This window comes from Frieseomelitta varia, unplaced genomic scaffold (genome assembly GCF_011392965.1).
Source record: "Frieseomelitta varia isolate USP_RPSP 00005682 unplaced genomic scaffold, Fvar_1.2 scaffold_152, whole genome shotgun sequence".
NCBI classification, from domain to species: domain Eukaryota; kingdom Metazoa; phylum Arthropoda; class Insecta; order Hymenoptera; family Apidae; genus Frieseomelitta; species Frieseomelitta varia.
In genome coordinates this window covers 12,960-85,048 of record NW_025109217.1, presented here as the reverse complement: position 1 = coordinate 85,048, position 72,089 = coordinate 12,960, and positions in this window count along the sequence as shown.

Below are 72,089 nucleotides of genomic sequence, written 5' to 3'. Positions count from 1 at the left end.
AACGTTACACCGACAAAGGTGACAAGTTCAAAGTTTTGTCAAAGAAAACGCGCGACAGAGAGAGTGCGGCTTTGGACGTCGAACGCGGCGCGCTTCAAAATAAATCGCCGCTTCTTCGCCATTTGACTTAATTTTCCACAGCTGCGATTGTCCTCGACACGGGCCATCTAACCCTTTCTGAAAATAAAAACGTCACACCGACAAAAGTGACAAGTTCGAAGTTTTGTCAAAGAAAACGCGCGACAGAGAGTGCGTCCTTGGACGTGGAACGCGGCGCGATTCGAAATAAATCGCCACTTCTGCCATTCGATTTCATTTCCCACAGCTGCGATTGTCCTCGACTCGTTTCGGCAGGGGTGTGGCCGATATATCATTTTAATATAGCATTATTCCCGCGGTCTTCCGCCGTAATCACGGGCGATTATTGTCATGCCGGCCACCTACCGGGTATTAATAAAGCCGAAGAAAGGTGGCAGCAGGTCGCCACATTAACCCCGACTGTGCGCCCTGACATAGAGGAATCGAGATTTCGGCCTGTCCGTGCCACCATCGGTGGCTGACCCGCGTGCAGACGCCGCCGCGGTACGTTCACGGACGCCCGTGTTGCGAAAGGGAATATAGCCTTTCTCCTCCCCCTGATTTCGCTCCTTTGCGATCTACGACGGTCCTTCCAGGAAGGAGCCGAACGAAAGAAAGAACGTTATCGGTCGCGATCGCTCCTGGCAGCACACACACACACACACACACACACACACACACACACACACATATACACACCGTGGGCCCCAGCCGATCGATACCCGGCTTAATAATGACGCCGCGGTATTCTCCGACATTTTATTATCATTATTATTTATTGTGAATTTTACTCCGCCTGAATCATCTCGCCATTCGGCACGGCTGGTAATAACGGGTGGGAACAATGTGCGTCTGGCCCGTCTTGCACGGTGGTCCGCGAAGAGTACGCGTCAGAATGGATATGAATCTGCTGGTTATGGACCGGTATGTATGTACGTGTCTCGCACGGGTTCCCTCTGTAGCCGTTGCGCGTTCCTCGTGCATTATATTTGCAGATTGGTTCGGCTTTTTGGTCGTGGCGATCGATGAAAATTGACGGACGGTATAACTTTGTGCTGATTTGATACGATTTTCGATTTGTTCTCTCTTCTTCTTCTTCTTCTTTTTTCTTTCTTTCTTTCTTTGTTTTTTTTTTCGTTCCTGAACGATCGCATCAATTTTTGTGCGGTGAAAATATACTTTTCGATGTAATAAATAAATTCTTAACCGAATTTCTAACTGTATGAATTCACACAAACTTATTTACACGAATCCTTCAAGACTATCTAAGTCTTGTTCTGTTTCTTTTCTAACCAAGAGACATAATTTATAAAAATATACAGGAGATGCCAACTCAATGAAGATTCAAAATTTCAGATCCCAAACTGTAAATCTCTATCTCCGTTAATTTCAACTCGCTGTACCATCGGCAATTACAGTCAAATTTGAACGCAAGAAACTCCTGTCACCAAGAAACTCCCCTCGATTATCCACCGATCACGTTTCCCCGGCGTTTTATTCTCTCTCGGCCACTTTTCTCCGCTGCCACCCTCGCTGGTTGACCGCGTTCGCGGAATATCGCTAATCTGCTGCTTTGTGCGGTTTCATTGTCCGGCACGCGGAAGGCGGCGCAACACGACGTGTCTATTGTGACCGCCACGTCTGCGAACGTCTCTACGGGTGCCACGTAAGGGAACCGGCAGCAGTCGCAGCAGCCAGCAGCCTCCGTTGCACAAAGACGACGCGCGAGATCCGGACGAGACCAGGCCTGTTACCACCTCGGTTCCCCGCTATTGTGATTACGTTGCTCGTTCTGCTGGCGTACGGCCGAACCGCGAAATTTATCGCCGTATCCCCGGATACGCCGCTCGAATATATCCAAGGCCGATGTCTCGCGTCACGTTCCCGCCGTTTTAGACCTGACGCGAATATCCCACTGGTACGACATTCAACTTTCTTCTTCTTCTTCTTCTTCTTCGAATTCGGACACCGGGGCAAGAGCCGTTGAAAGAGCTACGCCGCCACCACCTACGTCCCTTCTTCGTATTGTTCGCTAATTGCCATTGTATCATTCCGCGAGACGGTTAACGGCAACACGAATCAGTCGTTTTCCATTTCAAAAGCTTCGCGCCACATGTGTGCGAATTGTTTTGCGGCGAATCGGTGAAGGAATCGTGGAAGATCGGTGCGTAATTGTCCGTTATACATTACTATTATAATATATGATATAATAATAATATAATGTATATATATAATATACTATAATTAAAGTAATAATCTCTCGAAATTACAAGTTATACATTACTATAATTACTATGTAATAATTACTATAATATATGATATAATGATAATATAATATATAATATACTATAATTAAAGTAATACTCTCCCGAAATTGCAAGTTATGCATTACTATACTTACAATAGCATATGATATAATAATAATATAATATATAATATATATAATATATTAATAGTACGTAATAATCTGCCGAAATTGTAAGCTATACATTACTATAATTACTATATAATAATTGCTATAATATATGATATAATATATACATAATATACTATAATTAAAGTAATAATCTCCCGAAATTGCAAGTTATACATTACTATAATTACTGAAACATATGATATAATAATAATACAATATATATATAATATGCTATAATCGAAGTAATACTATAATTACTAATCAAAGTATAAATATTATATATCATTATAGCACACTTGAAAATCATACGTAGTTTGGAAATTTGATTTCATAAATTTCATTTTACTTCTTTACCATCGTATCTCGTTAATACACCATGCGCTTGAGTAGTGCTTACATTTTCAACAGGAGCAAACAATCCTTTAAAATTAACCAATAGCTTTCCTTTTTTCTTAATTAAGCGAAATCGTGGTTGTGGGAGGTCAGACTAGAATTGAGAAGCAAAGGACGATTTAGGTTACACTGATCAACTCTATGAATTAGAAACTACAGAGAAACCATAATTACAAGTACTCTTTCTTTTTATTATAATTTATATTTGCATTACCCCCCCCCCCCCAGCGGAAATAAACATTGAATGCACATTAAGCTTAAAAACAGTCAATAAAAGTTGTAGTGTATCAGTGCAATGATGTTTGTATATTCTCCAGTAGAATATTCTCCACTCCAACATTTGATAGTCATTGTATAGTTGAAGACGAGCGTGTTGCAAATTATCGACAGATGCAAAGCAGGCACCAGCACAATGATGATTTACATTTGTAAATAATCGAAAGGCCGCGCTGCAGCCGATGGTGGGGTAAAGGCTGAATAGTTCAGGGACCGTAGCGTAGGCTAATGAGTACGCGGAGCCAATGAATTAATGAGTGTAAGAGGTAACGAGCATTAGAATTAATGAGCGGCAACAGCTAATGAGTATCGAAGATTGGAAAACGGGAGAATTTTTGACGTTTGCCCGGCGAAACCGAGGCCTTATTTAAGGATTAATGCCCGCGCGTGCCTTTACGGCTGCAGCGTACATAACTCAACCGAGCCTCGCCGTTTTTCTATCCATTCGACGCGAAGATATCGCGATCGCGATTCAGAGCCAGTGAATTAAAAGGGACACTTCGCGTGTCTGGTGCACGCGATTCAATGTCCCAATCAACGGCCCAACCGGTCTCAGTCTCGATCTCGTTCTTTCTTCCTACCTTTCTTTATTCCTTTCTTTCTTTCTTTCTTTCTCTCGACCTAATGCGCCCGGCCGTCCAACCGCCTTGGCTAATAAAACAGTCTGGTGAAAGTTTCGCGAGCAGTCCGCTTCTCCGCGACCCCTCGTAACTCCTCGCGGTTCGCAATAAACCGCATCTCTTTCAATCTCACCGCGAGCTCCCACTCCCCCCTTTCTTTTCTGCCAGAGTATCCCGCAACATTTCTCCGCGAAAGAAGTTTCACTGAAGCGCACGGTGCTCCTCGACTTTTTACACGTGACACGAACGCGAGATGTCTCGCGACCCTGACGAGATACCTCGCGTGGCTTTTCGTTCAATTGACCGTGGAATTAACGGTGAAATTCTACGGTTACATTGGCCACCGCTCGTTTTTTGTTTCAGCTAGGTTCTCCGTGTTGTTTTACGTTTTCAGATTAATTTGCGCGGAGTATTCAGTGGCGACTCTCGAGTGGCTGTTACATTGATGAAGCTTTGGTTTTCAATTTTTTTAAAGCCTACTCCTGTTCATTTTCGTGATGTAGAATTCGTTGAAGTAACCTTAGCGAAGTTACTTATCGCGGAATTAATACGGCAGAGAAATATCAGTCACGGAGTGTAACGTTAATTAACAAAATGAGTATATAAAGTGCGTTAATAAAAGTCTAGTAGGGTATACTTACGAATGTAAAAAGTTTAAGAAAAAGTCACAGTCACAAATGAACATTTTTGTAATATTTGACATATCTTTCCTTGCTTTCTACAAATACCTACAGTATTTCAAAATACCCGGAGAAATTCACAGGATTGATCAGATCGGAAATCAAATGAGTTTGCGCCTGTCTCGTAAAATATTTCAACCACACGTTCAAATAAAAATCAGTTCACGACGCACGTCACATTTTACAATTTTACCTTCACACGGAACGACATCCAATCGTACCGTGTCAAAAATCGTACCATCGACTTGTCTCAGCCAAAACGTCTCTCAACGTCGCGAAATATCTGCCTCTGTGAGATAAGAAAAATTTGAGAAAATAATACATTTTGGGAAGGATCTGATCGTCCAACGTCGTTGCTGTCGCGGACGAACGTTAACCAAGGATGAGGACTCGAACGAACGACAAAAGGACACGGACGTTCGTCTTTGCATCGCGGAGGATCATTGTACACGCGTCGAACGTCGCGGCAACGTGGGCGTGAAGTTGCATCGCGCGACGAGGGAACCTCAATGTCCAATCAGCCCGTGGCGAGTTCTCCTCTTTTTCGCGGCGCGTCTGCAACGACGCTTGCGGTAAAAGAAAAGTCACGAAAGCCTGTAAACCTGTTGCGTGACGGAGAGACCTCGCATTCAACGACTTTTACAAATTGAATTCCTTGTCCGTAGCCGGAGAGACGAACGTCGTTTCAAACGTCGCGCGATAATTGACTAGCCCCGGTAATTGAATATCGTCTGTGTGCGATCGTGCGTACCTTCGGATCGATAGTCCAAGGTCCGATCGGTTCGCGATCCCTTGAAATACGCACGTAACGTAAGAATCACGCTTCGTTCGTGAACTGCTCGGTGTTTTCCTTCGGCGAAAAATATTAACAAACTCCTCTGGATAATATTTTCTTTGAACTATTCTACGTCACCTAACAGATAGTGCATAAAAATTTAGTAATTCAATTTTTTGTGGATACCGAACAATCAAAATTCACGTCCAAACGCTTAAATAAAATTTTGTTCTCACACACGAATACCTCCTAAGCAAAACAGAACCACCTTTCTGCAACCACACCTGCAACCAACAAATCACCACCTAGCACTTGCTACATGAATGCAGAAAATACCGAAACATAAGAAGTAAATACGGATTAAACCAAAATACCGCTCTCACCTTCCAAAAACAACAAAAAAACGTTATCAACTACCTAAAGGAGACCCAATTACTAGACCAGTTATAAAGAGACAATTTCAACACGTCGCTAAAGACCTCGTAGTCGATTAACCCTAAATCCTCATTTAAAAAAAAAAAAAAAAAGAATTTTGTTCGAGTCGAGAGGGAAGACGAATCTTGTGAAAATGAAGGCGAGAAGAGGCGAGGAAAAAGAACAGCGGGTCCGAGTATCGCGATGAACGGCGTCCATCTTTGGGATGATGAATTAATGATTCATCCTGCGCTTAATTGATATATGCACGTGTACTGACGCGATTAATTTATCGACATCCTCAACGAGACTTCTACGCTGATAATCACCGCCCTGCGGGTCCTAGCTGGTAATAATTATTATCGACGTGTTTATGATAGGAAGTTATTTCGTATTCTCACGATGGGCCGCCGTGACATAATTAATAATAATGACAAAACGCCGTCGGTCACCTGTGCCGAGAATAATCGAGCCTGATGATAATCGCCATCCATTAACATAAAGTATTAATCGAAACTCGGTGTGATATCGATTAATGCATATGCAACGATCGTACGCGTTCGCATGAGGGCGACTCTCATAGTGTTAGTGTATGCTATTTGTTTTCCCGTCGATCGTTAATTCTATTAGTTCGTTCGAATTTTATCATTTCGTTGGCCCGTTATTCGCTGGTATTTTTAAGAATGTTAATTGGGTAATTCATTATCATCTGTTAATAATTTAACAAGAGTTAAGTGCTCATTTATTTCTATATTTATTGGTAGGCCGTAGATGTTCGTGCATACGTGGAAAATGAAATATTCAAAGTAAAACAACTGGCAGGTGGAGAAAAATTTAGTTTCGTTTCGAGAAAAAAAGAGTCTGGTTTTTTTCAATTACGTGGATAGAAATGTATCTATAAAAATAAATGTATGTGATTAAATAGGTAAGACTTTATTCCATTCAGAATTTGGATACGATGATATTATTCATTCTGCAATCTCTGCAAAATAATGAATATATAATTCAAGCTCAATATATAATCCTACATATCAAGGATGTTGAAAAATAAAAACTATAAACATTGAACCATCAAACAGAAGCTTTTTTTCTAGAAAAAAAAAAAATTCCAAAGAAGAATCTACAGTAAAATTCCCAACAAAAACTCATTATCAACTTGATAAAGCCGAACAATTTGTTCATTTCCCGTCGCGAGAGCACGAGAGAACATCTCGAGAGGAAAAAGACGAGCAGAGCGCGAAGACAACGCGCGCGGTATCGACGAGCGCGTGCTCGGTGGCATTCGAGGCACGGAGAAGACTTGTCGCCGCATAGTTTCGCGACTATTAATTAACCTAAGTTACGCGGCAGCCTAGAGCGCGGCGCAGCAAAGAATCTGGTTTCCGGAAACGACTCGTCGCCGGAGGCGTGGATTTTCTTCTATACTCGTTGCCTCCTTTTCCGCTTCTTTCTCGCGCGTTTCACGCGTCGCTTTATTTAATTAACCGATTGCCGTTGTCTCCTCTTGTTACTTGCACTGGCTTCTCCCACGCGATGTAACAGAGACGCACATGTTTGTCATCGAGCGAAACACGCTTTAGAAACAACCGGCGTCTTTGAAGTTTCGTTAGTACGATACGAGGTTGCGTACGTGATGTGAAGGAAAAGTTTGTAGAATTAATTTTTTCCCCATTAGATTCGACAACGCTGCAACCGATTCTCCAACTGGATCGGTTGAAATTTTACGGCTGTTCGACTCACACTGACAGCTTCGGCTTGCCCTCGTTACTAAACTTGTCACATTTGACGCAGAAAATGTCTCGCGATCTTTTCAAAGACACATATAACGTCAAGTTTATTGTGAAACTCGGCGAAAATGATTCTGAAATTGTTGAGATGTTGAAAGCAGCGTACGACAACCAGACTATGAGATCAGCGGTACAAGTTGATAAAAAAATTCGGAGAAGGAAGAATGATTTTTGAGAAGATCGATCCTCGAAATCACGTGTAGATGAAGACTGTGTGCAGGATCACGCGCATTCTGACAGAGGGATTACTAGAGGATCGCTGAACATCAGCGAAAAAAATGCAGGCAAAGAATTTTATGAAACGATTTGAAGCATTTCCAGTGACGAGTATGCTAAAGACTATTTCACTCGAAGAACAACAGCATTGTTTTACTCATCGTCAGTGGAAACGTCGGTGCTTTGAACGATTTTGATGAATATTTAAACGAACCATTTTTACTAATTGTCCACGTACAGAAAGAACGAAGATTCTCGAGAATAGAAATAAAGAAACAAGTAAAAATTTCCATGATAGGATCACGATGAACGGAAACAACCAGCCAAAGAGAATTTTACGTTATACGATCGGCAACGCCTCCACGTGACTGACTTAACACGTTGCTTCTCCACGTGCACCATGCGTCAACCGTCATCCCCTACGAATACCTCCCCCTCCTCCACCTTTTCTCTCGTCGAACGGTCGTTCCAATCTTCGACCTCTTATCTCGTAGACGATGACCGATGACGATGGCCACGGTGAAATAAAAAAAATCATTAAGAAACGCTCATCCATTATCGCGGCCGATGAAAGAGCTTGCGGTAACCAACGTCGCGATTGGTGACTAACATCCAAAGTGCATCTACCTCGTGATTCTATGTGAATCCACGTTGTGAGTATTGGTCGTGGCCGCTGCAACACCTCGCGGTCTCGACCGGTGGCTCTTCGCGTTCCACACGTCTAGGATGTATCTTTCTTTCGTGGGACAACCACGCCTTGGTTCTTCGACAGAGACCGCCGTGGAATCGATAGTCCTCGGGATCTCTCGCGCTCTCTGAGCGGTCCCCCCCGTGGACAGTGTATCTGCACACGAGCGTTGGAATGCGGCAAGAAAGTCTCGGCCTCCGCATCGCGGAATCGTTCGTCATTCTTTATTTATGCCGCGATCAACCCGCTCCGGCGAGTTTCGCCGACTCGATTTTTTCCGAGATGTTCCGTTGCTCCAATACGACAGAAAGAGAGAGAGAGAGAGAGAGAGAGAGAGAGAGAGAGAGAGAGAGAGACAGGGATGTCGGATTCGTGGTTATTTTCGTAGCAGTGGAATCATCGTGTACGTTAGAGGAACGACAGATAAAAATGAAAAGCGAGAAACAAGAGTTCGTAGCATCTCACGTTACGGGTGATTGATTGATTTCAATTAGATTGAATTACCGTATCAGTGCGTGAAGAGTTTTACCTCGACGATAAAATTCTTTCAACGGGAGAACTCTCGTGCAAATCTGTTACAATCACCCTACTTGCTAAAAACATCTGATATTTCATTGCGCCGATAATTCTTTTTACCTTCAATTATCGAAATTATCTTCGCTTTTTCTTGAAGTACTTTCAACGTATATTCTGCACGTGAGAGTTCCTCCGGAATTACGACTAATCGAGCACACTCGGTCGTACGTGAAACGTTCGTAACTTCTCAATTCCTTTCGCTTTATGAACGCGTCGTAAAATGATTAAGAAGAGGGTTAGCAAGGAAAAATAATTATCCGTCTGTTAACGCCTGTGACCGGCTGCGAGTGGCCCCGAAAGATCTCGAATTACGCGGAAAGGTTGACGTTAATGAATAGTGGTAAACCGATCCAGAAATAATGATCCTCGAAATAGTCGGCGCTAACGGGAATCGCTAGTTTCCAGGTAACGCATCCCTCCTCGTTACGCTTTTTTCCCCAACCCCTACTCTTTTCCACTACTCCAGTTTTTCCATCCTCCTCCCGTTCTCTCCCTCGGACGTTGGCCACGTGTTTCGAGTTAACAGCCTCGATCGTGATTTCGAGATAACCACGCTCGCCCTTATCTTAACTACTCTTTTTCAACGAGTCACTCGGATTAATGGGATTCCGCGCGAAAATTATTTCCCACTTGAGCGCAACCCTCCCTGCGATTTTCAATTCAACTTTCGGGATTCTGATGCTATCTGCGATCCGCGGGCAAGTTCGATCTTGGATTTTCAAATGGCGGAAGTAACCGGGTCTCTGGTCAAATCGGAGTTAACTGGAGGAATAAGTGTGGAGGGGCTAGTTTCGTAAGAGGGGTAGAAAATGTTAGAAGATACGTTCGTGATCCATTAGTTACTATCTAGAACTGTCGCAACAGAAGCTCGTTTCGTGTTGCGGCCATTAATCACCATCTTGTTCGAGCTTCTTACTAACTCTTCGAGCGAGATCGATCATATCAAAATTAGTTTCAAACTATTTTTTTTTTTTTTTTTTTTGTAGTGTCTGAGTCTCTCTTCTTTCGAAATATTCAACAGAGGAACTAGGAAGTTGTCTAAACTTTCAATCAGACGTCTTAGTATGTAAAGTCTTAGTATATATCTCTTTCATTCTGCATACTATTCTGTGTGTTCTTTTGAATCGAAACTTTAATTTTATTGGGTGGTACGTTGAGAATTTCTGTGCATTTAGGTCACAGAAGAATATAAATTGTACTAGCAGATAGGAAGGAAAGTCAGTGAATTTCAACTGTACGAATTATTTACTCTTCAATCTGTTCAAATAAATAAAATTGTATTAAATTGTGTAAATTGTGTAACTGTGTAAACATTTCTGTGATAATCCTTCTAGCTTACTGTTTCTTTTGCTTACTTTTCATACAAATATGTACATTAACTTCTATCATACTGATGTTTAACTGTAATTGCTACAAATGCTAAGAATTTGATGATTTCAATGAAATCTGCTAGAACAGACCTTGCTGAAATAGTTTACGCCAATTAAGTACTTGTGACAGAAAAACATGGAAAATATTCGTAAAATACCATCATCTACAAAGATCTCCAAAATTTTCAAGACACGCGATCGATCAAGCAATATTCAAAACTGCTCAAAACTTTCAAGAGCAATCAAGATCTTCGAGGTTTAAGAATAATCAAAAATTTAAAGCTCGTAAGACCGATTAAAACTCGCAAGAGTTCGAAGTTAAAGGCATCGAGTTATCCCCGAAGCAACTCGATTTTTCACGGTGCTGAATTGGTCACTGCTCTCGAGGATCTCGAGGCCCATTCGACAAGCTGCCGCCTCTCTGAATTCATATTTTGGCACGATCGCCGAGATGACCGGTTAACCCGTTGCGCTGGCAACTGGTTCGCGGACTATAACGAGTGACCGAAAAAATCGTATACAATAATTGGTCGCTTTTTTTTCTCTTTTGAACTCGTCGGTATGATATCGCTGGACAGAAATTATCAAGAAGTAATAAACTTGCCATTTGTTTTGCCTGGGTTAGGCATTTAAATATACTTAAAGCTGAAGAAAATGTTGCAATTTTGGGACAAAAGATTCTCGACACTCGTTCCAGCGCAAGGGGTTAACAGACAATCAGGCAAGGCAAACCAGATGAAAAAGCAGGTACTGGCGGTGGTTCTCTCGGCGTGACCGAAAATCTGCTCCTCCTCCACTCGTTGCGAGGCGTTCGGTGCCGAAACGTACGGCGGCCCTCACGTACCAACGTCTCACGGAATGAGACGCGTAAAAGATGAGAACTCGGGGGCGTGGCGCGGGATCTTGCCTCGGTTTTCTTTCCCTCTCGTCTTCGCCGCCGAGAAGAGCCGAGAAGAAGCCGTTCGGCGTTTGCGGCGACGGTGAATTCGCGGTTATAAAGCCGAAGCCGCGGCAAATCATTAACGGCTCTCCTCTGCTCTCTCGCTCCTCATTCCGCTTCGCTCCTCGCCAGTCTATCCCTCCGTTTCCGTTTTATTTTCTTATTAAAATTATCCGAGCTGAAAATCCGAACTCCGATCGTTCGTGAAACGGTTTCCTCGCTTCGCGGAATTGGGTCGGTTTAAAATTATTTAAATTTAACTTGTATCTCTCCTCGTTTTCTAATTATACATTTCAGTGTTCGGTAAAGAAAAAAAATCTCGTGAAAACCTGAGAAAGACTCTGAAGTTCTTTGCGCGTTTCGCAAAGTTCTTCAGAGGGGTTTGCAAGAACCTAAGAACGTTTCGCAACCGCCACGTTTCAAAACGCCACGATCTCTAGTACGTATCAGCGGAGAGCGGAGGCGCAAACAGCACGGTCCGCGTGTTTACACGCGGCCACGTCTCACTTGGTTTCCGGAGGAACGTCAACCGGCCAGTACCTGTTAATTAAGCGATTACGTCAACGCGGCGTTGTCCGTTTCACCGTGAAATATCGCACGAGCCGAAACATCGAGCCCGATCGATCTTCCAGTATTTTCGGCGAATCGACCGGGGAGAAATATTTGCCAGGCAGGAAGAAATAATTGGGCCAGTACCTGCCCTCTTGTACGTCGCCGACCCTTGTACGTCCCGAGAAACGCGTCTATCAGATAACGAGAGAGATTCGATTTCGCACCTTCGTACCTGAGAGCCCACCCGATGTAACCGATGTACGTTTACCGCGGTAACTTGTCGTCAGGTGTACTTCGTTAATTAATCGAACTATCGGCTATCGGGAATCGCTTGTTCGAATTTGAGAAGGAAGTTTGGAATTTGTACCACGGACGATAAGATTTATGTACCTAATTGGGGCTGTGATAATGTTTTCGTGTAACTGTTGTGTGGAAATATCGGCACCTCGTGGCGCTCCAGAATAAAGGAGAAAGAAGAATTTATTTCAAAACACGACTGCTGTGTTTCGCGTTCGTCTTGTTTTACCTTCAAGAAGTGACAACCCTTTCTGATCTGTGTCTTCTGATAATTTTCTTATCCGACATGAAATAGCTGAAGAATAGCCAGATTGAGGTTGTTAGATTAATTTCAAGTAACTGTATTGTCAGAGTGTAAATTGTAAAGAGGAAAAAAAAAAAACGTAATTAAAAACAGAAAAGATTCAAGAAGTAACAACCCTTTCTTATTTGCGTCTTCTGACACTTTTCTTATCCGACATGAAATAGCTGAAGAGTAGCAAGATTGAGGTTGTTAGATTAATTTCAAGTAACTGTATTGTCAGAGTGTAAATTGTAAAGAGGAAAAAAAAAACGTAATTAAAAACAGAAAAGATTAAAGAAGTAACAACCCTTTCTTATTTGCGTCTTTTGATACTTTTCTTATCCGACATGAAATAGCTGAAGAGTAGCAAGATTGAGGTTGTTAGATTAATTTCAAGTAACTGTATTGTCAGAGTGTAAATTGTAAAGAGGAAAAAAAAAACGTAATTAAAAACAGAAAAGATTAAAGAAGTAACAACCCTTTCTTATTTGCGTCTTTTGATACTTTTCTTATCCGACATGAAATAGCTGAAGAGTAGCAAGATTGAGGTTGTTAGATTAATTTCAAGTAACTGTATTGTCAGAGTGTAAATTGTAAAGAGGAAAAAAAAAAAACGTAATTAAAAACAGAAAAGATTAAAGAAGTAACAACCCTTTCTTCTGATACTTTTTCTATTTAATATGAAGGAAGACTGAAGAACCGCAAGACTGAAAAACCTGAACAACAGCAAAATTGAGGTACTAATGCCAAATAACTGTGTTGTCAGAGTATATTGTATTCGGTGTATTGTAAAGAAGGAAAGAAAACAGTGATAAAAAAAAAGGAAAGAAACTAAAATACCACGTAGACATGCAATTTACAATGTCGGTATCACTCGCGATGGAAATTAAACCTGCTTCTTGTCATTGTCTCTTCTCGTCCTTTCTTTATTTCCACGCGTTATTTTTTACGTCCTTCTCGCTCGATTTTCTCCTCCCTTCTCTTTTTTCTCCTTTTTTTCTTCCCATCTTCCTCTTCTCCTTCTCGCCATCCTCGTCCCTAGGGAGACCGGTTACCACCGCGAGACGTCTGACATCCGCAGGCCCCGTGCAATGCACCACGGAGAAAGGACGCGGTAGAAGGACGAGCTTACACGGGGCCTGAATGAGAAACCGGGCGGAAGATCGGTATCGCGATCTTGTTGGCCCGAATGAAGAAATGTAAACGCCAATTAAACATTTTATTGATATGCTTATGTCGTGTACGGACGTCTGTTTCTTCTCTCCCTGCGTTCGTCCGTATAGGCTTCGCGGACCCATAGAGACACGTCGGGCGAGAGAACGAAAGGACTGAAAGACGATTGGAGGAGTAACGCGCGCGTTTCGTTCTATCGTTACATTGTCTCGCTCTCTTCTAGCTCGTTCGCTGTTTTTAGCTAAGAGAAGAGAGAAAGAGAGAGAGAGAGAGAGAGAGAGATCTTGAGAGATCGAGAGATAGAATCGATTCTATCGTGGTGGCGACGTGTCCCCCCGGGGGGACACTAATCGCCGCGAACGAAGAGGATTTGCCGGACGTGTCGACTAAATGGTACGAGTACTGTCTGCCGGGGATTAGCGAAAAACGGTCGGACCGATTAGCCAGATAACGTCGTTGCCTCGCTGGTGTAATGGACACGTTACACGCGGGCCGACTTCTCACCGGAAAAAGAGAAAGAGAGAGAGAAAAAGAGAGCTGAAAATTAAGCGGACTCTCGAGTTAAACTCGCGACTCGCAAGTTCTTAGCTCGTGGGTAGCGATGGGTATTCGAAACTTAGTTGTTTCTTTTTTTTTTTTAAGACCGTCGAGATTCGAACCGCATCGAATAGGATTCAACTCCAGGAGAGAAATCTTGAAAAACTTGAGAGTCTCAAATGTATCGATAACTTTGGAATCTTGATAACTCTAGTCTTGAAATCTCGGAAGTCTCAGTTTTCAGCTCGAATCTTTCATCAAATTTGTTTGATCAGACGATCAGATTTAAAGCTAGCCACGAAACTGTTTGACAGCTAGTGGCGGGACAGGGAAGAGAAAAAGAAGAAACACGGAAACACGGTTTCAGCGCGGATTCGAGCGGGCTCGTTAAGTACGAACGTTCGTTTCGCATGTGGTTAATCGTTCACGCCTACGGGAAGCTTCTCGTACACCGCGAATCGGAGGCACGCGTGTTTTCTGAAAAAAGGGAAGAAAAAGAAAGAGAGAAAAGAAGCACACACCAGCCCTGGAATTATCTCCGTGCGAGTCGGTGCGCTCGTTGGATCGCAAATCAGAGAACGGAGCGCGACTCGCGTTCCCTGCCAACCAACGGGAACTAACCGGACGATAATAACACTGCAGCGAAAAAATCAGTAACAATACCAACGCGGCGGTCTTTCTCGTAATTGGAGGCTCGACTTTCCGCCGGGTAATTTCGCGCTGCCACCAGTCGCGTTCGCGAGGATGCACGTGTACCGTACATCGCGCGAACCAGTGAAACATCGCATCGAACAGCGTTTGAGAGGAACGTACGTTGAGCGAGAAACACGCATTGAAATTGAGGTAATCGATAAAGGTAGATACATTTTGATACGATTTTCAACAACATAAGACAAGTTTCAATTGCATTTTCTCGCCATTGAAGACGATAGTCTATGATAATAAGATATTATTAAGATAGACAAAGATCTATAGCTTCAATATTTTAATAATTTAATTATATATCTATAGCTTTTAATAATTATTGAAATTCAAATGTAATATGCAGGAAAATATTAATTATAATATAATAATATACTGGGAAATAGATACATTATCTATGTATTTAAATCAAATGCATATTATATAATTAAATATATTACAGTATAAATATATAACAATTTAAATATAAAATAAATATAAATATATATATAAATATAACAATTAAATATAAAATTTAATAAATTTAATAAACAATTAAATATAAAAATTAAATATAAAATACTGTATAGATAATACATAACATGTTTCTGGACTATTTAATTCTATTCGAATTATTATTCTAAAAGATGCAAGTGTGCACTAGAAACAGATCGAATATTTGCACATTTTGCGTGCATAAACATTCATTCAGCCTAGATAGAGACAGACTTGCAATCGCAACTTGTTTTTCCGCCCACTATAAAGTAATCATAATCGACACGCTCTTTTCCGGACAACGGCTACCGTATGCATATGTACATACATATATATGCGTTCCGCGAGACGTTTCAATTAACGAATTTCACGCCCGTTCATTGTTCCCTTTTCCGTCCACGCGCGAGCAACTCGCGCGTGTGCGCTCGCGGCCGCGCGAACCCAGCTGACGAACAGCAAGACCAGACGTCGTTAAACTTTGCCTGTTGACTTTGCTTTTCGCGCCACTCGACTGCCACTCGCTAAATTTAATTCATTAATACAGGCTCGACTTTGATTCCGCCACTCCTCTCCTCCTCTTCCTCGACAAACTCTGTTCCCTGTCGTTCTTTGACTTCACTTCGTAATTTCCGCCGTGCGCGGAGAAGAAAGTCGTCCTGGCGGAACAGCCGCGACGTTCAAGTTTTCCACGGTTGCGAACAGAGGAGAAAGAACGTGGCGGGGCACGTTGTAAGAATAAGCCTCCTCGAATCAATGGGCGTCTGAATTTTAAAATTTGAGCGGCAACGCGTACCGAATCTTAAGAACCGACGATGGCGGGAAGCTTTGGGGGTTTTTTTTTTAAATTCACAGCACGGTTCTTGGAACGTTCAACATTCAAAGAGGAGGTCTGAAATTTGGTAGCAGTTTGGTGCTCTTCAAATCTTTGAGTTTCGTGATAATGGTCCCAAAATTGCTAAATATTTGGACGTTAGTCCAAAATACTAAAACAGCAACAGATCGGTAGCAATAATCATTGACGTTAGTCCCAAATACTAGAACAGTGACGATCCTTGAATTCTAATCTGGAATCCTTAAATTCTTCAATTTCAGAATTTAGCAATTCTACAATTTTTAGAAGCAACTTTCGAGTCCTCGAGTAGCTCGAAACCGACAATAAATTTCGAATTCTACAATAGAGAACATTGACCGTCGAATCCTACAATTCAGCGACAATAGTTCCCAAGTCCTATAATTCAGTAATAATAGCCACTAAATCCTCGGATCGGGTTACAATGGCGTCCGAATTCTGGAATTCCTTCGGCAACGGATACACGGAACTTCAGACACACCGTTTAACGGTGTCGTTCGAGTCCAACGATAAATTCTGATCATAAATCGCTGCTAATCGCTAATTGACAAAAATCACCAATTAGATAACTCCGTGCCGGCAATATTTCCCGATAGGTCCGACATAATTGTCTCGTAACTTTTGCCGGTGTATCGGCTATCGTTTTCAGTTGCGTCCGGCGCAACATTCGTCGATCGGTATCGGCCGGTCGTATCAGATTTGCGCGAACCGCGAGCGCGGGGTTCGCATCCGCGCGATCCCGTCGCATCGAGACAAAAATATTACGGGAGAGCTGATTAAGATCAACAGCTCCTTCAACGGCATAATTGAGACGTGCCCGGGCCCCGGAACCACGACCAGAGATTTCAGATTTTGCGCTCGCCGTGGGCGATGTACCCAGAAAAGCATTTACGTAACGCCATCGTAAATACCAACCCCGTTTATCCAACTGGTTTCAACAACATTTTAACGAACAGACGAACAGATATGTGTATCTAAAAATGTTCGCGAAAAATTGAATCGTGTCGTTGCAAATGCTAATTAACTTCGAATCAATTTATTAAAATGTTGTTAAGGTGTTGGTCACTGTAGGTAAATTTCTCATCCTTCTCTCTCTTCAAATTAATCAGATCTTTAAAGACAATTCGCTAACTATCTACATAAAAAAAATATTCGTAGTAAATCCCGATACTAATACCAACCATTGTTCTCGAAAAGCAATTTCTATTCTCCCTCGAACAAACCTTCTGATTCTTTCTCAGATCGCAAATATTTAAATCGCGACGACTCTCGAAATCATGAATAAACATTCGAGTTTCCCCCGACTGAGCAGCGAGACACGGCGTTTTAAGCGATCAGCGTCATTTGTATCTGCCTGGCAGAAATTTGTCTCGTTTTCGGCGAACGGGAAACGCGATCGTATGTCGCTGTTAGGTAAATTTTTATCGCAGCCAGGAAATTTGTCCAAGGCGAGATTTGCGAGAGGACTATAGTGTACGATAACGTTCTCTCAGGTGAGATACTAGGGTCGAGACGACTTATGAGCGTACGAGTCCACTTCTTGGCTCGCCACGGATCCTGGCACGGATTGGCGATCGATACGTACTCGCCCCATTATTCTCTTCTTTTCTTTTAAACGTCACGAAACGTTGTATTTCTAAACGATGAAATTTACATAATGAATTGATCTGTTCGACTTCTGACTGCTCTTCTTTCAAGTCAATGTTCGTGCAACTACACTTCTGTAACAAAATCGCGATTGGAGATTAACTGTACGATCCTTTGCACTGTCAAGGCGCAAGGAAGCGTAGAAATCACCTACGTAGTTACCTAATTAATCGATGTTACGTAAGTCGTACACGCGTACTCTCGAGCTTCTGAAATACAAGCGCTCGATTCTCAAGTTTCTCAAGGATGCATCGTGCGTCTCTTAATCTCAGATCTCTTCGCACGGACCGTTCTCGACTCGTACTGTTACGACATTCTGGTTCGCCATGCCCCGATTTTCTCGCTTCATCGTCGCGCGATTATCGTCGCGTTTCTGTCATAGATCCAGCCGCCCGTTATACACCGTTATCTACAACACTCGGTCACCCAGTCACGATTCATCTCTTCAAAGATTACGAGATTGCCGATTTTTCCGATGCGTTCGTGGTAATACGATGGTGTCGTTAGTGCTACGATTATTATTAGATACACTGCCACGGTAAACTCGCGACGTGCCTGATCGACGACACGTTTCTACTGAATTCGAGCCGCACTGTCTCGTTCCATTGACTATCGTGGGCTACTTGTTGCTGCGTGAATGCTTAGCTTTGAAATTACTGAAAATACATATTGTGTACAATTAACTAGCAACAAGTAAATTAATTTTAATGTTAATTTAAGCGTATTTAATGGTACTGTAATTAATAAGTATTTATAGTTGACAGTATATAGTTTAAACTGTTTGATAATAAGTATAGTCGGTATATTTGCTATTAAAATTTAATAAACGTCTCTTTAGAAAATAACAGTAGGCGAGGACACCTTTAATTATCATACTTTGGAAATTTTCATAAATAATAGACAAGTGTTATAACATTTTTGAAATTTTCAATTCTTCCAATATTAACATATGATTGCATATAATTGATAAAACAATATTACGCGAGTTTAATATAATATATTATGATTTAATGTTATATTTAAATATTATACGATTTTAAAAGAATTATTCATACAATTCTTGATCTAAACTCGTGAATCACTCGTGTTACGTTTAACGCTTCATAAAATCAATATCTTCCATTTTGAATTATGTCACGAGAGGAAAGTACACTGACGTATCATCGTGATTGCCAGCGAAGTTTATCGAATATCCGATCGTCCGTTACAATGAAGTTGTCGAACGCTACAGATCCGCGTGTTTCAATCAGTCAGCACGATTTGCATCAGTTTCGATTTCGGAACAAAGGTCGCCCAGCAGATGTGTATAAGCAGGACTTGACATTTCATTTGCCCGGCCACGAAGAATCCAACTGTTGCGTCTACAGTGCCCGATTGCTACGACAAATCTCAACGCTGTTACGACATTCCACCCGGAAAGTTTATATTACACGATCTCGCGTAGAACGTAACTCGCACGCGTACCGAAACCACGAACGTGACAATGTTCAAAATTCGAGTTCGAACGGCATCCATTTCCACGGAAAAGTAATCAAACGATGTTGTGCAACGTTAACTCTAAACGCACATCGTATCGATACATCGTTGAATCGTGACTAAATGCTTCGTTCGCTTCGTGACTTTCCCCTTTACCAATACGTCATTGCTTAGAAGTATAGGATCACTTCGCGAATTCGATTTCAATATAAGAATTTATTTTTAAATTTATTGACATTCGACGTTGCAAGTGACGAGAGAAATTGGATCTGATTAATCTGATTCTTTCAACAGGACAGAAATGTGACAGGTGATTTGATCGAATTAAAAGTCAAATTGGTTTTAAAATGTAGCAATTTCTGATTCTTTAAATTAGTACAGATTAGAGATTTCGAATCTCGATAAAAAATTGTTATTGTAATCGTATAGTATCGTGGGTCATATCATCGACAGAGTGAGTCCAACCTATGAATCCGGTTAATTATTCGAGAGTCTGAACGACACAGAATTTCACTATGACGGCGTTAGCAAAGGTTCACAAATCGCGTCTAAATTATAATCATACAATTATACACTTGTACAATTCGACGTTTATTGAAAAGCACTGTAGCTCGCATAGAATCCAATTGACTTCCTTTGCTTCCGAGTGTCATTTATAATCTTCAGGTAGCACCCTCGTTCCTTCTAAGAATTTTGCAGGTCTGTTACACGTTTTTCCTTTAATATGAATTTTATTGCACTGTCGACTTTCTTGGCATATTTCTACGGCACGTTGTAGCTCAAAGAGGGGAAATAAATTTTGTAAGGGTGCGTCATTGCGCATCGACTCGTTCATCGCGCCATTCGTTTGCTCGTGTGAATTATCACGAACGGAGCCGCGTTAAGAGAACCGCAGATGGAATTCGATGATAGCGAAGAGCGTCTGCTGGTCAGATGGATTAGAGAGAGAGAGAGAGAGAGAGAGAGAGAGAGAGAGAGAGAGAGAATGAAGGAGAGAACGCGACGGACATAAGGCACCCTCGCTTCACGGAGAGACGGAGTATTATATTTGCAGCGGACGTCCGCTGAGAAATGTTCATTGAAATCTTGTCTCGGGGATTCTCTCCCGCCGCGGGACCCGACAGATAACGGAGAGACAGACGCGGCGCACACTTCGTTCAAGGTAAAACGGAACAATTGATGATAGCGAACCGTCACTGCCGTACAGGACCTCGGCGGACGTGTTCTCCGCGCTATCCAGTGGGGTCTCTTCGTTTCCTTTGTGGAGTTCCTCCACGAGGGAACGTGACCTCGACTGTCGCTCAGTTCTCGAGAAAAAAAGCAATCGATGGATATCTTTGTAGCGGATACGTACCAGCTAGGAACAATAAACCACAGATGTTGTTAGACTGGCCGAAGGTCACGCTGGAAAAATCCAACTTTCCCCGAACACGAGGAAGACACGTGTCCTTCTTCCTGCCTTCTCGTTTTGCGTTTCGTTCAGTATGCCAAAAATATATTATCGTTATTTGTACTGTCTTCAAGCTTCGTCCTTTGAGACGAAGACTCTTTCAAGAATGTAACTGGTTGGAGACAAAGTGCAAAGAGTGATAAATTTATCATTTCGAATTAGAGTGAGAATTAGGGTTTGACAGAGATGAGATCAACCCTGGTCATTCTCGACGTACTGGTAAATATTTGTTCGACAAAGCCTCAATATTATCGACAAAGCCTTTAATATTTCCCAAAACTTGATCCTTGTCTATTAAAAAATGAGAGCACGATTGAAACATAAAAATTCAAGGATCGTGTGCAGGTTGAATTCTAAATGAAATCAAAGTGATTGCTTAGAAAGAAGAATCTTTACTTCCTGGTGGAGAAGCGATCGTTATATACTCAACATTGTATCACGTACGGCGAATTTTATGCGTACACTACGAAAGCATCAGGGGGTGCAGGATTTATTCGCGCCGTTAGAGGCCCACGAGGAAGAGCATCCCGTAACTGATGCGTTCGATTTTTTACTATCTATCACGGGACGCGTTGCTCCCCTTCGAGACAGTCGACTCCCGAACGCGTTATTATCGGGCTACGATCTCCGCAGCCTCCTTGTTCTCTCATTCCTCTCTTCATCTTTCTCTCTTGTTCGCTTTTCGCCGTGTTTCCTCTCTTACTCCTTGCTGCCGGGAGGGGAGTATCACAGCAACGGCAGAAAGGCTTGAAAATCGGCGCGGAACAGTCTTAAAGCAGTCGTACGGCGCGGCGCTCGAACGAATCGATGAAAAATAACACCTGTCCCGGGCCGGCTGCCAAGATCGTAAACGCAGCACGATATATACGTAGGCAAACGGGGTGCCGCGAACGATCGCGAAACATACCACGGCACCCCGCGTACGTGTTACACGCACGACGCTGGTAACGGAGAGAGCGTCTCAGTTAGCAGCGCGGCCTCGCTTTGGTTTATAGCCGCACGTCCGATGACAATGTCCACGCGGTTTTAAATCTCCCCCTTTCACCCCCACCAGTCGATCCTTGCGGACCGCAGGCCTTTCTTTTTTGCCTTTGCATTATATCATATTCCATCCCTTCCGTTGCGCGTTCCTCCGGGTTGCGTCGTCCGTGGTGCTCCGCCTTCTTCGTCGTTTTCATTTTTCTCTTTTTATTTCTCTTCTTCTTCTTCTTCTTCTTCTTCTTCTTCCTCTTCTTCATCCTTTTCCAACCCGCTTCGTCTTTCACTTCTTTTCCTCCTTGGTCCGTGGCCTCGTGTCTCGGCCCTTACACTACTTCTTCAACTTACGCGCCAACTTTTTTACCCCCTTTTTCTCCCCTTGCTCTTACTTTATGCGCGTTGTCCCCTCTCGGCCGCCCGAACCCCGCCGCGTATAACTCGCAGCGCGAGGGATCGCGCGGTACGAACGCGGCGTGGAGAACGAATGTTTATGCACTGATAACTGACAGCACCCTGGTGCGGCAAGTCGGTACCGATCTCGTACCGCGGCGATTCAACGCTCGCATCGACCACCGCCAACATCCACACCCGGATGAGAGCGATCCACCTTCTTCAGAATACTATCCGTTCATTTGTGACTACGTCGTGCTGACTCTTCAAGCCGAACAATTTCAGAGGGGATCCTAGAAATTGTTAATAATATACGAAACTTGTCGGGACAAAGTTTTGCATCTGTCGTCGAAAGATTAATTTGCCGTAATAATCTATTTCAGTATTGCTGCGAGAGGAAACTTTGCCTTTAAATATTCTCCGAGTATTCTACATCTAAATCAATCTACGAGTCGTGATAAATTCTCTTCGCAAGCGCCTATTCAGAAATGTCCTACTCAATCAGCTGGTACGACACTTGAACCGAGGATCTCCTGAATATTCAAGCTTTCACTTCTCTCTGCTAGAGTCGATCTTCTGCATCCCTACTTTCTATCTATCGCCCGTTTGTTTCTCACTACTCCTTCACGCAAAAATCTGTTGTACACTTCCACGTCCAAGAGTGAACGACTTAACGGAATCACCACCAGAGAAAATTTCCAAGAAAATCTTTCCACCTTTTCATCCTTCGCCGTGAAATCATTTACTCGCTCGATGCTCCGGAGGACTCGTGCACGCGAAAGGGTCAAACGTTCGTTTTACGATCGCGATCTGTTAATTCAACGGCCCAGCAGATTTACGGTGGTGCTTCGAGTGTTGCCCCAACGAATGATCTTCGTCGACTCGATCCTCCTCGAGTTCAAGTTCGTCTCTTTTCAATCGTCTCTCGACACCGACACGTCGGCAAATCCGTTCTGGCTCGTTGCGCCAACCGAAACGCTCCAACGTCTAGTATGACAACCGTTATCCCCCGGACAGTAAAAGTCGCTGGTTTAGGCGCGATGATTCACGATCTCCTGGACGTAAACCTGGGCGCGAACACTTTCGAAGTCAGACATTGGTTTATTTTATCTGCAGCTTAATTTTACGTTCATCTTCGCGGTGTTGCGAGATTGAACGCGTCCAGAGACGGTGCTGCGTATAGACCGATGGCACAACGGCCACGCGAAGGATTTATCGCGATTTCTACGTCGTCCGGGAAGTATGAATGAACCCTATTTCCCATTGGACGCGGGACACCAGGTGGGCGGAAGGAGACGTTATTCCGTGGAAAGCTAACTCACGTGTACGTGGTTGGCCGGAGTCGGAGGTCGCTTATTGCTGAGCTACAAGGTCTCTCTCTCTCTCTCTCTCTCTCTCTCTCTCTCTCTCGGGACTCTTGGAAATTGAAAAGTTTCAGGCCATTTGAGGGGATCAACATGGTGAGTGGCGTTCCTTGCTATTGTGCGAATGAGAATGAAGTTTCAAATGGGCTCGGTTATGCTGTTTCTTCTCTCTGTTCGCCGGGCTTGCATTCGAAATAATAATTCGTAACGCGAATCCTGAATATTCCGTTGCTGATAATTGTTTCCTTTTGTTGTACGCGATTGTTGAGAGCATTTACGAAAGGTTTTTACGCTTCTCGAATTTTACTTTACGATAAAGGAACAGTATACCTTCTTAAAAAGTGTCCAACCACCGTGAAATCCGCTCCGTACGAATCGGATCATCCTTTAAAAGCAAACAACGTCGGCTAAAGTCATAAATCGACTCCTCCATTGACGAATCCTTTTCCCCGAAGGTCCATCTATCATTCATCGACAAACGCTTTCGGTACCTACTTTCAAGTAGGCTGGAACCTCGTCGAGACTCATGCCAGAAAATAATGGAGCTTTCAATCCGAACACTACGCGAACGAGATAATCGATATCAGCCGTGCTATCAGTGACAAGAGAAAAAGATTCAAAGGTCACGGACAAACCAAGTCCAAGTTCTCTCTTGGAAGGCTCAGCTTTCTTTCTCTCTCTCAGTTACCTAATACAATTGCGAACGAGATATCGAGCCGAGGAACAATAGAGAACGTGTGATACGATGTTCGGTGTTCGTCCTGTCATATATTCGGGCGTGTACCGAGAGTGAACGCAGAGAAAGAAAGAAAGAAAGAGAGAGAGAGAGAGAGCGAGTCTAGAACGGTAACGGACGTCGAAAACGAAGGCCAACGTAACAGATTTCTCAATATTTCTTTGGCTCGATCGGCCAGAACGCGCCGAGCCTTTTACGGCCGTTCTTTTGATCGATCTGAACGACGACTGGCTCATGGCGAACCGCGGTTTAATCCTTTTCGACTTCGCGAGGCGCTCGTAAAACGACATCATAATTCCCTTTGAATGTCCCTCCCTCTTCCCCCTCTCCTTCGTCGTAACCCTTCTCTCAACCTGATACTACGTGCTCCTCTGCTCACTGGACGTTTCGTTTTCATCATGCAAACGTAATTTCGCCGCTCGATCGTTTCCTGATTTGTTATTGAGGATTTATAAAACAGTGGTTAGTCTTTGGGGGTTCCTTGGAAGGTTTCTTTTGACGGTGAATTCGTGGATCATTGAAATTTTTATCATTGTTTCTTCCTTTATTATTATTATTATTTTCTTTTTTTATGTTGTAATTTAAGGTCGCGTCAACATCATTTGATCCTTGTACATAGTGTGGTAATATTTTTCTAATCACACAGACGTACCAGCAATATATAAAGAATTTCAACGAGCTTGCAGTATCTTGTCAGGGAATCTTGATATGCTGTGAAAGTCGTTTATTCAGTGAGGTTTCCTCTTTGTTTGATCGTATTTGAAACATTCAAGAATGATGTGATTAATGAGCTACTGCCTTGTCATTATTCCTTGACACAGGATGAAAGAAACTGACGACGTTTGAAACTATGTGATCAGATAAAAAAATGTAAAACATATACACAGTATTAAATATCGAAAGTAGAATAATAATGTATATTTAGTCAGATCAAATTGACTAATAAATCCGTTATATCAATTATGCTTATTACATACTTAGAGTAATCATTCAAATCGCGCATTAATTTCACGTTAATTTTACAATTTCAGATTGATCTCAAATGTTATCAACGTAATCACAATAAACTACGTACTCTCGTCAGAGTATTGATGAAATTTCAAAGCATCGCATCTGACAAAATATACAAAGTTCTTCACTCAAGCGAGGTATTGTCGTTTCTAAAATAAACTACCAAACACCGTCTTCCTCCGTTTTACCTACGTTTCTGTAAATAAAGTTAAACACATCCTTGAGAATCGAAGAGACGCAACGGCAAACGTAACAATAGCCTACGGCTATTAACTTTGAAGGAAATGAGCAAGAAGTTTCAAGAAAGACAGAGAGAGAGACTGTAACCGAGACGATCTGAATTATTTCGAAATTGGCGCAAATATGACGTTGCGCACGCGTTCGCATGCGTGCGTGCGTTCCCTGGTGCGCGAGGACGAGGTCGGCGATTCGAAAAGTAGTCGCGGGTTGCCTCGATTGCGCGCCGCGTTGGTTTATGCCGCGTCGAGTGGATCCGCGCTACGGAATCACCCCGGTGACCCCTCGGGCCGCTCGTAAGAAATTCGAGGGCGTCGTAGCCGGTGCCTGGAAGCCGTTTGTTTCGTTGTCGTTGCGTCGTTTTGTGCACCGGGCGCCGTATATACCACCGACCGACCGCTCGCGCGCTGGTTCCTCGTTTTCTCTCTCCGGGGGACATCAAATAAATCACGGACTATCGTCTCTCGCGGAACGTTTCACGTACCGCGGCTACATCGCCTCCCGATCCCTTCCACAGCCGCTGCTCAACCAAACCGCAGGGGGAGCGGAGGGGACAATTCGAAATGGTCTCGTGCGCGAATTCAGAACTTATGGAATGCACTTCTGTGGCAAGAAATTCGCGGGGGAAGAGGAGAGAAGAGAAGAGAAAGAGTAAGAAAAGGACGAGCACTAGAGATGAGGGGGCAAGTGGAAATGGAAGTGGAAGTGAAAGAAGAAGAAGACGAGAGAGTAGTACGCTTCTCATGGATTCTCATGGAGCATCGCGTAGAAACGACGTCGTCTTCTTCTTGGTTGGCTTCGCGGCGGTGCTTAGTACGATAGAAACGTTCGGAATCTCGGTGACGTGATTATCTTTCCCATCGTTTGCCGCTTTTGCAATCTCGGTTAGATAATTACGCTATAAATCGCGCCGATGAATAGAGCCCTCCCTCTCCCGTGTATCGCGTTCAGGAACGCGTTGCAACGACCTTTTGTTTGTGTGTACGCGGGCCTCGTCTCGTTGCGACTTTGTTGCCTGGTTGAGAGAGGGAAGGAGGGAAATATACCTGGAGCTCCGCAGGCGATGGCGTACGAAGGAGTCGTTCGTAGGGAAATTTTGACGGGAGAATGGGGAGAGGTGCGCACGGGCCTTTACGATTCTTCAATTCGTTCCGAATTGCTAACTGGGTGAGAGGAGGAAAAGGGGGGGAGGGGAGGGAGAAATTTCTTTCTGACGTGTCGTCCTCTGACCTTTGCGATCCTATCTGAGAAAAGATCCACCCCCTCGCACGCAGCCCCTCGATCTTTTATTTTTCTCGATCGCCGCGCGCCATGCGCTCTTATTCGTAGATCCGATCAAAGCGACCAAAGGGTGGATATTAATAACGGCGACGGTGAAACAGGGACGACTAATCGGCGTGCGTACACTACCGCGATCTTTCTAATCGTGATCTCACTTTTTTTTTTTTTTTTTGTTTCCTCTCGAGCCGTTCAACGTTGCAACGGGCTACAGAAAGGCGGTCGTAACGTCGTTTCGCGTGTGGAGCACGTTCAACGCGCTCTCTCTTTCTCTCTTTTTTTTACTCGTACGACGGAGAGAGGAGAGGAGACGTGCGAGTCGGACACGCGGAGACAAGAAAAAGACGAGGAGAAGTCGATGCCGTGAGACGGACAGGAGAAAGACACCGCGGGACACGGAATCACAGTGGGGCCAAGGGGAGGAGGTTTCTTCGCGCGAGACAGCAAAAGACGGAATTACGCGAAACGAAGGAAGAGAGAGAGAGAGTGAGAGAGAGGGAGAAAAGACGACGCGTCGGCCGTGATGCCAAGCCAAGGAGAGAGGAGTGTACATTCGTTATCTGATCAGAAACTTAAGGCTACCTTGAATGAGATGAATGCCTTTACGTGTCTCTTGCACTTGCCTAGGCATATCCATTCGCCCTTTCATTTCAAGTGCTCCGCTGCCCTTTTGTGGGTGGCTGCCCTTTCTTCGAGGGCATCGCGGTGTACCCATCGCTCTTCCTGACCCCCCTTTCGTCCCCCCCCCCCTCCCACCGCCCCTTCCTTCTCGCTCGTCGCGCTTGCCACGGTCGCGGGGTAATTTATCGCGTCCGCGAAAATTTCGTGGACACGGATCGCGTTCGTCTTCTTCTGTCCAGCTGCCTCGGTTTCGCACGATCTTGAGGCTCGATCGACGGCGACAACACGGTAGCCGGTCGTCGTGTCTCGTGGCGTCTCATGACTCGAACGTGAACGCGTCCTCGTCGCATCTCCTTGCGACTTTACGACTCGAGCGTTTGGACGATTCGGCCGAATTTATAAGGGATTTATCAGAATTTGAAATTTACAGACATTCACAGGCAGGCTGCCGCTGTTCCATCGCTCTACGATTATTTCCAGCGAGCGCAGTTTCGATCTCTTTCATTGCCGCTTGATGTTAGATTAATTATTCAGTGATCTCGGACAAAAATTTCTCGGAAAGGGACAAGCGCGGCTCAAAAATTGCACGCACGTACCGTCGGACACGCCGGATTATATGGCGCAGTATCGGGCTGTAATTACTCCCCGTTATAAGAATTCCATTACCGCGCGACGGCGTCAACACGCTCTTCCTGGATCCGTCGACGACATTGTAACAACCGTCACGATCGATCGACGTACCCCGGATGATCGCCACGGCTGATGACAGGTTTGGGACGCGTGGAACAGGCGTCGGGATGTCTCGAATTATGTATGTATATCGAAATGGTAGCCACGACGGATCGGTGGTAGCCACGACGACGAGGAAGAGAGCGAGACGAGGAGGGCGAGACGGTGGTCCTCCTCGCGGCGATTCACCGATCGCCACTAATTTAACGAGGGATAAATAAAGCCGCCGCGGCCAGCCAACGCGCGAGCTCTCCGCGTGGATAAAGGAGCAAGACTTTGAGTAGGGTTCCAACGAGAGAGGGAACCAACACCGAGTGAGGATGAGCGCGGCGATGCCATGACGCGGAGGCGGCGGCGGGGGCGGGGGGCGCGCAACGAAGAAGCGTTCGGAGCCTGGCGGCGAGTTAGAGATGGTTGGACCGAAGGCTGGTTAGCTGTTTCGGAATGACAAGTTCATTTTATTAAGACGCCTTCAGCCGCATTATGGTCGTCACGTGTTATTCGCAGACCCGCAGCCGACCGAGGTTACCCATATCCCTCGACTGTGTCCAACGCAACCAGCGGTGACCGCATACATACGTACACGCGTGTGGTGAATACATGCGAGTGAAATGAGAAAGAGAGAGAAAGGACCAATGGTGACACGGTCCACGAGCAACGGAACGCTGGAACATAGGGGGAACGTATATGAGTGCCGAGTGCGAACGGATATGTCGCCTTCTTTGATGTTTCCGTCCCTTGCTTGCGCGACGAGCGCACGAATACGACGAAGACGAGCATCACGACGCACCGGGTCCCGTCTCTTTTCTTTTCCCAAACTTTTTCTTCCCTTTTCGCCCGCAGCCTCTAACCGCGAGAGACCGTGCTTTAATTCTCGCTTCGTCCTCTCTTTCTCTCTTTCTCGCTGCGCCACTCGTTGCTTGACGCTGTTACGCCACTTGACAGTGTAATCTTTCGCTTCTACTTTGAAAGGTGAACGTGCAGCTGGGACGATCTTGTGTTTCGGTGAAATTTTGCTAGATTTATTTCTTTCAACGTCTGTTCATATTCGATCACCGACTCGGTCGCGAGAGTAACTTGGAACAGAACGAGAAATACAGCGACGAACACACGTGGCTTTCTTTTCGTACGGTATCAGAACCAGAAACATTCCTATCGTCAACCGAGCCACTCGCTTCACTCCTCGTTCAGCTAGTTCACGTTGTTCCCATTCTATCTACCGGACTTCTTCGACATTGTCTTGGCCACTCGCGCGCAGAAGGGGTCCTTCCGATTCCTCTTGTATCAGATCGAATCGTCGAAGCACCTTCTCCGCTCGTAGAAGAACAAACTTGTAGTTTTACCTCTGGCCGGAACACAGTCAACGTGCTACGATAACTCTCGCGTGTATCGGCTGGTCATTGTGCCTCGAGTTTGCTTCTTTGAGCCGCGATAATTCCCCGTGATAACGCTCTTACGTAAGAACTTGATTGGATTGCCTCGGATCGTTGCGGGAATCTTGTGAATTTTGGTGAACAACGCGTTCTATTGTATTATCGATTCACCGATACGCTCGATACGATCAGATTCAGTTCCACGAGTACGAATAGATTTGTAGCGGTACTTTTATTCATTTAGATACGAAGATATTTACGAGGAAACTTTTTTCGAAATTTCAAGGTACAATAACGCATGAAGTACACGTGACATGCAAAAATATATATAAAATGTTCAAGAAACAAATTCGAAACAAATTCTTATTCAGATTCCGGTGTTCGTGAAAACATGAGTTTTAATTCTGAGATACAGAGTCAAAGAAATTCAAGAACAGTATATATACAAACGCTCGATACATTCGACGAAAGTGGAGAAATACCTTGGTCAGATCATAAAAATCACCTCTCTTCCCGACCTATGTATCCACTCGGGCACGTACGTAACGTTGACTTCAATCCCATCGAGCACCTAGCAAATTGTCTCATCGACCGAAATTACTATTCGGAGCGCGGAAACGAAAACACGCAGACGTTCGAATGCCGACGGTGGCACGAGGAATCGCTCGCTAGACCGTTTCTTTGTCGCGTCGATCACGCTATTGACGAGTCCGTTGCGCGAAACGCGGCACGATACGAATATTAATTAAGAACGATCGCATCGGAGGCCGTCACCGGCCAACTAATTAGCGTGGCCCGCGAGTACGCGTTGCCATCGGGAGAGAAAAGGGAAACCAAGCGGCGCGTTCTGTGTCCCTCGACAAAACCGGCGTAATTAATTATCCGACGTTGTCGTCGCCGTCGTCGTCGTCGGCGGCGGCGATTTTCCTCGCCGCGCACAAAAGACACCGGGAATCCGTACGCTTCGAACTGCTTCGAGTAGGAATCCGAACGACTTTCGCCCAGATCCACCATGCAGCCGAGTTTTTCCCCGGCGTAATTTTCACCGACGACCGTGAAATCGTCGCCCTCCCCCGCCCCTCTGAAACCGGTTCCACCTCGCGCCGGCTTCGAACGGCGACCGATCTCTCGCATCGCTCTCGTTTTTCTGCGCGTCGACGAACCGACCGTGTAACACACCGAGAAACGCGTGATCGTGGATCGTTTAACTTGGAGAATCGGTTCGTTTAACCACGGCGACGTGTGTCCGACGCGCGAACCCGCGGTTTTTCTGAAGGCGAGGATCGAGCGTAGCAGCGTCGCGGGACAGCGTCGCACGTTTGAACGTTCGAGAAAGATCTCGGCGATCTCGGTTGAAGTGAAATGACGTACGAAAGTTGATTGCAATTTTCAAGATGCCGACGAAAGTATTCGAACAGTTACAGGAATTTCACACTACACGCAAAATGTTTTAAAATTTCACTGATTCTTCTGAGTTTATTGCTGTTTAAATGTTAAATATGTAGCTTACATTGTACATCTGTATATTTTTAGATTCATTTCGTATTTGTTACTGACTCAATGTTGGGATTTAGCACTAGAACTACCGAAGCGATCAAAATGACCAATTTATAATTTTTTTAGAGTAATTTTGCGGATTTACAATGTTACATTTTTTAGAAATTCGAGTGGTTTTTGTAATATACACGAATAAAAGTTCGTGTTCATTATCGTATTATAAATCTTTTCATATTCCTTGCATTCTAATGTTTTTGACTCAATTTTTATACTTTAGTCCTCGATAGTTTTAGTGTTAGTCCAGCTGCAGAGTTAATGAAACATGAAAATATTTCAAATAACACGAAAGAAACTCCTGTAAACGTTCGAGTACACTCACTAGCAACTGTTTCCCCCCCTCTAGATCCAGACAAATGAAATTCTATCGTACACTGTGATACAGTAGAACTAGTAAACCAAATTCCCAAACTGTAACCACGTGGAACACCTACATACATATGTATTTCCACTTATCATCCGTACCGTTATATACTTCGTCGCTTGCCGTCCTCCATTTCCATCGACCGTGTACGAACGTATCCGTCTCAATCCAATCATTCTCAAGTGACTACACACTGTACTCTCTAGCGAGCCTGTGTTTCGACACGCGTTCTAGACGCGTTCATTTTTCTGCTTCACCGACGTCTCTTGTTTAGGAACGCGAAGGTACGCGCAGGTGTGGGCGTGATCACCTGCTCTGGCAAACATACGCGCGCATACACACACATATTTGCCCTCCTGCTGGCACCCCAAGTGCTGGTATTTCGGCCGGTATTCCGTCGACGCGCCAGACTTAATTTCGCGACTCGAGCTTTCCGTCCCGCCGCGCCGCGAAATTCTAGGCCCGCGGGAATGTTTTTCGCTCGCTTGGAATTCTCGGCACGATGTTAACCCTCGACCTGCCGCCCGGGTTGAAAATAATCCCGACTGTTGCATCGAAGCGTTGCTAAACGATTAATTATACCAACTGGATCTCCTTCTTTTTCCTCTTCTTCTTCTCCTTCTTCTTCGAAAGATTTCAGCAACAGCGCTCCGTGACATTCGACGCTGTTTCGTCTCGTGCAACGTACTGAATGTTTGAGCGTTGAATTACTTGTATCATCGAATTATCGAATATTGAATCTTGCTTGATTTTTTGGAAATTGAAAAGATGTTAGAGCAGATACTAGAACAATGGAAGTTGGATAGAAGTTAAAATTAGAAATCAAAATGGTGAGGAAAAAATGTTAAATAGTAGAGAGTAATTTATTACCATTGTTAACAGTAATAGACTAAGTTAAAAGATAGATATTAAACGGTAAGATTCAATTTCAAACAACATTTGCCCGACGTAACTACGAAACGCACAATCAACCTGAAGTAATAACATTTTCTTAATTTAACAAGCCCAGAGATTCTATGTTTATACGTTTGTTTATCCCGCTAATAGATTCGTAATTAACGCGCTTTATGCGCAGTGAGTTTCAACGGAGAGCGCGCGGAAACGTCTCAGAGACTTTAATACCCGGCACGATAGTACGGAGATTTTTAATCGATTCGAACGGCGTGTATCCGTTAATTGCCGCGTTCGAGTACACTTGTTTACAACGAGAAATTATCGATCGGGCAAAAAGTGTTGGGAATATCCGGACGCTGATTTTATTAAAGCGTATCGAAAGAATATCGGCGCGTCGTTTCTCCGACGATCGTTCAATAATTCATGAATCGTTCGCTCAGCGTTGGTTACCGTGCGCTACGACCGTACCGGAGAACTACGGGGGAATTACGAGACGTCGTTACTCGTCGACAGAGTTCAACTGCTTCTGATTCACGCGAGACGTTTTCACGGCACTCTTCTTCTTTTTTTTTTTTTTCTTTCTTTTTGTTTCTCCTTAAATGGCAGAAACGCAGAATCACGCAGCAGAAACGACCGATTGCTCCTAGCAACGCTGACCTGTCGTTTGCATGAATTTCTCCCAGAGTCCTCAAGGATCACGTGCACGTACGAGCTTAGTTTTCTCTTATTTCCTCTCATTCGATCCGTTTCGATCTGAAGATCGTTTTCACGTGACTTTTGTCCAATTGCGCGCAACTCTATTTTTCTGACTTTTATCTCTTTCTATTTGCTTCTATATTCATCTAAAAATTATCTGATTTTTATTGAAACTTTTTCTGCACCTTTCTCCTCGCTCGTCACTCTCTTCGAATGTGAACTTTTTTTCTTTTCCATTTTTTTTTATAAATACTTTGCTTTGATCTGAAAGTAGTTTCATTACCGTTTTCATCTAATTTCCGAATAACTTATTTCAGCTCTGTTCTTTTTTTCTTTTCTTCACGCCATTTGAAGAAAAGCTCTCTTTCTCTTCTTCCTCCTGTTCCCTTTTTCCCTTTCTTCCGCCTCATCTACTTCGATCTGGAAATCGTTCTACCACAATTTTCATTCAACCACGTGGAACTTTCTTCACCCGCAATCTTTCTTTACCTCTCTCTTTTTCTCGTCCTTTGAGTGTTCCTCCTTTTTTCCACTCTCTATCCTTTTCGCAATTTCGTGCACTTTGATCTGAGAATCATTCCGTCACGATTTTCAATCTGCAACATCCCTTTACCTTTATTTTTTCCTTCCTCTTCTCGTTCTCCAAGTTTTCCCTTTTCGTTTCTTTTACTTCGATCTGAAAGTCTTTCCGCTTCGTATTGTTTAAATATACCATTTCACCATTCTAACCTTTTTTTTTCTTTGTTCTTTTTACTCTTTTTTGTCTTTTCGGTCTGTTTTCCCTTTTAGTTATCCCTTTGCTCCCTACTTTTGCCTTTCCACACTTTCTTTTTATTTTCCGATCGGATTTTCTATCTTTTCTCACTCCACAAACGTGATTTGTCCTCCACTCTCAAACCAAAAGTCTTTACCATTTTATCTCGTAATCACGCGCACAGCGATCGATATCGAATCCAGCGGGACCGTGACCGCGCAATTAGCGAAATTGCTTATTTATATTGCTTTTTGATCAAAACAAAAGGGCGGACACGTGCTCTACTGCCCCTGTCTAGTCGTTTATTGTAGTTTATGGCAGTTGCCTGAAACGAGACAGCGCCGAGGATCTCTAAGAGGATCGTCGAGGGCCTCCGCGCCAATCTTTGCCCCCCGTATCAGCTTTTTCCTTTTACAAACCGCGGCAACACCGACGTGCACCTTTCTTTTCCGGTTTTCTCTCTCGTCGTCCCTCGACATCGTGGACATCGGTCACGGTGGCCACGTAGCTGTCTAATTAACAGCGCGTTCGCGGCGAAACAGCGGAGCGGATCCTCTCTTTTTTTCTTTTTTTTTTTTTTTTTCTTTATTACCAAACGCCCGCTAGCAGCGCGAATGGCAATCTGCTGACAAACTTCGTGAAACTTTTCGACTATGGTCGAAATTACAGATTATCCGCTTCGAACTGTAATTGACGCATTTTATTGATTCTACTTTTTTTTTGCAGATATTTGTATGTTGTTGTTCACCTCAGTTGGAAAATAAAGGACGCCCAAAGGATTTTCTTTCTTTCGTAGGAACCATAAACCTGAACTCTTTGAAGCATTCGTGAATATGCAAGGCGGTGCATGTCGTTCCGAGGCGCGGCTACAAATCCGATTCATTTTTGCTCCTCAAAGTTATTCTCTTGCAAGTGGCGTCACTAGGTGCTCGCGTCACTTTACTCGGAATTATGTCCTTCAATTCTCGTTTGAGTTATTCGTCGCTATACCGCGTGACGGAATGAGAAACTGGTTCATTTGTAATTGTCGAAACAAAATGTTAAATGAAAATAAGAAAGTGCGATTATTGCTTCTTTTTGCAATTTCTCTAAAATATTATTATATTCCGCCGTACGGTTTAAGAGTCATTAGGAAATTTTCATATTAGATTCTCCTTTCAATTTTTATCAACAGTCACCTTCGTTCGACGATTGAAAATATCCGGCTTCTACCCGGAAACCTTTATCAAATTCTTCATCAACTTCTTCGCGAACAACCGTTTTCTACACGCGACGTGTAACCAACGTTTCTTCCAATTTTTTTCTCCCCCCCTCCCCTCCCTCCTTCCCGGGGTATTTATTTTATGTTTCATGTTTTCGTTGCGTACCATCTCCGATCATTATACCGTTCGAGCAACAACCACTGTCTCGGACGAAGATTTCCTGGCTCGCGCCTTTTCTTCTTTTCTTCTTCTTCTCTTCCTTACCATCGATCCGCAAGAACGTCCACGCCGCGGCGTATATTCGTCCGGATAGCGGTATACGTATACACGTCGCTGAATACACGGTGCAGATGCCCAGCGTGGCAGCTAAAGGCCTTCCTCTCGGCGAAGAAACGATCTTCCAGGGATGGATCAACGACCTCCGACATGGATGCCTATCTACGGACACGACAGCCAGCCATCGATATATCTGGGAGGGAAAAAGAAGGGTGTGGGAGGGGGAACCGCGGCCCTGCGCTACGATCGAAGAAAGGATCGTCGAAGGCGTTTAGACGACAACGTCTTGCGACGATCGCGGGGGAAAAAAGACGTCACGGGGTGGAATAATAGTACGACTTAATACGCGACGCGATCTATGATCCTTCGGTTTCGAGAGGGATAAAATTATCGATGCTGCAGATGTTTACGAAGTGGGACAGCTTCGGAGTGGACACTGATTAGACGTACACGCATTTATTGGTTTACGAAGATTTAACTTAGAGTGGTATTATTTTTGTTCCGTTTAAAATTATTATTTCATCGTGATTAATGGGAATGTGGTTAATTTCTTAAAGAGATTTAATCGACTCTCTCTACGGAGTATTGGAGTAATGGAACTTCGATGTTCATTAACCGATGCTAGAACACCATCACTATGGATGATTATAATGTTAATATTTACATTTAGAAGTGTATATGTCTTGTAACGTAAATGTCTTGTAATTATGAAAAACAGTTTCATCAATTAACGGTTCCGTCAATCCCAAAATTACTCTCTATTATATATAGCTTTCGCTGTATCTACTTACAGAAACAAGCACCATCGAGAACAAATCTCGAGCCTGAAGCGCATCGTCGATTATATTCCCGTCGATCAACCCCCCCCATCGAAACACTGCGGAACTCCACGTTTCATGGAGAGTGTACCTTACCTAAAAGACCCGAGCGAGGGTTAAAAGCAGACTGTCAGTCCGTGAGAGAGTAACCTAAACCTAATCGAGAACAAAAGTCGAAAGGGGTGAAACACACGGAGAGACGCGAAAGGAAGAAAGAGAGACGCTGGCTGAACTTTGACGTACTGTCAGCCAGACATCGTGGACGCATTAGTCGGCCGGTTACACGGACACACGATCCGCCCCAAGACCAGAACGTACGATTCCGTTATAGACGTTCGAAGCTGGCTGTATGCGTCGCGAACGACCAACGTGTCGCGGCCAGAGAGAAACGCGAAGGGAAGCTCGTCGTGGGAGCGTCGTGGGAGCGTCGACAGATATGAGCGCGGTGAATAGAGACGAAGGATGGACGAATGGAGCCTAGAGAGAGCGCGCAACCGGCGCGTATACGGCTGAAACACGCCACGGAGAACGTGGCCGAATGCAGGAGAGGTGATCGATGTCGGCCTTTAACGCGGCCGGAATCGTGAAGAATGTTTGCCTAACAAGGCAAACACGGGGCCCGGCCGCGGCGATACGGTCGCGGGCCATTGTCGGGAAAACGAGCGACACAGCGCGGGTGTATCGGTGCCGGACATCGGACACGATGACCCCGTCCGGCGCGGCGTGAAACCACCTCGGCTACAACAGCTCGACGTCAATCAAATGCCCCCGACCCGCCGCTTTTTCGCCTCGTTAATGGCGACTCGATAAAGCAGATAGAAATTTCGTTGGGATGGATGATGGTTGAAGATAGCGCGAGCGTCTCTCTCTCCCTTTCCTTCTCTGCTCATGCTCGTTCACTGGCTTGTGATTGAAGAACGACGAGGATGAGGCTTAGACGTTTCGCGGCACGTGGTTCATTTCACATGAACGCGCTTTGAGTTTACTGGAACACTGCGAAAAATAAATGGAACTAAAAATTCAACTGACACTGGTCTTTTCTTTTTCTCTTTTTCTGTCTTGTTGAAATTCAGAGATTTCGCGGATACACGGGGCTCTGTCAAGGACCGTCAAACTCGACGAATTATCAGAATAAAGATAGACGTTTTACATCGTTGGTGGCAATTCGACAAAGCGGAGAGAAAATATTCACGACTCGTTTGAATGATTCACGTTCAAAGAATGACGATGAGAACGAAATTACGTGCGCCAGAGCGTAAACATAGTATCTGTATGTATGTTAAGTTCGCCCGGTACAAAAGACACAAAGGTTGATGCGAGGGAAATTCATCTAAAGCTTCTTCGCTAAAGTGGATGAAAGTAGGAAAGAACGCGCGATTATTGGTTGACAAAAAATGACAATGAAAATGAGGTTGGGCATTACCAAAATTTCTATGCAATTTGGATTCATTTGCAGGGAGCAAAAAATAAAAGAGACGAATCTCACCTCTCTTTCACCTTGTTAATAAAAATTTGACAGAGTGGACGAAAATTCCATGGCTGCTAAGGTTCGTTGTAAGGTAAGATGTCCCAAGGTTTCACACGTCATTCTACATGTCAGATTCATTGAAAAAAACAAGAAGCAAATCACCTGACTCATCAACGAGGAAAATCGCCTAAGGTTGACTTCTTCGTCGCTGAGTCAGCTGATCGTCACAGAAACGCGTACGCGTGAAAGCCGCGTTTCAACGTGTAATTGTTGATCAATTCGTGATCGTGAGTGTTTCAACGATTCCTCTAAATCGGCAGCAGGAATCCGTACACTGTTCTTAAGCACGCCGTTGATCATTTCTCGCGTCGGACTGGTCCAGGAATCAAAGAGTGATCGGTGAACGATCGATGAAAGACGACGGAACTCGTCGAGCTATGCGATCTCTACCGTGTCGTCATGATTCATCGCGCGAAACCCGACTGGACTATGCGGAAACCGACACCGTGTGCGAACGATACCTAGGGATTCTCATTGTTGGGAAACGCAAAGAATTTACAGTTCGAGCCGCGCCGAGAGCGAGAGAGAAAGAGAGAGAGAGATGGAAAAATCGCGACGATCCGTTAGCGCGACCGTGGTTCCTGGCCGCGGCGTTAAAACGTCACTACGGCCACGGTAGGAACCGCGGGAGTAGAAGAGAAAACGCACGATACGAATCGTTGGTGGCTGAGTTACGACCGACCTGCCGCGACCTCGGATTATGAGGGTTACTGCCTGCGTGAGTATACTAATTAGCGTGGATATACACTACGCGCCTTACGGTAAATAACGGCGGGGATTTTCGCGTGATCCCCGCCGATCGTGTATCGAACGCTGACATACGCGACGCGAGTTCACGCATGCATGCTTTCGCTTCCTCGTCACTTGGAGCGCGCATGCTGTCAGGCAAATTGTTTCCGCCTTTTGCCCGCTCGCCTAACCCGCTCTTCGACCAGCTTCTACCAGCGATTAACACGATCTAAAATCCGCCTGAGAACGATCGCTCGCGACAGGTAACACGGAAACGGAACTGCGAGATCCGCCCTCTTCGCGCTTTCTGTAATTATCTACCTTCGCTTTGTGTCTGCGGGCTTTGTGTGAGATGGTTTGGAATATACGGTACACAATATATAACATTCTTCTCTAATGATGCATTTTTTTCTTTTAATCAGATTCTTTTTATTTTTATAGTACCAAGTTTAGTAGTATTTAGTTGTATGAAACGGTAAGAAATTTAATACAGTTTAACTACTAATTAATCAGATGATGCAATTTGTCAATGGTGGTTTGGCGGAAAATTGATAAAACTCGCAAGAATTGATTTTTACACAGAGGAATCGAATTCGATATCTTGTACTACAGATTGTACACATTGCCAAGAAACGCAGTGTAAATCTTTTACAAGTATCTTTGTACGTACGGCGGATTAGTCGATTGAAACATTGGACATCGGATCGTTGAAACTATAGTAACCTCCGCGATACTTCTGTAGTGTTTCCTGAGAAAGCAGTCGGCGTGCTGGTTGCTTCTGTACACGTTGTAAACGCGTTGTGCCATAACTCACGGCTTAATCTTGTGTATTTCTCATGCCGTTTGAGATACGTACTCACGCTTCTGCGGCACAAACCTAACCGCGCACGGAGACAAGGACAGGTTACAGACACCTGATGAATATAATCCTGGTAACTGCCCGCCCAATTCCGTGCCGCTAAATAAACGCGTAACGTGTCTCGTGTCGTGCTTAAATCCCCATATGCAATATCCATTTTAGAACACGTACAACTGACACCATACTTCTTCGACTCTGTCAGTCAGTCAATTACTTCGACTTGCAACGATAAATTTGTTCGAATAACCGGAACAATTGTCCACTGTGCGAATTCATTCAACTGTTCCGATCCGTCTGTTCGTCTCGAAGGAGTCTCCTTTTCTTACACGTGTTCTGAAAGAACCGGCCAACAAATATGACGCGCCCGGTATGTGCTCGTACGCGATCGGAATCAAGAAATCCTACACGATAGACGGAACGCGTGGATCCGTCCGCGGTATCTACAGGTGGTCGGTACTGTCAGAGCCAGTCGTTGCGGACCGGTCTCGAGATCTCAGGAGCGTATCTTCCTCTTGGCCCGTGGTTGCGCCAGAATGGTGCTGGATATACCAGGCGCTACCAGCAGGCCCATGGAAACGTAATATCTAGAAAGAGTACGGCTCCTCCTCGGCGAAGGAAGCGTACTCTTTTCACGTCCTGTTTCCTCGTACTCGATGCCTCTCTCTCTACCGCACTCTGCCCTACCACGTCGGTTTCGGTCGGCAGTCCAGGCCGTTTAATATGGCAGCTAGCTCGCCGGAGACACTGACAGATCTCGGCAATTAATAAAACGTTTCCCTCCTTATTGTCGTGCGGCTACTCGGTTCTGCTCTGTGGGCTACCCTTTTCACCGTGGCCAACCTTCTTCGAGTTTAGCCTCGTAGACACAGCGTCCGCAGCATCTCCAGTGCTTCTCGTTCCATAGTCCTCGCCATCTACTTCACGATCTCCGTGCGTGCTCCGAGCTTGCGGCCAGCCAGCACGGTTTCTTCCGCGGAGCGGCTAGAATCGTGCATCCGTCCGGCGGCCGCGAGGTGACGCACACATACATACACAGAGGATCCACGGCGAGCCTTCCGAATGGACGCGTATTAATTGGGCCTTGGCCAACTCTTGGCACTAGTGGATGTCCTCGTGTCGAGTTTCCACCGCGGCGATTGTTGTTGCCCTCGTGGACGACCAGATAACGACTAGACCTGTCCGGTCTACCGTCTGGCTACCGCCGGAGACCTCCTAGGTTTACGAGATCGACCGGCGCTACCGCAGTCGCGCGACACCGGCCAGTTAGATCGAACCAGAATCAACGGTCGGTGACTGAAAAATTCAGGGGAATCGTCGACTCGCGGCTGTCTGATCGCGCCTAGGCGAACGTTGTCGTGCAGCATCTCGAGGATGCGATACGATCTTTGACTCTCTTGGATCGTATTGTTGGAAGCGGATGGACCGATCTGTACGTCCGCTTGATAGGATTACTAGACGAGGGAGTCGCGGTCATGACGAACGCTTTTGTCTGGATCGTATCTTTGACGCTTAGATGTAGAGGTACTCGAGACCCGGGACACGATTCGCTAAGGGTAAGAAGTTAAGTCGTGGCGACCGGGACCGGTGAAAGTCGACGATTACCATCAGGAAAATTTAAAACGCCGGGTGAATTATGGTGCTTGATTGGAGGAGATGCACGTCGGATTGTGTTTTAACTCCTCGTTGCTCGCACTGGTGTCCGTAGATGCAGGACAACGTTTCCACTTTGTTCTATTCTATTCTTCGTAACAGTTTAACTGTAACAAACGTGCTATCCATCGGCTAATTACTTTTACTCTGACCATTCTTAGTTGCGTCCTTTGTAATTTTTATTCTGTACATTGTACGATTTTTTTAAATGTGTGGCTAAGTCAAATTAAATCTTTGATTAAGTTCTTCCTAACACATTAAGCAATTATATTCTTCTCAAAATTCATCTTACCAGACATGAGACTACAAGTCCCAAACACGATTTGCCCTGTTCGGTTAGTTTCTCGTGAGAACATTCGTAAAGAAAAAAAAACAACCAAGTGGATAATTGGAATTTTATCGACTTCCGTGAATAGCCAGATTCGCTTTTCCGTTGCCATGTTCCACAGTTTTCGAGGCGAGCAATTGAAGGCGGCACATTCCGTGACGAAGTTCCGGATCGATTCCCCGCGATCTCTCCAGCCAGGAATGTCACGGATTTCTACGTTAGCTGGATACCCGCCTCGATTACGCTCTTCTCTTCTTGCCTTCTCACCTGGACGATCGCGTCGCTAGGGCAAAAATCGCGACTGCGATCGCGCAAGAACCGCGAAACGAGTTATTATTAACGCCGTTACCCAGCGATTTCGTTTTTCCTCGCGTGAAAGCTGCGACCGAGTGGAGCCTCCAGCAGGGGCGAACTATCGGCGACGGGCCAGGCCAGCTCCGAATATAGATCAAAGATCCGATTCACTTTGCGATCGTCGTCGTTTACCGCGTCTTTGCACGGCTCTCTTCGCTCCTCGTCCTTTCGCAGACAGCCGAGTAAACGGGCATCAGCTATCAGAAGCTCGCGAAACTCACTCGACAGCCAGAGTTCTCTTTGCCTCGCTCGAGTCGAGTCTTCGTTTTCTCGTCGGCGATGAATGACATTTGAATGTCAGGTTGCCGGTTTTGGTATGGGTGAACGTTCTTGGATTTGGTCGCGCGGTAGTGGATTTCGACACGCGGGATGGAAATTTAGTCGAACGCAGACTCGAGTGCAGCGTCGTTACGTTTTTAAGGTATCAATTCACGTCTTGGTTATTGGAACATTTTAATAAAATGGATTTCTTTTTTCTTTTTAGTATGTTATTAGTTACAGTTAGCGCTGGCAACTGATTGCGGACCATAACGAGTGACCGAACCGTATACAACAATTCGTCGCTTTTCATCACTGGATAGAAATTATTATTGAGAAGCAATAAATTTTTCATTTGTTTTGCCTGGATTATACTTAAATATACTTAAAACTGAGAAAATATTGCAATTTTGGGACGAAAAATTCTCGACGCGTGGCACGTCATTCCAGCGCAAGAAGTTAAAAATAGAATTGAATAGTCAAAATGTATAAAGTACCATTTTATTTTTCCACTTTTGAACTAAATTGAACGGTGTTTACCTTAAGACCATTGGATCGAGTAAATATACTTCAATATATCTTTTCATTAATTTCAACAAATACACGAAAGACATTAGGGAATATTACGCGTGAAAAATTGTCCATTCACGTCGAATATTGTTGCGAACAAAATCCTTCGCGAGTATACAAAATCCTTCCGTGAATAGCTAATCTTAACACTCAAGCAGACGTAGGTACATCGTTTCCTCGAATAAAAAAAGAAGATAATAATAAAGAAAAAAGAACACGTTCGTGGTTCCTTAATCCTGCCAAATTCTTCGGTCAACGGACTTGAAGGAATTAAAGGAACAGATCCGATGAATGAATCGTCGTGTCATTAACCGGTCAAACATTCGCGAATGGCTTTGGTGGCGAGTGGGCGATGAAGTTGGCCGAAAATTCGGCGACAACAACAAGTGAAGCAGCACGAAACGAATGAAGACATTCCTCGAAGTTACAAAGATAACGAACACGAACAGATCCAGGCGGCCGAACAACTTCACCGGTCCGTAATGTCCGTGTACGAATATGTCTCGGGAGGAAGACGCTTTTATCCGGTCACGCGGCACCGATATCGCTATCGGTTCGCGGAAATCTGCGAGTTTCGCCCCGTTGGTAATTCGTTTTCCCGACGCTATCCCCCGATATCCGGCCGATTTATGCGTGTAACCGGCCCGAGCGTTCGTTATCGCGCCCGTTCGATCGAACACTCGCCGCCATTATCACCGATATTCGGGCTAACGATTGCACTAAGTCGCGGCCGGACGAGAGCTTGACCGGTTTGTAAATATCCGAAACGGCGGTATTACGTGCTAAAAACGAATTCCAACGGGGATCGTTTCGTGCGAGGATACCTGCGTGGCCGCGATGTTACGTTTACGCGTTGGCTCCTTTCTGTACTCACCGCTTGGTTTTGGTTTAAGAACGATTTTTCAGTTACAGAGATTTTTATAAGCGGCTTCCAACAATTTTTCAAGTCGATCACTTAATCGTGATCCTCTTGGGGTGCTTTTAAAATCATTTTAAATTCAGCGCCCGGCGAAGCGCTTCACTTTCTTCCTTCGTTTCAGCTCTGACGTCGAAGTTCTCGAAATTCTCGTTCCATTCGGCGCTCTACCGGAGGAGAATGAAGAGAAATTGCCCATTTACTCGCGTTCTTTTGTTAATAAAGATGAAATCACACCGATTACCTTCTCGCGTAACCGAGTTACGATTGTTCAAGATCAGAGCGCGGATCTCCAACGAGAATCCCTGGTAACCAAGCACATCGTCCATCCAACTTACGTAACCAGGCACACCGCACGAAATCACCGAATCTGCCGCGCGGCGAGGAGTCCTCCGCGAGTCGACAGACAGACAGAGAAAAAGAGAGAGAGAGAGAGAAAAGGAGAACAAACGACGTTCTCGCGAAGGAATCGGCGGAGGGATCGCTTGAAACTCGGGGAGTTGCAGAAAAAATTAAAGGAATACAAGGAGACGGCAGGAAGAAGGGGGAGAAGAAGGGTGCATGGGGAAAAGGCAGCTGACCTGGACGCCGGTTCATTTCGAGTTCGGGATTCGGGAATTGGTTATGAATAATGCAAGCGTTCGCCGAGCGTTCGTCGACCGGCTCGGAGAGATCGAATCCGCACCGGTCAAACGGAGGTTCCGGGTGAGAGGGCCTAGGCACGGACTTTTAAAAAGTCGGTGGAACGACGACGACGACGACGACGACGATGACAACGACGACGACGACGACGACGACGACGACGAGCGACGAACGATCGCCGGCTGCTCCTCGGCGGTTCCGGTTCGCCTTTCGAACGGTACTCGTATTCTCTCGGCGCGCGCGCGCGCGAAGCGAATATCCCCGATATTCGTCCTGCGGGATAGTTATCCCCGAGGCAGAGGCCCGCGGTCCTCTTCGCGACGACTTCGTGTTTCGCCGAAATACTTTTCGGTGCTGCATGAATAATGCATCTGTATCGCGCACTTGGCAGCCCATCTTGCGGCATACATCAGCCGTGTAACGAGGATTCAAAGCGTATTTCCGTTTGCGAAAAGCGTCGTTGATAAAACGACCACGAGCGTAACGACTCCGTCCCCGGGAACGAGTTATACGCCTCCCTGTGCCCGCGGTCGTTGCATTCGTCTTCACCGTCCCCGTTTGACGTGCATTCTGAATTATAGATCCTCGCGTGCGCGGCGAATAAAGGATTCGTTTCGCCAATTGATACGGTGGTCTGTTCTACTTTTCATTGTGCGAGGGGGGAGTGCCTCTGGTGTTCGACGCTGAAGAAGAAAATGAACGAACGGAATTAAAGAGCGAGGGAGAGAAGAACTTGCGGAAATACAAGTTTGAGAAGATAAATTGACTGGAGAAGATGGAGAGAGAACTAGGGCGCGGAGAAATGCAAATAAAGAGACTGTATCGTTTGCTTGGAGAGCAATGCCGAAGACTGGATTAAACGCTCAAGCTGATATGCCAACGGACTCGCAAGAGTGAGGCGGTTCGTGACTGTAATTCTCAACATTCTGATCGTTTATAAATTATTTCGAAGCTGTTCCGCGTTAGATTATTTATTCTCGCTGCGCCCGATGCTAGGTGCCATTTGACGTTCTTTTTATGCCACGAACATTAACGATGTGCCGATGAAATATTATCATCTTTTTATCTATGTTCAATACGCTACTAAGTTGAACATTAAGACGTGTCGACGAAATATTATTTTAATAATTATAATTAACGCATAGATAAACGAAATAAAATACATTACTTTATTCGCTCAAGGAAACCTTCGCTGCTAAAGAAACTGCTCTTATACTTCGCGTGACTTAAATCGTTTCTACCATTTCCATTTTATGATACTATTACAATACGCGATGTTAGAAGCCGCAAAACTATCCACCTGCTAGCTTTAATCGTTCTACACTCCCTTCAGAGACCACTCTGCTTCCACTCTATCCATTTACGTCCTATTCATTTCGAAACGAAATGACGCAAAAACGCACGTGTCATTTCGTCCTCTCCGAAAAACCACTAACGACGATAATCCAGCTCCGCAAGGCGTCGTTGGTAAGCGATTTCGCCGTTGGTAAGAAGCATCAAGCGTTGAGAAGCGTTTAATAAACGAAACCGACACCAGGCACGAGCCATCACGATCTGCCGTCCTAATCGTGTGCAAACGTCGAGAGAGAGGGAAAGTCGGTGCACCGCGTTTCTCGATATCCCGGCCCGCAGATGTTTTCCTTCGGCTGGATGTTTCGTGGAAGGCAATTTCGTGCGACGATGCGTGCGTTTGCGTTTCGTACGCCTTGCTGACCAGCCGTTTCACTCTTGCGCGCCTGGTCCTAGGCCGTGGTGGACCGAGCTTTGTGCACATCTGCGTCGATCGCACCCTGGTGCATCGACGTGCCGGTGATACATGTCGGATTATCCCTCGGGCTTGTTAAGCACCGGCGACAAAGCCGAGGAGGAAGTTACCTCGTGGCTGTGTTTCTCATCTTGCGTCGATAAGTATCGTCAGGTTACGACGATTACGCGGTGACAGCGTGAGCGATTTATGCATACGCCGCCGCGTGTGTGGATTTCGGCTGACTGATTTAAATGGATTGCGCTACTGTATCTAATGGATGAAATAAAGTTCGTTCAACCAGCGTCGGTTTCGAAAATTAATTTGATAACGATTATGATAATATATTTTTACAATTGTTAACCTCTTGCCACGCCCATCGTGGGAATATTTTGTCCCAAATTGCGACATTTTCTCAGTTTTAAGTATATTTGAAATGTAACCCAGGCAAAACAAGTGATAAATTTGTTACTTCTCAACAATTTCTATCCAGTGATGTCATATCGACAAGTTTAAAAGAAAAAGAGAGCGGCGAATTATTATGTATACGGTTCGGTCACTCGTTATGGTCCGCGAACCAGTTGCCAGCGCAAAGGGTTAAAGCGTAAAGTTTCTCAAAATGTGGCGCCGAAGAAGAGAACGAACCAATTTATTTCTTATTTATAAACGTGGGAAAAAAAAATCATGGATATTCGATTGCGGTTTAGAAATGAAAATTCTAGACTGAGAACTCTCGTTAGTTCACATTCAAGTGAGAAATATCTGCTACGAATATTTCACATAGATCTACCGGGATTCAGTTCCTACAAAAGAGGAGATTCTCTGAATCTCCCGTAAGAAGCTGCGTCCGTGGCCCGTCAAATCCGTTCAAGTCAAAGATTATCAGCAACACAGTGTGGACACAGAACGCGATCAAAGCTTCAAGACCTTCGTTCCACGTGCGACGCTTAATCCAGTAGCCACGAATGGGACTGCTTCTCGCGTTGAACGTTGGAAAGACGCGCGCCCCGTCAATGCGCAACAATGTTGCAGCCATCGACTAATTTTGAATAGCAGTTCATTTGCAGAGTGAGCGTCGCGAACGCTGGCAGAAAAATAAAGAAACGCGAGGTTTAAATGCGAGTAGTGCCGCGCGTTACGCCTCTCAATCATGCCACGCCTAATCTCCGTCCGCGGCCACGTTCTCCTTCGTTGCGAGCTTTTCGCTTGCATTTTGAACATTTTACGGCTCGCGGAACGATTCTTGTCGTCCATTTCTAGGATGCGACACAAGCGTGAGGTTCACTAGGTGACCTTGTCACGTCGATGCTGGAAAAATGTGAGATGTGACGACGATGGTGACGATCTTATGGCTTTTCCACAGTAGATACATATTGTTTCGCCACGGTGGCCGGTGAGTCGGGCGGAAGTCGAGCGTGAACAACACGCGAGTATAACTACGCACTGTGTGCGTTACGCGCTTTTGACGTGCTGTCTCGCGCGTTTCACGCGTTTGGACGTGCACGATTTGCAAATAGGATACATTATCCTCGCGGAGAATGAAAAGCTTCGGGTGACTGATGGTTGGTGAAACAAAAGTCACACTGCAAATCAAAATCCGATGTTTTCTATTTCTCGGGAATGTTTCTGGAATACGGGACGCGTTCAGCAGTGCTACCGCTTCAGAGAGGAGGAGAAAAAGTTTCTTCAATCCCCCAACTGATCTCAATTCGATCAGACGACGAGATTGAATATTGACAAATTATTGACAAACGTCATTTAACGTCGTTCGTGAAACGTGATCGACCAATGTTTGAAATATTAACTCAATTAAACGCACGATGGGAACATGCATGTTCGACAGAAAGATAAAGATAATTTCAAAAAATCGGAGAGAATTTAGAACCCGTACGATGAATCAATCGTTCTCAATAAAATTGCAATCAACTGTGACATTTAACGCTGCTCGAAGTATCTACGAAGAAATCCATCCACCGTTTCATTACCGCGAGCTATACCATCCTTCTCGCGTGTGTAGGCTCAATGGGCGATTCCGTTTTTACCATTCCCGTGGTACAACGTACACTTCCTCGGCTCGTGATAACAGTTTTTTCCCTTTTCTGACGGATTGCCGTGGCTTCGTTTCATGCACGTTTCCGCTCGAACGGTACACGGTTCGGCCACGATCCGCTCGGGATACTATTCGCAGGATCCTTCTCCGATGATTACAAAGTAACCAGGCATGCACGCCGACATGCATATCCGGCATTTTTCTAATGGCCGACGAGGTACCGCTAAGCATCGCGCACGATTACGCAGCACAGGATCTATATGCTGACCGCGGATCGAAGGAGGAGGAGGTGGAGGAGGAGGAGGGGGAGGGGGGGGGGACGAGCATCACGCTGACAGCGCTTCGAATTCGTCCTCCTTCGTGTCTTCCTTTCGCGCGTGTTTAACCCGTCAAACGTGTGTTGTCGTGAGCTTGTAACTTTTGCGATAATCGCTTCCCCATTCTTGATCCCTTCCTCCCCCCCCTCCCTTCCTCCTCCCTCTTCCGTCTCCCGCGTTCGTTTAACAACTGACGACGAAATTAATGCCCCCACCCCTTCGGACGCCAGACAGAAACGTCGCTTCGCCCGCAATTAACGATCTATTAATATTAAATCGAGGAGGCTCGATCACGAAGCTTTCACACTGCAGCTGCGTGTAATAGAAACTTCAAGCAGAAGTCTCGAATTTTTTCCTGGGACACTTCAAGTTTTTCGATCATTACAATACACTGGTAGTATGATTTTTCTTTTTTTCTTTTATTTTACTTAGGAAAATTTCTATCGACGTGTTTTTGGTCTATACATAGGTATAAAAATAAATGGAGGATTCCTTAATAATTTTTTATACGTGGACCGCCAATGTTATTATGTTGAATGTTTATTATACCTGTAATACGAAAGAGTATTAATATGAGGGAGGAAGAAAGAATTGTAGTTAAACCAAACTTTTTTAATTGAAAACTAATAAACTAATAAACTTTTGGATAGAATATTTTTGAATGGAAAGTAAAAAATTTTACAGCTAATGAAACTAAAAAAAAAAATTTTACAGCTAATAAAACTAAAAAAAAAAAAAAAAAAAGGAAATAGTTCTGTCATTTACGTAAAAGAGACTCTATATGATAATTTTACTTTATGTAACACGGACGTCATGTCACAATACTCAGGAATAAGTTTTTTCATCCAACTTTACTTTCATCCAACGGGATGCTCTGCAGTGCATCAACGACATACACAAGTTTTCATACTGAAAAATGACGAAGCTTCCTGTGTGCAAAGAAAGTTTATTTCCACATTTGCTTTTTTCTCCACACTCAAGCTTTTATATTTGTATATTCCAACGCTTGCCTAAGTCACTCCTCCAAATATTAAAACACATATCAGAGACGTAACCGATGCATAGTATTCAAGAAACTCGATAAACATTCTATCTACCGAACGAGCGTTACACCTTTCGACCGATAAACGCCGTAAATTTGTCTTTCGAGCCTCGAGGTTCTTTTTCTCCATGCAGAGGCCACGCGCTCGAAACTCGCATATCTCACTGGACAATTTCTCGCTCGTTTTACGATACATCTTCGAACGACGTCACCCGTGGTTGCATGCGTTTTCGCCGGTTCGACGAAAGGTCAAATCGATTTCAGCCAGAATTGGAGATAAGCTTTACGGGCGCGTTTCTGTCGAGTGCGAGTTTTTAACGCGTTACATTCCGCAGCAGTTCGCAACGAGCCCGCTCTTCTTTCTCTTGGACTTTCTTTTTTCCTCCTCCTTTTGTAGGTTTGCGGCGGTTCTTTTGCGCTTGCACCGGTGTACACGCGGGGTCGAAGTCGAAACGACGGGGCTTCGAGTAGCCAGCCGACGCATTTCACACGTGTCAATCGCGTCAGGATTTACTATCCTCTTTCTCTCTCACCCCTTCGGTTCATCTGACCCAGCCACCCTCACTCGCGCGTTCTCTTTTCGCACGCTCTCGCTTCTCTCGTACTTCGTAAATTATCCCACGAACTTTGAGCTCGCGTCGTTTGAGACGTTTACGGATCCCACGGCGGTCGATTGGACCAAAACACGCTCGATTTGTTTCTCTTTTTTTCTTTTTTCCTTTTTTTTTTCTTCGTGGATCGAATCACTCGATCGCTCGGAGTGAAATAAACGTGGAGCGTAACAAGTTGCGGCCGACGAAACGTTGTGTGAAATTCGGTGGATCGAATTGGCCATTGGAAGACAGAGGATTACATCGTTCAGTTATATATCTGGCACTTTATACGGGTATCAGATTCTTGGAATATCGCGAAGTATATTTTTATTAAATAGGATAATCTCGTGCCTCCTGGATAAACGCGAGCGTGTTGCTACAGGTATTTTATAGATCACGTTATGTACATGATATTAAACTCGTGTATTAAGTATCGGATTCTTGGAATATTACTGTACAAGTTTGGAATAAATTATTGAAACGTACCAGTGTATAATAATAATACAGCGAGGTCTATTAATACGATGCTTCTTTCGGAAATTTAAAGTTATTCAGCGTGTATTAATGAAAAAATCTGAATTTATAATCCTCTTGAAATAGCTATTTCTGGAATTTCAAATATATCGGCATTTATATTCCACATTAATGAAAGCTGCATTGCAATTCCCAATTTTCTTAATACACTGTCAATCAATAGACATTTTGGCAGTGAACGTTCGAATTTTATTCCTAGATATACGCAACGCCATCAAATTTGTGCCATTTCAAACATCTCGATGAAAGAAACTTCCATTTCAATTTCTAACTTCCGTAGCAAATGTCGCAAATAAAATTTACCTCCAATCTAAATTTATCTCCAAACGTGGTGCCATTCAACTGCCATTTCCACTATTTTAAACTATCTCCCAATTAAGGAGAACTTCATATCGATCTCCAACCTCTCTAACACACTGTCACGGAGCAACTATTCTTGGCATTCGACCCGCCTTTTTCGGCATACTCCCAGAGGGAGTGCACGCACGCACGTCATACACCAGCCAATTTCCATACGTCGGGTCCGCCTAATTGCCATGTTCCGGGGTAACAGTATTACACGAAGAATCTCAGACTGCGACGTAGCAGCGCCACGCCAGCATATATCGTGTTTGCCAGCGTCAGAACATCAAAGGGGGGAAATTCCAGCGCGAAGATGTCGAAATCGCGAGAGTCGGTTCCGCGCGAGGACGGCTCGTCATCCCGGAGGCTTGGCTCTTTGCTCACGGTTGTTCGCGCATCGCTGCTTCCTCCGCGCGTTGCGCCGCTTCCTCCCGAGCGTCTTCGTGGCACGAACGAGGAAACGGTACCTCTCACACGACGAATAACAATGCGAACGACGGGTCACGGGAAATTAAATATTCGTTCACGAATGGAAGAAGAAGGCCGTCGTATCGGAATAAATTTTCCGTGGCGCGAGGATGTGGCACGCATTCGTGCATCCGATACCAGGACGCGATCCGTGATTTAATTATTCACCGTCGTGCATCCGACCGATCGAGAGATTCGTAACGCGGCAAGAGGCGTTACGCGGCCTTTTTACTTTTTTTATTGTCCGGGGGGAATTTGCGCGATGTCATGCGATGACGGGGCGGTATCGGGTGATAAGTAAGATGACGATAGGTAATCAGATTCGTACTTCTTGTGGCTCGTTTTCTTCGATATAGGCAGGCAGCTGCCTACCGGGTTTGACTTGATTGATAAACTGCGTCTCAGTTTTCTTCCTTTTTTGCTCTACTGAAACTGCGAGGAGAGGAATTAATATTTTTGACGCACGCGTTGAACGGATTGGATAGAGATGGATAAAGTTGCTTTCACGTTTCACGTTTCGGAGAATGTTATTCAGCCTCGTCGAAAAGAAAAATACGAGGACAAAATCCAAAAATTTGTACTTTTCGTGAAAACAATTTTCATATACACCCACGCTCAAAAGATTTAGGAGACTTTTGTTTTTAATAATCATTACCTATCGTGGATTATCATGTGTACATATTTTACAATATAACACGATATATTAATATATCGCATTGTATATAGTATATTTTATATTTATTCTATTTAATTACATTGTATCTGTTTTATTTATTGTAAATACAAAAATTTATGCCATATATCGCATTTTTGTAAATACAAAAATATTATGTCATATATTAGTATATGTATTTCTGTACAAATTAATATTACATAGATTAGTTTATACCTTTATGCTGTACATATCGCATTTATTCTTCATCTAATTTGTATTATTTTTATTACACAAATACAGTACTTGTCCCAAGGTCTCTGAGAAAGCGTGTTATACTGCATCCGGTACAGAAATTAAGAAACTTTCCATCCAACTACAGCAGAAACAGTTAACATCGACACGCAACCCCCGAAACAAAGTTTCCAAGGAAAGCTTGAATTTCGCGAGAATTCGAAAAATCCCCGACGAAACTCGTTTCCCTCCTCAATAAAACTTCCTTCCGCGCGCTTCCTTCGACCCTCTTCCGTTCTCCTCTGCCGCGGGTGACCGCATTGTTCCACGAGCGTGGACAGCGAGTTGCCGAGCGGACGGCATTTCAATTGAACGGGCGCGCACGGCCGTTTAACAGCGGCGTCCACGCGCGACAAGATCGGTCCGGTGCCGTCGCGTCGCGTCGATAAGCATTTGGCGGTAACGCGGCGTTCAAGATTGAACAGTCGGTGCGCACGGTCGAATGGAGAAAGATGACAGGCTCTCTCGGTCCGACAGACTGGCTTCTTGCGCGAGAACAGCCTCGAAAGATCTCCACAACGCGACGTTTGAGTTTCACGCACCAGTCGTCCTTCGGCCGATCGATCCTGCTCCATTGTACGCACGTTCTATCGCGTGCACGCGGCCGGTCAGCCGGCCATTCCGTTAGGAATCTCATCTCGGTTCCCACAACAACGGAGAGACTGCCGCGAATACTGCGCAGCACGTTGCGATATTCGCGTGTGCAGCGTTGAGTCGAAGCCGGAAGGCGAGAAGGTCGACGGATCCGTGGAAGATAGCCGAGGTCGACCGAGGTAGCGAGCGGGGTGGAGGGGAGGAGGGCGGAGGATGAGGAGATGGACGGCTGGATGAAGAAGCACCGTTGGAATTCTTCGATGAGGATGCATCGGTATCGGAAACGTCGTCGTTAAAGAACGAAATCGTGGGCATCGTGGCCAGGCCGAAGTCGCACAGGCGAGACGCCTCTAATTATTCTCGCGGTTCGATTTCCTGCTCAGGGGATTGCGGCCACGTAGCCCGCGGCTTCGAAGGCGTATCCGCGCTGGTAACGAGAAGAACGGTCTACACTTGCTGCAATTTCATCCGAGGCCGTGGATTGGCGTTGCTCGTGGGACGTGTTTGATGATCGGTACTTTCGCGGATCTGAATTGGTACGGGCGAAACACGGTATGATAAATCGGGGTATTGTTCGCAGCTATGACGATTTTCAGTGTTGGTTTAATCGAGTTTCTTAAAAATCGAGTTTCTTCTCGTTAGTCTCGTTTCCTTTAAAGGTTGGCGTTGTTACGGTCCTTTCTCGTTGCAGTAGAATTTTATTTATTTGCAAGAAAATTAGTGTCTGATCAAGCACGTTGCTCAATGTCTGGATCTACTTGTTGTTTATATCCGTATACGTAAACTCCAAAAATTGATCTTCCATTGATGACTAAGTAATAGATTATCATAGTATCGTGTATATTTCTATTTTTTTTAAAACATTATGATTATTGAATTCAAATGGAAGAAATGGTAACAAAGAAAAACAAAATTAAGCGAGCTTTTGAGGATAATCAGAAAGAAGGAATAACTAACATTGATCTTTAATGAGTTGAATAAAACTGACACGTTGCCGAGCAAAAGATTCAGTAGCAATCTACAACTATTATAATTCGCAATGTATACCGCATCATTCGTCGAAATTTAATTACCAGAGTGTCGGCGATAGCATTAAATTCGGGCGTTTAAATCTTCCTACCTTGATTTCCACCGTTTCGATACGTTTACAAGGGGGGAGTTTGCCGACGACGAAAAGCGCGGCTCCGCTTAATAAAACTCAGGCAAACAAGCTGATACGATCGCTGGCAAATTTAGTCCTCGACATAATAATTTCCATTGGGGCCGTCATCGCGGTCGTCAGACGCGCGCGGAGCATACGGGAGTCTTAATCACGCTCGTCGCGCGGGGAAGAGCCGCGCTCGCTCCACCACTCCTCGCTGGTTTACCTATTCATGCGAGCCTTTACAGCGCGTTAATGAAAAATGCGGCCAGTCAGCTGGTGCTCGTCCTTACTGCATATCGGGTGACCACTCGGTTCATCGCCGGTCGTTACTGTCGCAATCCACCAAGAAAAAAATCGTTCACCAACAATCGCGTACGAGCTCGCGTTGACGAAGGAAACACGCGATGCACTCGAAAGAAAGATTCATCCTTCTTCGTTCTTCTATCGTTCTTCTTTCTTTTCCTTTCTTTCCTTTTTTTCTTTTTAATTCCGAGCTATTACTCCGAGCTTCTCGCTCGTTGTTCTCCTCTCTTTCGCGGCAGAACGAGAATCAATTTATCCCGTAACTGTACAAGGCATGATACTCTTGATTAATATTCGAAAATTACACACGAAACTCCTTCCCTCTCCTTCGCTCCCGAGCGATTCGTACTCGATATTAATTTTCGTAATCATACTCGTCTTGTTCTTGTTGATCGTCGACATCAGACCGCGAGCAATCGCGTTCCCTTTTGTCAAGTTGATTAAACCGGGAGAGACGCGAAACTCTATTTCGCGTCGAGGGGAAACGCTCATCGATTCTGACGATCTCTCTTCGAAACGGCGCGATGAAACATGCAAAAATGCCGGCGCAAACTCCCCTCGATAATGATCGCCGGCGGTCGGCGTGTTAACATTTCGTACGTACGTATGTACGTACACTCTTCTCCTTAAAACGTTCGAACCAATCCCGTTAACCAATATCCGATCGCTGGCAAAACACAGGGCCCATTAATAACAACAATATCGGAGTATTGGATAACCGTCAAGCAACTTGTTCCCAGCTATGCTCGTTATCTATCGGGCTCGATCGGCCCGATGTCTGATCGACATCGGCTTTGTGAACTTCAAGGAAGTTCGTTTCCATTCGAGACGTCCCGAACGTCGAGCAATTTCGCTCAAGAGCGTCGTGAAACGCTCGACACACAGCTAGCCAGGACTTTCTTCCGTCCCTATCTTTCTCTCTCTCTCTCTCTCTCTCTCTCTCTCTCTCTCTCTCTGTTTCTCTCTCTGGTTTGGTTTCGCGCCTCGAGCAAGGAAACTGCAAGAAAGTGGTTGCTGACTGGAGATGTAGCGCAGCCAAGAAACAGGTGTAAGCGGAATAATATAATTGCGTGCTCCTTAAGGAATGCCTCTTCTTGCTAAAGCAACGTCGACGTGCCGACGCGATGGTCCGCGAGGAACGTGTCTTTAAGCGCTGTAAGATCGACTTTCAACCGCAGCAGAACATTCGTCCGACTGGTATCTTCCAACACTTTTTGCATATTGTTCGCCGTGTGTGTGTTTTTTTTCCCCGCGAGTTGGTCGACAAAGTTACGAATCGTTGGTCAGTCATTTTGTCTCAGAGATCGATGAGATTGTATATGATACTTGTCGTTTCGCAGTACCGTCGCAAGTTGCGATTTTAATAAAATGGAAGTTAAGCACTCAAATTTACAGCTATCATGATTAGATTCGAGTATACTTGGAAATATTTGCAAAGGGTACGAATCGACTTGTGAGGTGCTCGATCTCGTCTGTAATAGTGTCATCTCGCGACGAAGCTACTTGTTTAAACAGCCGACGATACATTGCTCGTGTTCCGCATTGACGTAACGAGCTGTTTCGAAAAGAGAGCGAGAGAGAGAGAGAGAGAGAGAGAGAGAAGGCACTCGTTCCTCTTAATTAAAATCTGTTCACGTCTGTGTAAAACGCGGCGTAAGAAAATTCGTTAAGCTCGAAGAATAGTTTCCAGGTTAAGTGAAGTTGAACCGCCGGCTGAAAGGTGTTGAACTATTTTTCAAGCCGGTCCGTGAAAAGTTTGATCGGTCGCGATTAGCGGTGAACTGTGCTCCGAAATGTCGTACGCCCAATTTTTTTCGCATCTCCGTTTTCGTTCGATGGTCTTTAATCTCGCCCATCTCCTTTAACGAAACGGTCCATTAAGCGTAAAAATGCTGATTGTTGTTAATAAATTTTTATTCATTTAACAAACAATTAATATGTGCATAGATGGACTGATAATCTTGTACACTTACTCGACCTTAATTTATACAAAATTCTACTGTCGAGATTTCATTTGTGCTTTATCTCTGAAATATAATAGATAATAAAACGAATGATTTTGAAAATTTGACTGAATTCACTGAATTTTTCTGTCATTTTTGCACGTTCCTCTCGATACAACAAAAAGTAATATCTAACAAAAGTGATAACTAATCAAATCTCCAACATTCACCAATTTTGTACGCAAAAATTCACTTGCTCGATTTTTCAATCACCAGATTAACCTCGAGAGAGAAAGAGAGAGAGAGAATACGAAAGAGTTGCGATATTTCAGCCCACTCACCCGGTACGTGTGAGCACGGCATTATGCGCCACGGAGAGATTCACTACGCGGCACATACTAAATGTCTACATAGATACCTAAAATACATACTTAGCCTCGTGTGTGGTGGCGCATAAAAGTGCAAAGAGATGGCTATCCCGAGAGCGAAGGGAAGACACAGGCACCTGCATTATAAGTTCTTGCCTACCGCGTATACAGAGTCCATTTATTGCCGGCTTTTCAACCGTGCTCGAGGCGTGTCCTAAAGCTGCCGCAGCTTTGTGCTTTCGCAAGCATGTATCAACAGGCCTGAATACGTTCGCAAATCGCTGTAAATCAGGTCGACCGACCGTTCACGCGAAATTATTAACCACCACGGATCGAACGCGAGCACGCGAAACTCAGGCACGCGTTTCGAAATCTTGATTGACTTTCGCGTCTTTCACGCCTTCACGTCTTTACCCGACCTACGCGAAATCTTCTCAGTCACTTGACTTCGCAACAGTCGAAATACTTAGTCGAAATACGGAATATACAAAATTTCAATCTACTGCGTCTATCAATTGTCAGAACTAGGTGGTTAGTTGCAAGTTTTCGTTGTCAGATGTGTAGGAAATGTAGTGAAATATAACAAACTTCTGTGGGGAAAAACGAACGGTTTATTTAATGAAATAATGTGTGATACAATGAGGTAGTCACGCGACAAGGACTGGCAAAGAACTGAATTTTCTGCTCGACATGGTCCCGTCCGTGACTAAAGAAAAATAGTGGGAAAAAAACAGAAAACAGATGACCGTTGCCCCTCGACAAAGTTATTTGCAATGGGCTTACACTGCTGGATGATCAAGTCGTTGTATTTCAACAAGATGTTTATAATGTAACTTGCTTCGGGATCAAGCGTCGAAGAATTTTAAACCAAGAGTCTAAATCCTGATACTCGAAACACTGATTCATACGCTCCAGACGGCCAATTGCTCGTCTCGATAGCAAAGTAAAACGCTCGGAGAAAGGCGAGGTTGGCGAAAACTTGAGACGGCGAATCGAAGGGAAATTGATTAGAAACCAGTGAGGGATATCTCGGTTAATAGCAAGAGTTGCTCTTTGTTCGGCGACTGGTTAAGAAGACGGCGCGCGATCGAAAAAGCAATTTGTATCCGCTGACTGGGCGCGAGCGTGTTCACCGATTAAGAAGAACGCCGCTCGCGTCGATGATTAATAACCAGATTAATAGGCGGATAGGAAGTTGCGAAGAGCAGCTCTCTCGCTCACTCTCTCTCTCTCTCTCGTTGGTAATCGGGAAAAGGAGAAAAAAGGGGGATTCGACCGGGAGATAGCGAGTGCGAGAAAGACGAAGCGGAGGAAAGGAGACAAGCATCAGGAAAAAGGGAGAGCCAGTTAACTTCTCCGAAAAGGAAGAGTCATACGGGCTGCTCCCCTCTCCCTTTCGTTTTCTTCGTCTCGTTACTCGTGACTTTGTAATTTATTATTCCATCAACATCTGTTGCTAAACGAGGTTCGAGAAGAAGGAACCAAGCGGACGATAGTTTCTGGACCGAGTGAATTTTTATCTTGAAACGCATTCGCGTAGCGAGTTTTATTAATAAATAAATCACAGTATAATATATTGCAATATAAATCATAGGGCGCCACCTCGTCCAAATTTAACATCTTAAATTTTAATATATATCATAATTAATAATCTTTCCCCAAATTCTTTCTATTTCCTAAGAAATTTTACGACTCAAGCGGAATAAATGTATTTGCATCAGGCAGAGATTAAAATTTTTTTCAATTTTTTCAATTACCATAACACAGTCGTAGCTGCGAAAATGCATTTCAAAAATTCGATTTCTCTTTCGCCACAATTTCTTCCATTCAAAGCCTGCACATTTCACGAAGTTTCAAAAAATTCAAAATATTTATAAACCATAGGGATTGGCTCTTAATGGGTTAGGTTGTTGAGTGCAGACGTTAGAACGAATAAATATGTAAACCTCTGCCACGAGACGGGAGACGGGAGCGAGCATTTTGCTCGATCAATTCAGTGTCGGTAACGAACCGGCTAATGTAGGATGTAACCGAAGAGGAAACGCGGTCAGAGTGGAGAACAAGAAGGAGAAGACGAAGGAGAAAAACAGCAGCAGAAAAACAACGGAATACAAACTAGCCTCCTACGAAGAACTTTAGCCGCGCGTTCGTGCCGTTCCATCTCCTGCTGCCAGCGCGAGTCTTCCTTATTTTCCAGCTGGTTAACATCCGTGAGCTATGAACGAGTCCTTACGGGACGCGAGAACAGGCGGGGACATTATCAATGGATCTACCTCCGCGTGCACACACTTACACGCGAATGCACCACTTAGCGCCGCCGATGTGTGCGTCAACGTGTTCCTCGTCTCCCTTGAACAACCGTCTCGAGGCCACTAAACGTATCCTGTACGCTCCGTGTTCTTTCTACCTCGGCGAAACTCCTTTTTCCTTGCACACTTCGGCGTTCCATGCTACATCTAATTTCTGATTTTATTCCAACACCGAGTCCTCCGAGTTTTCGACAGTTTCGATGCATTTTCTGTACATTCTCTGTCCTACGCCAGTAAAATCCTTCCCCCCCGACTACTCGGCGCTCGACGTTCGATTAAGAGGAGAATACAGACGCGTATCTATTAATTTTTAATTCGACACTAACGCGAGTTCTTCTCCGAGATTCCGGGCCGAATCGTTTCGCAACCGCGGATCGCATGAAAACTTCAATGCTTAATTTCTCGGTAGACCGGCTCCGCGAGAATCATATTCCTCGAAATGGGCCACGATATGGAACTGGCCGGTCCGGAAATCCTAATTTATCGTGAGGAAGCACGAACGTTGGCCGAAGCGTATCTTGCCGTTTTACGACCACCTTCGCGTCTTCTTTAATAATTCATGATTAGAATTTCGAATCCGATGGTTATTACTGGCAAAGCTCTGTGGATACAGAACGACAGATGGATGCTTTCTCAAAGCGGAAATGGAAATGCCGATATCTTCGCCACTCTGGATGTAATCGGTCCAACGATCGACGCGACGTCTACGTAAGCTTAACAATTCTTCTCGCTTAATATCCAGGTCGATTTTATTTGGGAACCTCCTTTTGAAACAATGTTCAGACTATTCACAGTACACGGGAGATTGAAAAATAGTTTCGTCAATAGTACGAAAATTGTACAAATAATCCGCAGTAAAATAAGAACTCGACCTCTGGCCGACTGAATGCTTCGACACAAGCTACTTTTAACGAGATGTGATCTTACGTTGATTAGTTCCCGAGCATCTCCATATAACGCACGCCCTATTTCTAAAATTATCTGCTCGGGAATGATTTTATTACCCTACAAAGCAACTAGACTGTTAGCCAATTTGACAAGAATAGTAAGTAATAATCAAAAGACCATCGCCTTTCAACAATTTTACTCCTCTCAAGGAGGCTGACTCAAGAGCTGTCTCAATGACTATTTAACACCGGCTCGACCTCTTTTCTTCTTTACTTCTCATCTCTCTCCGTCTGATTGCACGATGACGCGCGCAAGCGATTCCGTGACATAATTCTTGGCCGCGGCGTCAGCTCGTTTCGCGTATCACTTTATTTCCAGTCGGTCTGCCTGGCTGCTGGTGCTAAATAGGGTTCAACGCGCTGGAGGAGATACAACGAGACAGACGCCGGGCGCCTTTGATCACTCCTGACATTTGGAATTTTCATAATTTATTCCAGCTCCGGGCTTCCCTCGTACCATTCGCCCCATCCCACCCTCGAACGTTCTCGAGCGCCGACATAGGTGGAGCCTATTCGTTACAGGCTTCGCGCCGGACCCGGTCGCGTACACACGCGAGTGCGTTAACACCGGTCGTACCCTTCGTAAATTAACGGACGAAACGCAGGCGCGTGGGCAACGCTTAATAAGCTATTTAGATAAAGGACCGGGGGACCCTTCGAGTTTCCCGATTTACTGCGTCCACTCGGCGCGTCCGTCGCATGCGTATATCTTCCTGCGGCCAGACACGTGGAAATGAAACTTGGGGAAAAAAAATATTGGGCCATTTGTGTCTCACTTGCCCCAATGTTCAATTCGATGAATAGTTCGAGGGTGAATAGTTCGGTTCGTAGTCGGTTGATCGACTAGAGATTATTGTAAATGAAATTTCCCAAGAGGAGCAATTTTAGACACTGCCTTTCGATTTCGTGTTAGCGAAATTTTGGTCTGATTTGATATTAAATATAGTCTCAAACAATATTAAATACACAAAGTTTCAGTATCCAACAATAGAAACTTTCACTATTCTGTTTTCATACATCATGGTGGATTATTTCTGAATCTCATTCATTTAGACCTAATTTAAATAATAATTCTCAGAAATTCTATAAAAATGAAAAAGATGAATCGATACAGAGATATCGCACTTTCCTTCAATCGTCATTGTATATAATTTTCGAATGATTAAAGCATCCCTACAGCAATCAATGGCAATTTGACGAACAATCTCTACTAGGATATGTTTTCATGGTCACATTTAGTCGTAGCACACGTGTTTCCGAAAATTTGAAATTTTTCTCTGCCTGGTTTCGAGGCATAAATCAGTCTGCGCCCTCGCCAGTCAGACGAATCACATTCCAGATGTGGAGTTTCCAATAACTTCGAGCTGGCGTGTGCTCGCCTTATGGTCTCGTTAGGACGGAAGTTCATTACAAAGCCTAATGCCTTTGGAAATTAGAATTCTCTGGATACCGTGTTGTCGGGCGGGACGCCGGGCAAATTAGTTCAAAGACCAATTTCCATTCGTTCGTTAAAGCACGCGTCCTGCCGTTTTCGCTAAATATTAATAAAGCCCATGCAGTGATGAACGGTAATCGACAAGTAACCCTTCGTGTCGCACAAATTTCTGTCAGCCTCCAACGAATTCCCCGAATACCAGACAGACTTCCGGCATATTCGCTGCGACAACGCATGAAATTCTCTGCCGCTGTCGCGTACAACGTTTGTACCCCAAAATATCAAGCTCGATGCAAAACATTTCTTCTTCCACCCAATAAAATTCCACGTCAATATCGCCAATTTTCATGCAACATTTTTTCTTTCTCCTTTTTTTTTTTTTTTTTAATAAAATAAACAATATGGTATTTTGACACGAGAATAAAGAGCAATAAAATTCACAAAGTTTCTTCACTGAGAAAGAGAAAATATTCACACACCTGAAGGAAAAAGATAGAGGATACGGTCGCAAAGACGAGATGTTTTCATCCTCTTCAAAAAAAAAAAAAAAAAAAAAAAAAAAAAAAAAAAAGAACGACACGAGAATTAAAATTACAGCTTTTTTCATTGACTGAAACAAAATGTTTACATATGTTCGCGTATTAAAGAGATAAAAGATAGAGACAAGTAAACGGCAGATGGTTCCATTAGGCGGTCGCCAAGGCGAGACGTTTTCAACCCTATCAAAAAGGGTGACGCGAGCGCTGTTTCCTCTTCCCCGCCGGTGACGGCGGAACGTTCAAAACTCGTGCTACGCGTAACGTTGCAGAGGAACGAGAAAAAGAAACAAGAAACAAGAGAAAGAAAGAGAAGATTTAAAGAAAAGGGAGAAAAGCGAGAAAAAAGACGAAAAACGAAGGAAAAAAAGGAGACGAAGTTAAAGAAAGGAAGAAAAAAAAAAAAAAGAAAGGCGGAGAGCGGTTAATTTGGTAAAATACACGCGCTTTTACGGCTCACGCTGAGCGTAACATCACACGTTTTTACAGTATCCCCTCATTTTGCCCCGCGTAATATTCTCGACGGGAACAAAAATCTTCACGACCGTGCTTCCCTTTCGTTCCGCCTCTACGTTTCTGCCTCGTCGACGATGCACCTGAGAAGAGTCCTCGTTAAGGCTCCGTTAACTCCGCGCCGGCGAGCAACCGGCAACAGCAACGCGACGATTGTAGCAGCAGCAACAGCAGCAGCAGCAGCAGCAGCAGCAACAGCGACTGCACCACGGCCTAGGAATTACGTGGTGGATAATTAATTGGGTGACATGTCGTGTGTTGGTACGTCTGTGGTATCGGGCCCCGTTATACCTATTCCACGGTGCGTTATAAATAACGCGGCACATCCACGTATTTGCATATTAATTTCATGTAATGAAGGCGATTAGGCTAATGAGCGTCGAATGTGGTCTCCGCGGCTGTAACTTTATACCCTCTCCGCTGTCCCGTACTTGCTGATAAACTCTATCCTATCCCTTCCGCCATCCCTGCCTTTCTCTCCTTACCTCTCCCTTTCCTATTCATTTTTACAGTACGTACGAGTTGCTTACGTTTCGTCTGTCTGTCTGCCTCTCTCTCCCTCCCTCTCTCTCTCTCTCTCTCTTGTTTCTTCTCTCGTTGCAGGATCTCGCTGTAGGCTGTTCGATCGATGCCAGGCCGGGGAATTCAATTAAGCGGAGCGCGCGTAACGCGCTATCGGCCGCATCCAAAAATCCGCGCCGATACACGTGCCCGGATCGGCGCATATGCATACGCGCCAGCGATTATATCGCGCGTTATAGGTATACTAGTCGAGCGAATTACGTCCCATTCGTTGGTAAGCGGATCGACCGCTTCAAATTACGTCTGTCGAGTCGAATTAGTCGCGACCCTTAACAGTCGCGTTCCACCGACGTTTCCCCCTCTCTTTCCTTCTCTCTCGTCGCTGCCTCAATGAAAATAAAGAGAAAAAAAACGAAAAAAAACAGAAGAAAGTGCCTCTAGAAAATTACACCTTTCAGTCACTCTTCTTCGTTCGTTCTTTCATCGCTTTTTTGATTCGCGTTTCTTCTTCCGGTATTCGGTCCTTGGCTCTCCCTCGCTCTCCCTCTCGGTTCGTTTGTTCGTTCATCTTGCGGCTTTTTCCCGACCCGTCCTTTCTTTTCGTTTCGGCCCGCGAGCACGACGAGGATTAATGAATGCATACCTTTAAGGTTACGCTTCGTAACGCTTTGTTCCGAGTAATTAAGGGGTCGCGTTCCTGAAGATTCCTCGAACGTTGCGTTCACGAGGGATTATCCTCTCCGATCACAGCGATCGGTGCCGCCAGTTTTATTCGTAATCACAATGTCCTCGAAGCGTCGTCGTAATGGGAATAAGTACAATTTCGTCGCCAAGCTCGTCAACGTTATTAACATGATTATCATCGTGACTCTATCGCCAAACGGTTTCCTCCTTTTCTCGTTTAAATCAAACAACATTCGATTTACTCGGCTCGTTAAATAAGTACGGCTAATTACAATTTTGATTCATTCCAGGCTCCATCTCTCTCTCTCTCTCTCTCTCTCTCTCTCTCTCTCTCTCTCTCTCGCGAATCTCCGAGGATCCAGGCGCCGAGACGGAGACGTAACGGTCTGTTGCCGTGTAAACTCATTTCTGAAATTTCTATTAACGAAATCGTTCGTTCGCCGGTGTCTTTGCTCTCAACTCGGAAAGCTTTTACGCTCGACGTGCACGCCCGTGAGATAACAGAGACGAATTTCGACGCGGCTCGAGACAGCGAGCTCGACGACGATTTGCCTGGAAACCGATTGCCCGCTCGCACCGTCGATAAATTTCGCTTTAAAAGCAACGCGAAATTCCGTAATTCCTAGGCGAGTCGGACTCGTCCCGGCTGTCGCGGTTGACGAAAATTTATGAACGCTATTAATTCCTGCCGGCCGACCGGGCCGATCCATCGCCTCGCCTATCGTTTCGCGACGATTGCCTGATTATTCGTCAGCCAGGCTAAACGAGTTTCTTTCGTGCGTTTCCTTTAAATTCGGCGGGTATCGTTGTACGCTCGTTTCGACCGACGCCTCCGAATTAATTTAACCGGCCAACGGAATTGCCCGACCATTAATAACAATCTTCGACTTTCGTGAGCCGAGTGGTTTTCTTTCCCGAGCTGTCGGTCATCGAGCCTCGCGATGATTATTTCGATCAAAGTTTAATTTCGAACACGTATACTGTAACACGAGCTGTTTGAAGTTTTCGAACTGATCGATTTTTGGTATAAATGTCATTTTGTTCAAGCAGCAGAACATTTATCATATTTAGCATTGAACATTTTAGAAATGAAGTAACTAACACCAATGGAACGAGTGAGTTTAGTTTCTGTTCATAAATCACGTGCCACAATCATCTAAACATTCTACTTTCGCGTATTTTTCATTGGTACGATATTCAATTCCCAGCACGGTATCAGTAACATATATCATGTCCAAGCAGAGTATTGCAAAGTTAATGATGTCTCAAAGTTCAATGTATTTTCTCAGGATTTTCAGATGGAACGCAAGTGCACGCCAACTATGAATCCGTCAAAATACCTTCGATCCGGTTCTCTCGTCCAAGAGGATCACTGGTGACCGATAAGAGGATCGCGAGCAGAGGAGTACGCCGCACGTAACAATCTCTAATAACCATCTTAGAAACCATCCGTCCATTCAAACGATCAGCTGGTTAGCTTGGCACGTTCACGAGCGTCGTCCAGCAACATTAAGGACGTTTAACAACTTGTAAGCATTAACATTAGGACTGCGTGCGGTAAGTACCAGCAATATAAATCACCGGGCCCGCCCGCGGGTCCACCGATCAGGCCATTCGTAGGGAAATTAGACATACGTCTTCTCACTTTATTTCTTCCTGCTTCTCTCTCGTTTTAATCTCGCCGATACGCTTCATACTTTGCGACTATTTTCTCTCTCTCTCTCTCTCTCTCTCTCTCTCTCTCTCTCTTTCATTCGTCGCGCTATCTCGCGTTTCTATTTCCTGTACGCTCGTCGATTCCATTTACCATTATCGTTTCCACGTCAATTAATCTCCCAGCTCCTCTTCACCAACCATCCGTCTTTATCTCTCGTTTCTCTCCTCCGCCCCATTCTCCCAACCACCGCCAAAACTCTCCAACTCTTCTCTCTCTCTCTCTCTCTCTCTCTCTCTCTTTCCTGCGCACTCGTCTTTTTGTGCACGGGGGCTCTCGAGGACTCTTCGGCTCGTTCTCTGCCCATCGCGGCGCAGCCGCAAGAGAGCACTCGTCCGCGTTCACCGCCGACTAATTTATGTAATTACGCGATCCAGCCGCGACTGTCCTCGCGGCTCGCGTGAAACCAAGAGGCCGAGCCACAGCCGAGGAGAAATTGTGGCCCGCCCCGCGAAATGCCACGGTTACCTGCCTCCTACCGTTCTCGACGTCCTTCGAGACCACGATGGTCGCCTCTTCATTCTCTTCTCTTCCTCTATCTCTTCTAAGAGAAGTCGTTACGTTACCAGCGTGAAGCATGTGCAGAATCGTATGCACTCGCGGATAAGAAGATTAGGAGTAGTAGATTCAACAGTTGGTCTCGTTACAGACAAATAAATATGGTTTCTATGGAGTGGAATAGAAGTTCAATCGTTGGAACGAGATTTTAATTGAGGTCCTCTAGACTGAATTCTTATGTAATTCTATATACATGTAATATAATATAGATAGAATAAGATAGATATATAATAAGATGTATAGATAATTTTTATCTAATTCTATATATAACATATGGACAAAATATAATTGGCAGACTGCGAATATTCTTACTCTAAGAACTCGAAGAATCTAGAGGAATATTTTTCATTTATTAAATATTAGAATGATAGATATTTTATATTTATTACGCGCATTCTTGGAAGCTTAAATTTACCCCCAAAGAAATGCATTTAATAACAACTGGAAGTATTTCTATTATGAATAGCACTTGCATATTCTGTGAATAAATATACCCGTCTGAAAAATATTATAAAATATGCGTGGAAGTATTTAAAATGAACGAAGCGAGGGAAGCAAGTTACACATGAAAGGAAATCTTCTGGCGATGCGAAACAGAAAACGGCAGGAAATACGAAATTCGAGTTTATGAAAAAGTTATTCGATACGATCAAGGAAACTGTCACTCTGCGAGAGGACATCGAAATGACAATTAACTCGAGTAAGTATTCAAAAAGCGAACGAAAGCATTTGAATTCGACTCCAGACTTTTACGCGGCGTCATATATCACTTGGGCGGAAGACGTCTTCGTGAAATTGGAATCCGTAAACACGCACAAAATTATTCACTTATTTGCTCATTTCTGAGGCAGCGAATCCGCCATCGGGTTATAGAAAGGAGATAAATCTGGAAGAGCCGGAAGACACCAAAGTGTAAATATATACAGAAAGGAACGGCACGAAGGTCTATTTATCTAGATTTGAGGCAATTGTGATACGAACATTACCGAGAGAACCGAGAACGAAGGAAGTTTAGTAGGTCGCGTTAATGGCTCGCGAGATTACAAATCCTCCTGGTAGGGTCACTACCATCAATAATGATTAATTCACAGATCAAACAGATTGACAAAGGGAAGTAAAATCTCTATGCTAAAGATTAAAATTTCATCAAAGGTATCTAGCCTCTTACTTGAAATTACTCGAAACTATTTCTCACGTTCCACGATACATTCTACGCAACAATCATGGGGTACAGCAAGTTGCAAGGAATGAAACCACAAATCGCAAATTACAAATCCTTCTAGGTAAAATCAGTACGAAATGAGAGAAATAAAATCTTGCTAGATTAATCAAATCTAAGACCTTAGTACACTGACAGAAATGAAAGAAATCTTAAATCTTATCTGCGAATGTTTATGTAACATTTTTTTTTTCTTTATATGAATGCAACTTAAAAGGTAGGACCTAAATAGAAATCTGTTCGTAGCAAATGTTTTTACAAGTTACACGTGTGTGTCTGCACTTGGAAGTTTCTCACAAATGTATCAAACGTTCAGTGACACCCAACTTCCAAATTACCTACTTCAACCTCTCGCATCCAGTGCCACGTTTTATTCGACAATTCGCGAGGTACGATAAATCGCGCGCAATAAAACCGGGAATGAAAGCAATTTCGACTCGTCGACGACGTCTCAATCCTCCACCAGCAACCACCGCCATAAATTTTTCAACGTTGGACCTCGCCTCGGCCGTTCGTTGTCTGGATTCGCGAGAGGCCTCGCGTATTTTACTCCCCCTCTTCGTCACAATTAAAGAACGCAGGTGGCTCGCGGGGTGGATGCATCTAAACGACGGGACACGGTATCGCGGAACGGATTAATTTCGATAAAAAGCCAATTAAATCTACGCGCTCGTAATCAATGCCGTAACGATACGCTCGTCGTAACTCAGCCGGGGCCCCCGTTCCATCGACGGCCCGACGAACGAGCGCACGCTCGCTTGGAATTGCTCCATATCGTTTGGTCGGGCGAGCCCAGAAGGCGAGCCCAGGCCACGAACGTGTATCTAAATCAAAGAAGCTTAATGAGCGGCAGATTAGCGCCTGAGTAACGCCGATACGCGTTCCACCGTATCGAGAGATAGAGGACGACCGGTTGGCCCCCGCCAACCGTACGTGCACCGCTCTGGAAAAATCGCCGATCCGTCTGTGCCTGCCCCGGCTCGGTTCGAAATAATTGGATTGTCTACGTTATCGGAGTCGGGATGGCAAGCCTTGGGCTGACCACGAGCTGCTTACGAGGCTGAGACTGTTGGTTCTGCCGCGGTGGTTGTTGAAAGAGGCAGATGCGAGTCGAGATTCCCAAGATGAAGTTTGTTCGAAAGAGGGTAGGAAGGAGAATCTTTCTGTTGGCGGATGGGTGGTTGTTTGCTGGTGATAATGAAATTAATGCGATAATCGATGAGAAATAAAGTTTCTCCGCGCGCGAGCGTGCACGGCGATGAAAGAACGTATTTGCGGGACTTCATTTTGTAATGAGAATTTTGTTGAACCAGTGGAAATGAAAAGCGTGTACGATAATAAATTTAATCAACACACGTGTTAGATCTTCTAACGTGTAATGTTTAATAACATTGTCAATTTGATTATGATATTAATTGCACTATTGACAGATGATTGACTTCTTTATCGCAAACATTATTCACGAATAACTTATTCTATAATTTGCTTACTACTCACACCGAAAAATTAACTTGCCTACAGATAAATAAGTTTAATTATCCCTCTTAGTTTTCTTTTTAGTTTTTGTTATTCGTTGCGTACATCGCGACGAGCACAATTCAACAAAGCAATCTCATTTTTAGTCCGATAAGAATCGATTATCGCGTTTCTTCGACGCATCGCGCCGGGAAGACGCGCGTAAGTTCTTCGTAGGATCGAAATAATTAGGTCGTTGTTATTCTATCGCCGTTAAAGGTCCGCGAATCTACGGGAAGGGCCGAGTTATCGCCTATTTCTTTCTCCCTCTGTTTATCGCTCGTAAAAACGATAGTTTACGCTCCGGCTGTATCGAGCCAAACGAACGGACCAAGCTCAACGCTACTCCACGTCCGATAAAATTTAATCGAGATCGTAAAGTAGCCTGGAAACGTGGAAACGACGTAGAGAAGCGATACCTACCTAGGGGGAAAGGGTTGCTAAGATTTTCTTCAGTTTTCGATGTTACGAGGGATCGCGTTCGGCGACGGCACACTCGAAAATTGAAACGGAAACGAAAGAAGAGAAGGGAAGATGCATAAAGGAGCTAATGAGCGAATAAGAATTAACGCCTTCGCAAGACTCGTCGGAGAGAACGACAAGTTGCACGAGAATGGGTGGAGAATAAATGAAGAAAGGAGAAGGAACCAATGAAGAATCGACAATTCTTCTTTCAGATACGTAATGTATTGTAGATCGATATAATTGGATCATCCTTATTCTAAAGCCATCGCGGGCGCAGAGTTACCAGAACTTATCGTTTGTCGTAGATTGTTTCCAATTGTCCGGGCAAGTGTTCTCGCTGCGAGAGAAAGCCCGACAAACATGTATCCTAAGATATTAATTTACCTGAGAGAGCGGGCAGAAACATTTCTCTCGTCTCATTTCGCTCAATCGCGGAGCCAATGCAAATGGACCGCGTTGGCAGAATGGAGGATGCGAATCGCGGTTGGTTGTCTTTATCGAGGCTAACTCATGAAATTCTCGAATGCGAAATAGTTGTTAGATTGTCGTGACGGGAGTTAATAGATTAAAACAAAAAAGAAAGAAACAAACTGACTGGAGAGCATCAGTTGATTTTATTAATTAGAATAATTTCAGCTTTCGGCGACTCTGTCGTTCGTTCCCCTTCAGCGAAAATGTACATTCTCCTTCCTCTCCGAAATTTAAATATTAATAGGGAAGCTGGAATCCGCTGGACGTGCGCGACGCGACTGTGTTCGGGGAACAAATAAATTCGTCGCTTTCGCACACACACACACACACAAAAAAAAAAAGAAAGAAAAAAATTCCCGACGAGAACAATGCCGGGACACGGGAGTCGACCGACTTTTCGACGATTTCGCCGGTCACGCGATTCCATAGTCCACGGAATTAATGTCTGTCCGTAAGTGAGCACCTACGCTTTGATCCGCGCTCACGGCAGTCCACATACGTACGTACGTACATACGTAGCGACGCGCGTATCGACCGGTCGCGGGCACGCACGTGCGATTGCGTTCGTGACGAGGAAACGCGAGATTTTCCCGGCGTTATTTTCGAACGTCAGTTCTCTCAGGCGAGCGGCCGACGGTTATTTTTACGAGGCAACGACGCAACAATGTAGCGCTCGCAACACGGCACGTGCATGACGTGTATGAAATTACATTTCACCGGGGCTCCTGGACACGTTCTTTGCTCGGTCGGTGGCACTCTTCTTTTGTCCGTCGAAGACTGGCGTAAATTAAAATTATCAACGTGCTCGTTTGAGCCCGCTCGCCCGGCAACGCGAGGACATTTTCGTCCAGCGAAGGGGAAAAGACGTGAAAATTAATTAGACGTCTCGTTCGCCTTTGAGGAACAGGGGCTGACGCGGGGGGCGGGAGGGGGAGAAAAATCGACGCGGAAAAAGTCAAAGCGACGCGATGCGACGCGACGCGCGACAGTTTAATCAGCCGCTTTTGGCACTTTCGAAACGAAAGTGCGCTTGACAAAAGAAAATCTCGAAATTACAAATCCCACCCTCGGCCTGAAATTACGAGCCAATCTGCGAAGCTAAATAAATTACCAAGTAAAAGCTAGCCGAATGGTGAAAGCTTTTTCGTTGCGATGAAAAACGAGCATCACGCTAGTATTATAGTTTGCTCGAGAGTACGACAGAAAAGCGAGGACGACGGAATCATTCGTTTTCGAAAGCATCGCTGTCGATAGGTCGGATATCCCCTCCGATTTCGCGGAAGGGAAGCGAACAGACTTTTACGAGCGCGATCAGTCACGACCACGTCTTCTTCGTCGAGAGACGATGGGATCCGCAGCAGAGAGGGATACCTCTGACGAACGGTGGCAGTGAACAGAATACCAGAGCCTGACGAAACTTTGCCAGTGTCCCGCACACGATTAGTGTGCAAAGGTCGATCCCTCTGATCTTTCGCGTGTCGAGATGGTACAACCGTGTTCTTGCGGTCGTCCACGTTCCGCTTCGATCCGCTTGCCCACGTCCCCGCCGCGCGGTTTACCCGGTGGACAACGAACGAGGAGGGTAGAACGGGATCCCACAGTGTGCCTAGTCGGCGATGCACGAATTATTCCTTGCTCCTATCTCCATGGAGCAATTAGTACGGTGCGGAAGCCGCCCACGTTGTATCGGGCAATTAATAGACAGGACAGAGGGGGTGAGGGGATGCCGATGCGGAGAACGGGACGAACGATGGTTGGCCGGTGTGCACGCGATGCCACGACGCCGAACGTTCGCCGGCCCTTGACTCGCAATATCGTGCACGACTAGCGAAGATAGCCTTTGAGGAATGGTCCGGCGGCGAACCGTTTCCACCTTCGATCTACCTGGCTGTAAACGAGAGAGCGAGAGGTCTAGACAGCTAGATTGCCTCGCTGAGGGGGATAAACCCGTATTGTGCTCGTGTCCACGCTTGTCGGATGTCTTTCAAGATGTTCCAGAGTCGGTCCCGACAGAGGGTCACTACTGACTTTTGACATCTTTGGTGATTCTTTGGCCGTCGAAGGTTCAAGGATACACAGGAAGTTGCTTCCATTGGATTTCCTGTGGAATTTTCTTTGAAGGTTCGCTCGAACGTAATAGGTTATTATGGTGGATTCTTGTTCGAAGAGATAGATATGGATGAGGATTTTTACGAGTGATTCGATTTACTTCGCCGTAAATACATAGAGTAAAAAAAAGTGATAAGGTCTCTGGAAGAGAGCAGAGAAAAATCAAATTGAAGCACGTTGCCCCAGTGAGGCCAGCATCAATCCCGTCGTTTGTGACGAAAAGAACCAAACAGAGTCTGTAAGAACGCGACTACACCGCTCCGTGTCATAAATAACTCGGCCGAAAGACGCCAATAAACGTAGAGCCTCGACTAATTCGATTGTTTGCTTCGGAATTCGACGAACTTCACCCGTGACCGACCAACCTCTTTTTACGAGCGAACACCCTACTGCGATGGGCTCGTTTCCGGCTACGTTCTATCGAACATGTCGTTCTGCCGACTATATACAGTATCCCTAAACCTGAAACAGCCGCAATATCAGCCGCCAGGCTAGAATCTAATTCCAACTTTACGATCTAATTTGACAATGCTACAAATTCAAACGTGTTCACACAGAGGTGGTCCATGTTCGACCGTGAAACCACCCCCTGATGCAGAAAGAAGTGGTGGCGTTTTTGGTAGGCAACCCCCTTCGAGAGGTCGTATTCTGTGTGGTCTGTCGTCTCGTAGACTCGTTGTAGGATCCATTTGGATTGTTCAAGTTTAAGTAATCAAAGAGAGAGAGAGAGAGAGAGAGAGAGAGAGAGAGCCCGGAGCGGCGCGTTTCGTCTCGGACACGCCAAAGTAAACAACCCCGCTCACGGCGCGGTGAGCAACGTTCTCCACGATGAGCGGCGTAGAGCGGACGAAGGAGAAGAAGAAGAAGAGCAACGGTTCTCGAGCTATTCCCACGTCCTTTTCGCCGGTTCTCGAGGCTGTTCGGA